The 72,089-nt window shown below is 36.0% G+C and overlaps 6 protein-coding genes across 6 annotated transcripts; 1 reads left to right on the top strand and 5 right to left on the bottom strand.

Moving 5' to 3' along the window:
- Positions 1–390: 390 nt before the first annotated feature.
- Positions 391–876, bottom strand: LOC138901068 (uncharacterized). The gene has a single exon (XM_070188795.1). The coding sequence runs from the start codon at positions 874–876 to the stop codon at positions 391–393; it is 486 nt and encodes a 161-aa protein (XP_070044896.1).
- Positions 877–36,413: 35,537 nt separating this feature from the next.
- On the bottom strand, positions 36,414–37,067 carry LOC138901067 (uncharacterized). Its single transcript, XM_070188794.1, has 2 exons — positions 36,758–37,067; positions 36,414–36,673 (listed from the first exon to the last, which is right to left on the bottom strand). Exons 1-2 carry the CDS (start codon positions 37,065–37,067, stop codon positions 36,414–36,416), a joined length of 570 nt encoding a protein of 189 aa, XP_070044895.1.
- Positions 37,068–37,864: 797 nt separating this feature from the next.
- On the bottom strand, positions 37,865–38,488 carry LOC138901066 (uncharacterized). The gene is made up of 2 exons (XM_070188793.1): positions 38,186–38,488; positions 37,865–38,104 (listed from the first exon to the last, which is right to left on the bottom strand). Exons 1-2 carry the CDS (start codon positions 38,486–38,488, stop codon positions 37,865–37,867), a joined length of 543 nt encoding a protein of 180 aa, XP_070044894.1.
- Positions 38,489–40,361: 1,873 nt separating this feature from the next.
- Positions 40,362–41,490, bottom strand: LOC104085851 (F-box/kelch-repeat protein At3g23880-like). Its single transcript, XM_009589967.1, has 2 exons — positions 40,831–41,490; positions 40,362–40,754 (listed from the first exon to the last, which is right to left on the bottom strand). The coding sequence occupies exons 1-2, from the start codon at positions 41,488–41,490 to the stop codon at positions 40,362–40,364; spliced, it is 1,053 nt and encodes a 350-aa protein (XP_009588262.1).
- A 13,856-nt stretch (positions 41,491–55,346) lies between these two features.
- On the top strand, positions 55,347–56,462 carry LOC104085850 (protein FAR-RED IMPAIRED RESPONSE 1-like). The gene has a single exon (XM_009589966.1). It carries the CDS (start codon positions 55,347–55,349, stop codon positions 56,460–56,462), a length of 1,116 nt encoding a protein of 371 aa, XP_009588261.1.
- An 8,355-nt stretch (positions 56,463–64,817) lies between these two features.
- Positions 64,818–65,288, bottom strand: LOC104084869 (uncharacterized). Its single transcript, XM_009588824.1, has one exon. The coding sequence runs from the start codon at positions 65,286–65,288 to the stop codon at positions 64,818–64,820; it is 471 nt and encodes a 156-aa protein (XP_009587119.1).
- Between the last annotated feature and the right edge of the window lie 6,801 nt (positions 65,289–72,089).

Below are 72,089 nucleotides of genomic sequence, written 5' to 3'. Positions count from 1 at the left end.
AATCAGGATCGTACCTGTAACAACACCATCTCGTGTATTGGTCTCAGCCAAAACATAACGATTATATCAATGGGTCAGGCCTCAACCTCTTAGGCACCCACTACCCGCCTGTCCTTCACCTCTAGCTGACTGTGCACGTGGAGTATCAGCTGGAATAAAGCTTTTAGCTGGAGTGTTATGATGAAATCCACCCCTCCCAAATCTAGGACAATCTCTCATGATATGCCTAGTATCACCACACTCATAACAATCCCTCTGAGGTCGCGGCTACAATTACTGAGTCTGTACTGAATAACTGGAATAACCACTGTAAGAATCTCGTGTCGGTGGTGCACTATAAACTGGAGCACCCCGAGTAATTTGATGTGCGGACTGATCTGACCGTCTGCTCTAAATAGGAAAATCCATTGAACCCCCAGATCTTCGAAACTTTTTGGCCTCTTTAGACTCCCTTTTCTCACCTAAAACACCCTCAATCTTCCTTGCAATCTCCACTACTTGTTGAAATGGAGCATCAGTTTGCAACTCTCGAGCCATGCATATTTTAATATCATAATCGAGCCCCTCGATGAATCTGTGGACCCGTTCTCTAATTGTAGGAACTAAGATAGGTGCATGACGGGCTAACTCACCGAACCTGATAGCATATTCTGACACTGTCATAGTGCCCTGACATAACCATTCAAACTCGGTGCGCCACGCATCTCTGAGAGTCTGGGGAACAAACCCTTTCAAGAACATTTCCGAAAATTGATCCAAAGTTAGTAGTGTGGCATCGGCTGGTCTACCTTCTTCATAGATTTGCCACCCCTGATACGCTGCGCCTGACAGTTGAAATGTAGTAAAGGAAACTCTGCTCACTTCCACAATACCCATGGTGCGGAGAATACAATGACAATTTACCAGAAATCCTTGGACATCCTCTGTAGCTGTGCCACTGAAAGTTGGTGGATCATAGTTCTTAAACCTTTCAAGTCTCTTTTGTTCTTCTTCTGATGCCTCGGGCCTGACCTCAGGCCAAACCGGAATAACAGGTTATACCAGTACTACACCCGGAACCTGTCCAACATGAACCTGCTGCTCTGGAGTTGTGGTAAGAGTCTGAGCCACTCCCCCAATCTGCGGAATGTTTGGTGCAATAGAGATCAATCCAACCTGAGTTAATGTACCAAACATACTCAGGAACTGTGCTAAAGTCTCCTAAAGTCCTGGGGTAACAACAGGTGCTTCTGGTACATGTCCCCCAACTGGAGCTACTAGTTGTTCCTCAACTGTTGTTCTGACAGGTGCTCTAGTCGCAGCATATGCCCTTCCTCGACCTCTACCTCGGCCCCGGCCTCTTGCAGCCCGGGCAGTACGTGTGGATGCCTGCTCAGCTAACCCAGTAGCACGTGTCCTCACCATCTGTGAGAGAATGGAGATACAAAGGTTCAAATTCCAAATTCAACAAATTTTGCACGACAGGAATGAAAGAAATAGAAATTTCCTAACATTTATGTAGCCTCTCAAAGATAAATACAGACGTCTCTGTACCGATCCGCAAGACTCAAGTAGACTCGTTCGTTACTCGTAGAACCTTTGAACCTAGAGATCTAATAACAACTTGTCACGACCTAAAATCCCACCTCAGGCATCATGATGGCACCTAGCCTCTAAGACTAGGTAAGCCGATTTCGATTACCTTTTGAAGCCATTTGTTTTAATTAAATAATTAACAGCGGAAATAATTACAATATACAACCTCCCAAGACTGGTAGTACTGAGTCACGAACTCTAACTGAATATATGAAATAATCACAAGGACCGAATATACAATATTGTTTGATTACAAATTAACAGTACAATGAAATGAAAAGACTCCAAAGGGACTGCGACGGCCAAGCAGCTCTACCTTGAATCCTTACGATCGCGCTTTAACTCTGCTCAAGTCCGATATCTACAATACCTGGCTCTGCACAAAAATGTGCAGAAGTATAGTATGAGTACACCACGGTCAGTACCCAGTAAGTATCAAGACTAACCTCAGTGGAGTAGAGACGAGGTACAGTCAAGACACTCATTAGTCTAATAACCTATGCAAAATAATAGGAAATAAATATTAATAATGGCATGATAAAAACAACTAGTGATATGCACAACAGACAACAAGAATACCAGTAATATCACTCAACAACTAATAAACATAATTACACCCAATTAAATAAGCCCTTCAAATAAATATCTTTCACATATAATTATTCCAGATAACTCTCTTTCAAATATAATTTTCTCAAATATTTATTTTTCAAATATAATTTTTTCAATAAATCCTTTCAAATATAATTTTCTGAAATAAATATCTTTCAAATACAATTCTTTCATATAATACTTTCTAAGTAAAAATCGTTCCAAATAAATATTTTAAATATAATTCTTTCAATTAAAAAGTCACCCTGTCACACCTCATTTCATAATCATAAAAATGCTGGTCTCAGCCCATTTTCATATTTTTTTCGTAAACACGGGTCTCAGCACATTTTCATATTTCCATGGAACCTCGTGCCCATAATTAAATCATTATATTTTCCCGGCACCTCGTGCCCTCATTTCATATCACAACTGCACGGATAATTCGCGTGCCAATTATTATTATCATTTCATCACAGCACCTCGTGCCCACATTTCATATCATAACTGCACGGACAATTCACGTGCCAAATATCCTCATTATTTACTCACAGCACCTCGTGCCCACATTTCATTTTATAATCCGCCTGGCAATAGCCACAGGATCTCAATTTCAACATAAATCGGATTGTTATCAATTTACCAACAACAAGACAAATTGCACAAGGTATAAAAATAAACACAAGAAAATCACAACATCACATAAAAATTATCAACACCACAACCCCACATCATCACATATCGTCCCTGACAATAGCCACCCTTATCGCTCATATTTCCACCCTTATCACTCCTATAGCCACCCTTATCGCTCCGCCCACACAATATCAATAGCCACCCTTATCGCTCCTATTGCCACCCTTGTCGCTCCTATAGCCATCCTTATCGCTCAGCCCAGATAATATTCCAACAAACACAACAGCAGTGAAATGCCACCCTTATATCCACATAATACCAACGGTGAAATGCCACCCTTATGTCCCCAAAATAATAACTCAACACAATAATTTTCACGGGAAATTAACACGACAATATAATAAAATCAATTTATATCACAATGTGCCCAATGGACACAACCAAATTCCAAAGATATAACAAAATCAATTAATTACACAACAAATAGCCCAAGGCTCCACACAATATATATAATACCCAAAACAATCAATAGAGATAGAAATTATTCAGCATAAAGTAAAACCTTCATTAATGCAAATTTAGATAATTATATTAACACTTATTCTTAAGCTCGCTTAAATTAATTATTTGCACACGAAATTTCTTATTAGAATTAATTTCCAAGAAATATGAAACCAACAATACTCACGAAATTTCATAAATATTTCATGTAACAATCACATCAAATTATCATATAAAAACAAATTCAACAATAAGGATTTAGGCATGGCAAACAAATGATTTAATAATTTTTCACTATTTCCTAATTTACTACACAATAATGCCCAAGATTTTAATTCAATGAATTTTGCACGTATAAGCCCGAGTACGCACTCGTCACCTTGCGTATACGGATTTTCACATTTGACAAATGGCACATAAGACTCAATGCCTAAGGGGTAATTCCCCCACTCGAGGTTAAGCAAGACACTTACTTTTCTGAAGTTAGGCCGATTTTCCAAAATAGCCTTCTTGCTTGAATTGACCTCCGGATAACTCAAATCTATCAAAATTAATTGTATAACTTCATTAAAGTTTATCGGAAACAATTCCGGATAATAATACGTTAACTTAAAAGTTTATTCCAAAAAAGTCAACAAAAGTCAACGTGGGGCTCGCCTCTCGGAACCCGACATCATTTTCATGAAATCCGAACATCCTTTCCGATACGAGTTCAACCATACCAATATTATCGAATTCCAATAACAACTCGACTTCCAAATCTTAAATTTTTAATTTTTGAAGATTTTACAAAAATCTTCATTTTCCTCCATTAAATCCGAATTAAATGATGGATTCAAATACATAATCATCGAAATTAATCAAAACTGGATAAGAATCACTTTCCCCAAACACCCACACAAGAATCTCTCCAAAAAACTCCTTCTACCGAGCTTTCAATTAGATTTTGAGTTATGAACTCAAACCCCCATTTTTGGGACTTTTAATTCTGCCCAGAAAGGCCTTCTTCGCGTTCGCGACCTCTGTCTCGCATTCGCGATGGCCAAAAACTCGCTGCCTCAAATTCTTCTTCGCGTTCGCGTGACCAGCGTCACGTTCGTGAAGGCCTGCCATGCATATCATCGCGTTCGCGTTCGTGTTCAAGCTCTTGCGTTCGCGATGCATTCAAGTCCTACTGCTTCGCGTTCGCGATGCACTCAAGTCCTACTGCTTCTCTTTCGCGATTGAAGTTTCTCATTCGCGAAGGCTGATGACTCCAGGCCCAGGCCCGTCCTTCCTTCTACGCGTTCGCGACTAGCCCATTGCATTCGCGTAAGTTCTTCAGGCATATCTTCGCGTTTGCGAGCCCTACTTCGCATTCGCGAAGGCCAAATCCCAGCAACCTCAAAACTCCTCTTCGCATTCGCGTGACTCTCTTTGTGTTTGTGAAGAAGGAAGTCAGAGACGAGATACAGCAGTTCCGAAACAGTCTAAAATGATCCGAAACCACCTCGAAACACACCCGAGGACCCCGGGACCTCAACCAAATATACCAACAAATCCTAAAACATCATAGAAACGTAGTTGAATTCTCAAATCACCTCAAACAACATTAAAACAATGAATCGCACCCCAAATCAAAATCTATGAACTTTGAACTTTCAAATTGTATAACTTGTGCCGAAACACATCAAATCAATCCGCAATGACTTCAAATTTTGCACACAAGTCATCATTCACATTATGGACCTACTCCAACTTCCGGAATCGGATTCCAACCCCGATATCAAAAAGTCCATTTCCGGTCCAATTCTCAAAAAATTCGACTTTCGCCATTTCAAGCCTTAATCGGCTACAGACGTAGGATTCACAGTCCGGACATGCTCCTAAGTACAAAATCATCCAACGGAGCTAACAAAACCGATGAAGCTCCATTCTGGAGTCGTCTTCACACAGTTTCGACTACGGTCAAAATTCTAAGACTTAAGCTTTCGTTTTAGGGATTAAGTGTCCCAAATCACTCAGAATCATCCGTAAATCAAACTCGACCACACACGCGGATAATAATACATATTACGAGGCTGCTCGAGACCTTAAGTCACTGAACGGGGCATAAATTCTTATAACGGCAAGTCCGGTCGTTACACTTTATCTCATTATTTTTAGGTACCTGAGCTTCTCCCATGAGGTCTTATGAAGTGTTATGTCGTGGTGTTCTTCTAGAGCACTTGACTCCTTATTATGACCTTCTTGAACATTTGCTCCTCTCCTTCTTCAAGGAGTTTTATCTTTGGAACCGATTAGTCTATTATGCTTCATGCATGCCATAGATTTTATTCATTATGAACTTTATTTTCTTTGGAGCATTAGCAGCTGAATATGATATTTATCTTTGGGTCAACAAATACGCCTGGCAATAGTTTGCAAATAAATTATCACTTGAACGTCAAGTTCACATTTTCTCGTATGAGGATCTAGATGTACTCATAATAATTCATTACATGCATTACTTTTTCAGCAGCCCATTTTCTCCCCCTATTGTTGGGATCACCAACACATATCCCTAGCCTTATTTGGGGATCAATCTTTGTGCATTGTGGTGGAATAAATAAATCATATAGCACATTCATATTTCTAGATGGAAATTATTTGCTTCCTGACCCTGAATCGATTGTGATAGGGAGAACTTATCATAACTTAGTTAGATGCGTACAAGTGTTGTTGTATATTAAATAATACATCACATACCAAATTTTATTTTGGCAGTTTTATTCTCATAACCAATGGTTTAGCTATAATTGGACGCATACAATTTCTGCTAAACCAACTTGGATTTAAACCATTATTATTAAGATAAATCATCATAATTTATATTCTGGAACTGTGCTCTAATAATTTGAGCAATCAATCTTGCAAAAGTCAAACTGCAAGTTGATAACAAATGCATATGTGACCATAGAATAGATGCATCTATTAAAGTCATATAATAGTAAACGGTCCACATGACAGGTGACTGAGCCCATATATTTATCACTTTTTATTCGTTCCAGAAATCAAGGGATTCAATCCCAACCTTAACTGGTAGATCATGAGAATAAGCAGCACAAGAGAATTCTTGAAGAATCTTATATTTCTTCAATATATGTCAATGTAATTCTCAATTAATTTCTCGTATCATAATTGAACCGAGATGGTCAACCGATCATGCTAACTAATATTTGTTTCAGTAAACCTCTAGTTTACTTGTGACATATGATTCCATCATCATGCTTATATTTGTGTAGTGCAAATAGAAAGAAAACCGAGTAATCTTTTGTATTTACCCGTTATGATTATAGAAATATGAAGATATTCAATATTCATTTCATTTATAGTCTCAATATGCCAACCACTTTGACTTATACATTTGAAACTCAAATAGTTTCTTTTGAGACTTTACAATATCAATGGCGTGAATAATTTTATTCATCTGAGTAGTAACAAATTAATTTTTTCGGAGCTCTTAACAACTGTTGTGGTACAAGATCTTTTGTCACACCATTCATATGGTAAATATCTCCTTCACGGAGAAAATTATATTATAATAAATTGTCATGGTCAAAATCATCATAAACAAAATCATTTCTTGCTTTAATTTTGCCTTTAATAACCTTTTATAAGGCACAACAAAATATTATTTGGTGTATCACATGTACGCAACCAATGACATATTCATGTAACCACACAATAATATTTATTCTCTTTATTTCACTCAAACCTCCCTTAGAGGTGAGTTGTGTGGTATTCATCTAATCATGCATTGCATGTCTTTATTCATTACGTTTATCACATATTGCTACATTCACCTTTAGGAATGGGTCTGCATTCTCAATGCCTATCACTAGTCACATTCTCTTCAAAGAATAGATCATAATCAACGGCGTGCTTTATTATTTTTCATACCAATTTGATGGTAAACATTGCCTTCACATTTTGAAGGACTATTTTGAGAACCCTTATTGTTTTCCTCATAGTGATGATGATTATTATTATTTTGATATTTGGAATGCCCATGTTCATTATACAATCACTTGTCTTCATTTAGACTAATTATGCGCCGCTACCACATTCACTTCAAGAATGGAGCAAATCAAGTGGGGCAATATTCATGCCTTTTCATGAAAAATATATTATTTTTCTTTAGTCATCATTATATCATCAATATGGTATAGTGAGACTCAAACCCAATGTCTTACCAATATAAAGGCATGTTAGGCCATAATGAATTGGGACTCAAATCCAACTCTTATCATCATAGAACATCAGGACTTGATCCTGATGTCTTACCCTCATGGTGCATTGCGACTTGAACTCATTGAAGTTAATATCATTAATAGCAAATGACAAAAATAATTTCAAATACGAAGGAAATGCTTACCTCTTGATTTAAACTCTTCATAATGTCATTTGGATATAATTCTCAACAATAGACTTTCGTATACTCAAATCAACTAAGTAATTAATGTCAAACATATATATGAAAATACAAAATAATATTGAAAATTCACTTGTGATATTTGCTGCAATAAGCTTACTTCGAGATGAAAGTGATATGACCAAAACATTAAAGAAAAATAATGTATCAAATAGAATAATATAGTAGTACTAGTTACCATGCACTTTTGTGGAAACTAAGTATTATGCTCTCTAAAAAAATAAAAAGATATAGCAGAACCTTTAGGTTAATCAGGAAATCAAAAAATAAAAATAGGGGACAAATCTCTATCTACTATCTACTACTATATGCTTTCCATATAGAAATGATTCAATATGTTAATTTGATAAGAATGATCATCAATGAAAATTTGGTGTAGTACATACTTCATGTACTAATATTTTATCTTATTAAAATAAAATAGTTACAAGTATTATTATAATTATTATAATATTATATTTGACAGTAAACTAATGTATAATCATTATACTAGTATACTAAAATTGTATTATAAAGTAAAACCATAAGCATGCATTAAATTTTGTAGATTATTAAGTATACCGCATGCCACCTATCATTTAGTTCATGAAAATTTAACAAGGTGACATCTTTAGCAGCCACGTAAATTCTAATTTTCTAATAACCAGACCATTGCTTATTCCAAATATTGGTATAAACTTATCTGGTTTAAAGCTAGGACTTGTTGCTGTAGCTGAAAGACGTGCCTGTAACATAGAAGTGGAATTCAACTTTGAGGTTAGAGACTTCGTGCTGATAACGTGTTATGAAATATAGCTCAAAGTAACAATATAGAACAAGGAAAAACAAGCTAAGAGATATAAAGAGAAAGAGAGAAGAGATTCTTATTTTTTCTTCAATTGTGTGTTTCTTCCTATCTATTACAAGGCCTTTATATAGGCATAAAAAGTGAAGAAAAATATGTCATTGAATATGTCATTAAGCATATAAATATGTCATTGGATATGTCATTAAGCATTTGAGAAGATCATGGAGGAAGTGTAGACATTCACCGTAATTTGATTTTTATTATAACAAAAAGATGTTTGTCTTGATTTTTTGACCTTTGCAACATGTCACCTGACTAATGGGCAAACTTTCAAAGTCAAAAGTTCTTGTCATTTTGTTTTTGGGAAATTTAAACGGTAGACAAGCCGTAAAGAATTAGTAACATTATAAGTTATAACATATACCACCACTTTTAAAAGTTTCAATCTGTATCGCTTTTCCTCAATGTTACCAATTTTTAACTACATAGTTTACCAATCGGTATCACTTTTCACAAGAGATCTTTTTGGCATCTCTTGTAAATCTTGTTTAGGTACAATATACAATAATCAAAACGTGAATATTAAAATTTTAGAAAAATATAATCAACCCAATCCATTTAGCTAGTTTCAAAAATTTCTAAAACTGACCTCCAAAAAGTGTAAAGCAAATTGGTGGAGGGAGTAGCAGTGTAGCACTTCACTCTATTTTCCCTTCATCTTCAACGTGACAATCCAAAATTGACAAGATGCTTTTTAGCACTTTATTCATGCTCTTTAGACCAACATGAAACCTTCCCTCCGTTGAGGGTGAAAATGTTGGACTAAAAATAGCTGGAAAGCAATAAATCAAACAGAAGCACTAAGAAGCAAAGTTCCATTTTTATTTTTTATTTTGAGAGATGAAAACTTTTTTTTTTTAAATATAAATTCCCAGACTTCATTGGGGGTGTTGTATTTAGGGGTTTTGGCATGGTATAACAATAAACTCATATAATTGGCAGAAAAGAGCCCTAATTATAGATATTGGCATCAAATAGCCAATAAATGTATATCACAATAATAATATGCATATCACAACTTTTTTCTTCTTCTTTGTCTATATCAACATGTATATTAAAATTTTATTTTCATTCTTTGTATATAAATAATATTATTCTTTGTATATCGATAATATAAAATTATATATATAGTTATTGCTACCTTTATATCAATGTATATCACAATAAAAATATTGTATTATTTGTATATCCCAGTGTATAGCACATCAGACATGTGTATACCAAAATAGATATCATAAGTTTATTTTTCTTCTTTGTGTATATCAAAAATTAATTTTCTTTGTATACCAAAATATTATTTACTCCCGCAATTATATTTATTATTTTTATATTTTAGAACTTGCTTAAACATGCTATATCAAAAAAAAATCCTTTTTTGATCAATAATTAATAATTATATTATTTGTATATCATAGTGTATAATATAATAATAATGTGTATATCAAAATAATTTATTAAACTTTTATTTTCCTTCTTTGTATAACACATTTCAGATTGAAAACTCAAGTTCAAGACGACTCCACATGTGTATCCCCTATTGTAACCCGTGTATATCTCTATGTACATTAGTGATATCTCATGTATATAATGTGTGTCTGTGTATATCCATGAAAATTTGTGTTATCAAAAAAATTATTAAAAATTTATTTTCCTTCTTTGTATAACACATTTCAGATTGAAAACTCAAGTTCAAGACGACTCCACATGTGTATCCCCTATTGTAACCCGTGCATATCTCTATGTACATCAGTGATATCTCATGTATATTATGTGTGTCAGTGTATATCCATGAAACTATGTTATATATACGAAATACAATGTGATATACATGGGCGTCCATAAACAAATTATATTGTATACACGATATACAAAGTGATATACACAGACGTTCTTAAAACTTGTGTGTGATATACACTGATGTACATCATATACAACGTGATATACACATGTTGCAGTTGGATTTTTAGGTCTGATATTTTACCTGAAACCAGTCTAAATCACTTCTAATCTTGCTCAAATTTTGTATATAGCCTTGTTTAGGCATTTTCAACCGATTTCAATCACACCCACTCATTCAATCCAAACAAAAAAAGGAAGAGAGAAGAAAAACGAAGTTGAAATATATTTTTTCTATCTTAGTTTTTGCTAATCTTGCTCAAATTTTGTATATACCCTCGTTTAGGTATTTTCAACTAATTGCAATCATACCAACTCATTCAATCCAACCAAAAAAAGAAGAGAGAAGAAAAACAAAGTTGAAATATATTTTTTCTCTCTTAGTTTTTGCTTATGATTTTCTCTGATGTGAGATCAACCTTACCTTTTCATCCCACTGATTTTTTTTGCATAATTTGCAAGAATTTTTGCTAAACTATGAGAGAAAAGAGTAGTAATAGAAGAAGAGAGAATATAAAAGAGATGAAGAAGAATTTTTGCAAAATAAACGTGTAGTTGTTTTTTAAAGAGGATATAAAAGAGAGTAGTTTTTTTAAGATTTGGCTATATAATGCCAATTGTTTGGGGCTATCTTTGCCAAATCTAATATAAGGCTAAACAATTTCTAATTCCTGTTATGTGTTGTTATAGGATGCCAATTTTTCTTGTATTTATCTTCAAAAATAAGGGGGGGGATAGCCTTAACTCCAACGATTACAACTGTAACGACCCGACTTGTCATTTTTAAGAATTAATGCCCCGTTCAGAGACTTAAGGTCTCGAAAAGCTTCGTAATATGTATTATGACCCACAGGGTGTGGTCGAGTTTGATTTACTGAAGATTCGGAATTAAATTAAAAGAACAATCCTTATTTAGAAGCTTAAATGAAAAGAGTTAACTGAAGAGTTGTCTTTTGAGAAAACAACTCCGGAATGGAATTTTGATATTGTCAATAGATCCGTATGGTGATTATGGACTTAGGAGCATGTCCGAAAAATTATTTGGAGGTCTGTAGTGGAATTAGGCTTGAAATGGCGAAAGATGAAATTTTGGGAAGTTTGACCAGGGGGTTGACTTTTTAATATCTGGGCCGGAATCCGATTCTGGAAAATTGAATAGCTTCATTATATCAATTATGATCTGTGTGCAAAATTTGAAGTCATTCCGGATTGATTTGATGTGTTTCGGCACAAGATATAGATTTTGATTTGAGGTACGATTCGTCGTTTTGATGTTGTTTGACATGATTTGAGAATTTGACTAAGTGCGTATGATATTTTAGGACATGTCGGTATATTTGGTTGAGCTCCCGGGGCCTTGAGTAAGTTTCGGATGGTTAACGGATTGGATTTTGGACTTGGAACTCTATTGGAATTTTTTTGATGCACCATCTGGTTTCCTTCATCGCGCTCCCGTGTTGAGCCTCGCATTCGCGAAGAGGAACTGAGAGGCTGGCAATATTTGTTCTTCACGTTTGCGAAGATAAGGAGGCATTCGCGAAGATAAAGAGGCATTCGCGAAGGGTGTACAGGGTGTGCATCGCGAACGCGAGAGGTGTTACGCGTTCACGAAGAAGAGAAGAGGCAACTAGGGACCCCTACATTTGTTCTACACGTTCGCGGAGGTGAGGTCACCTTCGCGATGAGAGGGGTCAGTAAAGGTCCGTGTTCGCGAGTGGTTGATCGCATTCGCGTAGAAGGATTTTGGGACAAAAGCAATTGTGCTTCGCGAACGCGAGGTAGATGCGGCATTCGCGAAGGAGAAATTTGGACATAACGAAAATTGTGCTTCGCGAACGCGAGGCAATGGCCGTATTTGCGAAGAAGAAAAAGCCTGGGCAGTGAGTTTAAGTTCTGAAAATAGGACTTCGTCCCATTTTCCATTTTTAACGGATTGGAGCTCGGGAAGTGTGATGACCCAAAATGTCATCTTTAAATTTAATAAGTAATTATGTGTTCTAAGACCTCAAAAAGTACCATTTATCATTCCTCGACTTACGTGCGTAGTCCGTACAATTTTCCGGAAAGTTTTCATGTGAAAAATGAATTAAAATGTGAAATGGAGCTTTAAAATTTAAGTGAGTTGACTTTGGTCAACATTTTTAGCAAACGGACCCGGATTAGTATTTTGACAGTTCCGGTAGCTCCGTATCGTGATTTGGGACATGGGCGTATACCCGAAATTTAATTTGGAAGTCCCTATCTCAAGTTATGACCATTTAACGGAACTAGTAATTTAAAGGCTAAATATTCCATATTTGATTGCGGGATTGACTTTTGATATCGGAGCTGGAATCCGATTCTAGAAATTTGAACAGCTCTGTTATGTCATTTATGACTTGTGTGCCAAATTTGAAGTCATTCTGGATTTATTTAATATGTTTTGGCACGAGATTTGCAAATTAAAAGTTGTAAAACTCAAAGTTCATATCGGGGTGTGAATTATAAATTTAGTGTTGTTTGACGTGATTTTAAACCCCGAATCAGTCTGTATTATGTTATGGGACTTGTTGGTATATTCGAACTGGGTCCCAAGTACCCCGAGAGTGAAACGAATTAAAATCGGATCAAGAATTGGACTTAAACAAAATTTGTATTTTTGCCTTCTATGATAATCGCACCTGCGGAGTTTTGACCGCAGGTACGAGCTCGCAGAAGCGAGCATTCGATCGCAGATGCGGTCTTCGCAGGTGCGGCCCTTTTGCGTAGAAGCGGACGTCGCAGGTGCGATATTTTGTCCGAAGATGCGGAACCTCGCCTGGCAGCCCCTTTTCATCAGATGCAAGATTTTTCTCGCAATTGCGAGCTCGCATGTGCGAGCCCGGGCACCGCAGGTGCGAAAATGCCTGGGCAGTGTATAAATCGAAGAGTCCGACATTTTTACTCATTTTTGAGTTTTAAGTCTCGGATTTGGGCGATTTCAAGGGGGATTTTCACGACTTTGAACTGGGTAAGTGTTCTTTATCATAAAGTGATTATATTTCACAAATACATGTCTATATTCATCATTTATTTCGGATTTAGATGGAAGAAATTGAAATTTTTGTAAAACTTTCCAAAAACAAAAAATTAAGATTTGAAGGTCCATTTGATATCGGAATTGGACAAATTTTATATGGTTGAACTCGTATCGTAACGGGTGTTCGGATTTCGTGAGTTTTTTTTCGGGATTTGAGACGTGGGTCCCACTGCCGAATATTTTAATGAATTTTGGATTTTATCCGGAAAATTTATAAATTCATATGGAATTAATTCCTATGATTAGTATTGAATATATTGAATTGTTTGTGAATAGATTTGAAGCTTTCGGAGGCAAATTTAAAAGGAAAAGTTGTGGTTGGATAATTGATTGGAATTTGCAAAGCGAGATAAGTGTCGGGGTTAACCTTGGCTTGTGGGAATAGAACCCTTAAACTGTTTGTTATGTGAATTACATGTAAACGACGTATAGGCGAGGTTACGAGTGTCTATACGTCGTCAAATTAATTGTTTACCTGCTTACTTGAAAAATCATAAATTATTTTTAATCATAAATTAATTATTATAATAATTATTTCTCTCTTATTCTTTGCAAATATAAATTCTTGAATTCCTGCATTAATTGTTACATGCTATTTGAAATATGTGCCTTAATTGTTATTTGTAATTTAGCATAATAAATATTAAACTGCCTATTTGCTCCCTGATTTGCATAATAATTTGCTATTTGTCATTGTTTGCTTAATAATTAAACCATAATTATTGTATGCTTGTTGTCTCGTAATTTTATATTAATTATTACATTAATTGGGAAAATTTCTTCCATAAGAATTGGTAAATGAAACTGTCGGAGGAGCGGGTTGCACGCCGCAACAGGATTGATTATAATGAATATATTGGAGGATCAGGTTGCACGCCGCAACAGACTTATTAAAAGTCAATATTGGAGGATCGGGTTACACGCCGCAACAGACTTATTAAAAGTCAATATTGGAGGATCGGGATACACGCCGCACTTGATTAAAATGAATATATTGTGAGAGCGGGTTGCACGCTACAACAGAATTGAATGTGAATATATTGTGAGAGCGGGTTGCACGCTGCAACAGAAATAATGAAAATGATAATTGGTTATAACTGTTGAGTTGCCTTCAATTATTATAAATGAATTACCTGATTTATTCCTATTATTGTTGTTATTACTAATATTGCGTACATGTTAATGTAAGTGAACCGCCTTAGCCTCGTCACTACTTCGTCGAGGTTAGGCTCAGCACTTACCAGTACATGGGGTCGGTTGTACTGATACTACACTCTACACTTCTTGTGCAGATTTTGGAGTTGGTCCCAGTGGCGTACCATAGACTTGCTCGGATTTCAGCCATCAGAGGAAACATGAGGTATAACTGCATGGCGTTCGTAGTTCTGAGGTCCCCGTCTATTGTATTTTAGCTGTGTGTTTATTTCCAAGCAGCTTTATTTTATTCAGACCTTTATTTGTATTTATTCTAGAAGCTCGTGCACTTGTGACACCAATTCTGGGATAGTATTTACACAGTTATTATTGTGGTTATTTCAAAATTGCTTCCGCATTTGCTTCCTTGTTATTAATAAATTTAAAAATTGTTTTGAAAATGGATAATGTTATTCTAACGTTGGCTTACCTAGCAAGCGAAATGTTAGGCGCCATCACGGTCCGGAGGTGGGAATTTCGGGTAGTGACAGTTGGTATCAGAGCACTAGGTTACATAGGTCTCACAAGTCATGAGCAAGCTTAGTAGAGTCTGAAGGATCGGTACGGAGACGTCTGTACTTATCTCTCAGAGGTTATGAAGTTTAGGAAAAATATCACTTCTTTCTTATTCTGTCGTGCAATTTTATTCTATCATCTATGATTGAACCATTCTACTCTTATTCTCTCACAGATGGTGAGAATGCGTAATACCTTTACCGATGGACTTGGACCAGAAACCCCGGTGGCAACTATGGCCAGGGGTAGAGGTCGAGGTCGTACTAGAGGCTGAGGTAGAGCTCAGTCTAGAGCTCGAGCAGCTGCACCTGTTAAAAACCCTTAGATAGACCTTCAAGAGGAGGTACCAGTTCAGAATGTACCAGTTGGAACAGTTCAGGTCCTAGAAGGATTCATAGCCACTCCAGTGCTTCAGGACGCTCTAGTCTGATTGGTGAGTCTTATGGAGGGTATGGCCCAGAATGGTACATTTCCAGTGGAACCAGCCATCTCACAGGCTGGGGGAGGAGCACAAACTACCACTACTCCCGCTCCATAGTAAATGGCTCCCCAGAATCAGGCTCCAGCAGCCCCGCCAGTTGGGGTAGTTTAGCCAGTTGTTGCGGCACAGACCGGTGATAGGCCCGCCATGTATTTTGAGGCCTTATTGTGACTGGATAAGTTCACTAAGATCTTTCCAGTTCACTTCAGCGGTACACCTTCTGAGGACCCACAGGATTATCTTGAACGCTGCCATGAGGTGCAGCGGAACATGGGTATAGTTGAGACCGATAGGGTTGATTCTGCTGTATTCCAGATGACGGGTTCCGCCAAGAGGTGGTGGAGAGATTACACATTGACCCGACCAGTCGGATCGCCTGCACTTACTTGGGAACAGTTCTCTCAGCTATTTCTGGAGAAGTTCCTCCCTATCACACTAAGAGAGGAATTCCGCAAGCAATTTGAACGTCTACAGCAGGGTAGTATGACTGTTACTTAGTATGAGTCTCGTTTTGTGTATTTGGCCCGTCATGCTCTCCTTTTACTACCTACTGAGGGAGAGAGAGAGTGAGGAGGTTCATTGAGGGACTCACTCACCCTATCAGACTTCAAATGGCCAAGGAGACCAGAGGTGAGATTTCTTTTCAGGCAGCTTCTAATGTCGTTAGGAGGATCAAGATGGTTCTTGGGCAGGAGAGAGGGCAAAGGTCTGATAAGAGGCCTCGTCAGTTCGGTGGTTTAAGCGGTGCCTCATCTGGAGGCAGAGGTAATTTTGGTAGGGGTCATCCTCCCAGACCGTTTCATTCAGCACTTCATGTATCTCCCGGTGCTTCAGGGAGTCACGGTCTTATTATACCTTACTCTGGGTAGCCAGTATTCAGTGCACATTCAGCTTCTATCAGTGAACCACCACTCCAGAGTTACTACAGTGGTTATCCGGCCTATCTGGGTCAGCTTCAGCTTCAGCAGCCACGACATCAGGATGGGTGTTATGAATGTGGGAACATTGGTCACATCAGGAGGTATTTCCCTAGATTGGCGAGTAACAGATCTCGACAAGATTTTCGTTCCATCATACCGGCACCGGTTGCTTCACCGCCTGCTTAGCCAGCTAGAGGTAGGGGTCAGGCAGTTAGAGGTGGAGGTCAGGCCATTAGAGGTGGAGGTCATACCGTTAGAGGTGGAGGCCAGCCAGTTAGAGGCCATCCCAGAGATGCAGTTCAGAGTGGTGGGGCCCAGCCCTGATTTTATGCTTTTCCAGCTAGGCCTGAGGCCGAGTCATCTGATGTTGTGATCACAGGTATTATTCTAGTTTTCCATAGAGATGATTCAGTTCTCTTTGATCCAGGATCTACTTATTCCTATGTGTCCTCCTATTTTGCTTCATATTTGGTTGTGCCTTGTGATTCTCTGAGTGTTTTTGTGTGTGTATCTACACCGATGGGAGACTCTGTGGTGGCAAATCATGTCTACCGTTCGTGTGTGGTTACTATTGGTAATCTTGAAACTAGTGTGGATCTTCTACTTCTTGATATGGTAGATTTTGATGTCATCTTGGGTATGGATTGGCTGTCTCCTTATCAAGCTATATTGTACTATCATGCCAAGACAGTGACCCTAGCTATGTCGGGGTTACCTCGATTAGAGTGGAAAGGAACTCCTGGCCATTCTGCCAGCAGGGTTATTTCTTATATGAAAGCTCGGCATATGGTAGAGAAAGGGTATCTAGCCTATTTGGCTTCTATGGACTCAGTACCAGTTGTTCGTGAATTTTCAGAAGTATTTGCTATAGATATGCCAGGGATTCCACCCGACAAAGATATTGACTTCTGTATTGATTTGGCTCCGGGCACTCAGCCCATTTCTATTCCACCATACCGTATGGCCCCGCCAGAGTTGATTGAATTGAAAGAGCAGTTACAAGCCTTGCTTGATCAGGGTTTCATTAGACCCAGTGTCGCGCCCTGGGGTGCACCATTATTATTTGTAAAGAAAAAAGATGGCTCGATGCGGATGTGTATAGACTATCGGCAGTTGAACAAGGCCACTATCAAAAACAAATATCTGCTGCCAAGAATTGATGAATTATTTGATCAGCTTCAGGGTGCCAAGGTATTTTTGAAAATTGATTTGAGATCTGGTTACCATCAGTTGAAGATTAGGGCATCTGATGTCCCTAAGACAGCTTTTCGGACTCGGTATGGGCATTACGAGTTCCTAGTTATGTCATTTGGGTTGACAAATGCTCCAGCAGCATTTATGGATTTGATGAATCGGGTGTTCAAGCCTTATTTGGATTCTTTTGTGGTTGTATTCATTGATGATATCTTGATTTACTCCAGCAGTCGAGAGGAGCACGAGCAGCATCTTCGAAGTGTGCTTCACACCTTGAAGAATAATCAGTTATATGCCAAATTTTCAAAATGTGAGTTTTGGTTAGACTCAGTTGCTTTTTGGTACATGTTGTATCGGCAGAAGGCAAAAATGTGGATCCTAAGAAGATTGAGGCTGTTCAGAATTAGCCTAGACCTACTTCGGTTACAGAGATCCAGACTTTTCCTGGGTTTGGCAGGTTATTATCGTCGGTTCATGGATGGGTTTTCATCTATGGCAAGCACATTGACCAGACTAACCCAGAAGGGTGTTCCATTCAGATGGTCAGACGAGTGTGAGTTGAGCTTTCAGAAGCTCAAGACCGCTTTGACTACGACGCCAGTATTGGTATTACCCACAGGTTCAGGATCGTATACGGTATATTGTGACGCATCTCACATTGGGCTTGGAGCAGTATTAATGCATGATGGCAAGGTAATTGCATATGCGTCGCGTCAGTTAAAAGTTCACGAGAAGAATTATCCTGTTCATGACTTAGAATGGGCAGCCATTATTTATGCGCTGAAGATTTGGAGGCATTACCTCTGCGGTGTCTCGTGTGAGGTATTTACTGATCATTGTAGCCTTCAGTATATGTTCAAACAAAAAGATCTTAATTTGAGGCATAGAAGATGGTTGGAGTTGTTGAAAGACTATGATATCACCATTTTGTATCACCCCGGAAAGGCCAATGTGGTGGCCGATGCTTTGAGTAGAAAGGCTGTGAGTATGGGCAGTCTTGCGTATATTCCGATTAGTGTGAGGCCATTAGCTGTAGATGTTTAGACTTTGGCTAACCAGTTCGTGAGGTTAGATATTTCAGAACCTAGTCGGGTTCTAGCTTGCACAGTCGCTCGGTCTTCTTTATATAAGCGCATCAGAGAGAGACATTATGATGATCCTCATTTGCTTGTCCTTAAGGACACGGTACGGCACAGTGATGCCAAACAGGTTGTTGTGGGTGAAGATGGAGTTCTGCGAATGCAGGGCCGTATTTGTGTGCCTACTGTGGATGGGCTTCGTGAATTAATTCTTGAAGAGGCACACAGTTCCAGGTATTCTATTCATCCAGGTACCGCTAAAATGTTTCAATATTTGCGGCAACATTATTGGTGGAGGAAAATGAAAAAGGATATAGTTGCACATGTAGCTCGGTGTCTGAATTGTCAGCAAGTTAAGTACGAGCATCAGAGACCTGGTGGTTTGTTTCAGAAGTTAGAGATTCCTGAGTGAAAGTGGGAGCGTATCACAATGGATTTTGTTGTTGGGCTCCCACGAACTCAGAGAAAATTTGATGCAGTTTGGGTCATTGTGGACAGGTTGATCAAGTCAGCCCATTTCATTCCAGTGGCAGTTACCTATTCTTTAGAGAAGTTAGCTGAAATTTATATTCGTGAGATTGTCCGCCTTCACAGTGTGCCCGTATCTATTATTTCAGATCAAGGTACGCAATTTACCTCACATTTTTGGAGGGCTGTACAACGTTAGTTTGGCATGCGGGTGGAGTTGAGTACAGCATTTCATCTACAGACAGACAGACAATCATAACGCACTATTCAAATATTGGAAGATATGCTTCGCGCTTGTTTTATAGACTTTGGAGGTTCTTGGATCATTTCTTACCACTTGCGGAGTTTGCTTATAATAATAGCTACCAGTCGAGCATACAGATGGCTCCATATGAGGCATTATACGGAAGGCGATGCCGATCGCCAGTTGGTTGGTTTGAACCGGGAAAGGCTCGGTTGATGGGTACCGATTTGGTACAGGATGCCTTGGATAAGGTAAAAATTATTCAGGATCGACTTCGCCCAACTCAGTCTAGGCAAAAAAGTTATGCCGACTGTAAAGTTCATGATATTGCATTCATGGTTGGAGAACGAATATTGCTCCGTGTTTTTCCTATGAAAGGTGTAATGAGGTTCGGAAAGAATGGCAAGTTGAGCCCTAGGTATATCAGACCCTTTGAAATTCTTGAAAGGGTGGGTGAAGTAGCATACATGCTTGCATTACCACCTAATTTATCAGCGGTTCATTCGGTGTTCCATGTGTCTATGCTCCGGAACTATCATTGTGATCCGTCCCATGTGTTAGATTTCAACTCAGTCCAATTGGACAAAGATTTGACTTACGAGGAGGAGCCGGTGGCTATTCTAGCCCGGCAAGTCCGACAGTTGAGGTCAAAGAGTTATCCTTCAGTTCGGGTGTAAAATTTTTCAAAAACGAAAAATTAAGATTTGAAGGTCCATTTGATATCGGAATTGGACAAATTTTGTATGGTTGAACTCGAATCGGAACGGGTGTTTGGATTTCGCGAGTTTTTCCGAAATTTGAGACGTGGGTCCCATTGCCGAATATTTTAATAAATTTTGGATTTTATCCGAAAACTTATAAATTCATATGGAATTAATTCCTATGATTAGTATTGAATATATTAAATTGTTTGTGAATAGATTTGAAGCTTTAGGAGGCAAATTTAAAAGGAAAAGTTGTGGTTGGATAATTGATTGGAATTTGCAAAGCGAGGTAAGTGTCGGGGTTAACCTTGACTTGAGGGAATAGAACCCTTAAACTGTTTGTTATGTGAATTGCATGTAAACGACGTATAGACGAGGTGACGAGTGTCTATACATCGTCAAATTAATTGTTTGCCTGCTTACTTGAAAAATCATAAATTATTTTTAATCAAAAATTAATTATTATAATAATTGTTTCTCTCTTATTCTTTGCAAATATAAATTCTTGAATTCCAACATTAATTGTTACATGCTATTTGAAATATGTGACTTAATTGTTATTTGACATTTAGCATAATAAATATTAAACTGCCTATTTGCTCCCTGATTTCCATAATAATTTGCTATTTGTCATTATTTGCTTCTTAATTAAACCATAATTATTGTGTGCTTGTTGTCTCGTAATTTTATATTAATTGTTATATTTATTGGGAAAATTTCTTCTATAAGAATTGGTAAATGAAACTGTTGGAGGAGCGGGTTGCATGCCGCAATAGGATTGATTATAATGAATATATTGGAGGATCGGGTTGCATGCCGCAACAGACTTATTAAAAGTCAATATTGGAGGATCGGGTTGCACGTCGCAACAGACTTATTAAAAGTCAATATTGGAGGATCGGGTTGCACGCCGCAACAGAATTATTAAAAGTCAATATTGGAGGATCGGGTTGCACGACGCAACAGACTTATTAAAAGTCAATATTGGAGGATCGTGTTGCACGCCGTAACAGACTTATTAAAAGTCAATATTGGAGGATCGGGTTGCACGCCATAACAGGCTTGATTAAAATGAATATATTGTGAGAGCGGGTTGCACGCTGCAACAGAATTGAATGTGAATATATTGTGAGAGTGGGTTGCACGCTGCAACAGAAATAATGGAAATGATAATTGGTTATGACTGTTGAGTTGCCTTCAATTATTATAAATGAATTACCTAATTTATTCCTATTATTGTTGTTATTACTAATATTTCGCACATGTTAATGTAAGTGAACCGCCTTAGCCTCATCACTACTTCGTCGAGGTTAGGCTCAGCACTTACCAGTATATGGGGTCGGTTGTACTGATACTACACTCTGCACTTCTTGTGCATATTTTTGAGTTGGTCCCAGCGGCGTACCATAGACTTGCTCAGATTTCAGCTATCAGAGGAGACTTGAGGTATAACTGCATGGCGTTCGCAGTTCTGAAGTCCCCGTCTATTGTATTTTAGCTGTGTGTTTATTTTCAGACAACTTTATTTTATTCAGACCTTTATTTGTATTTATTCTAGAAGCTCGTGCACTTGTGAAACCAATTCTGGGATGGTATTTAGACACCGTTATTATTGTGGATTATTTCAAAATTGCTTCCGCATTTGCTTCCTTGTTATTAATAAATTTAAAAATTATTTTTAAAATGGATAAATTTATTCTAACGTCGGCTTGCCTAGCAAGCGAAATGTTAGGTGCCATCATGGTCCGGAGGTGGGAATTTCGGATCGGCACATGTACTTATCTTCAAGAGGCTACAGAACTGTTAAGAAATTTCCACTTCTTTCATTCACGTCGTGTAAAATTTGTTGAATTTGGAATTTGAGCCTTTGTATCTCTATTCTCTCACAGATGGTGAGGACACGTGCTACTGAGTTAGCTGAGCAGGCATCTGCACATACTGCTAGGGCTGCAAGAGGTCGTGGCCGAGGTAGAGGTCGAGGAAGGGCACGTGTCGCGACTAGAGCACCTGTCAGAACAGCAGTTGAGGAGCCGCTAGTAGCTCCAGTTGGGGGGACAGGTACCAAAAACACCTGTTGTTACCCCCGGACTTCAAGTGACTTTAGCATAGTTCCTGAGTATGGTTGGTACAATTACTCAGGCGGGATTGATCTCTGTTGATATTTCGTAGATTGGGGGAGTAGCACAGACTCCTACCACAGATTGGGGTATAGTCCACCTACTTTCAGTGGCACAGCTATAGAGGATGCCCAAGGATTTCTAGAAAATTGTCATTGTATTCTCCGCACCATGGGTATTGTGGAAGTGAGCGAAGTTGCCTTTACTACATTTCAACTATCAGGCGCAGCGTATCAGTGGTGGCAAATCTATGAAGAAGGTAGACCAGCCGATGCAACACCACCAACTTGGGCCCAATTTTCGAAAATGTTCTTGAAAGAATTGGTTCCCTAGACTCTCCGAGATGCGTGGCGCATAGAGTTTGAACGGTTGCGTCATGGCACTATAAGATTTAGAGTTTACAAAGCTAGTCTGAAATAAATATATATTCTGTTCGAAATATACATGAATATATTTATAGATCTAAAACTACCAAGAACAAGAGGCACTTGTATCCAAAACGCAAGAACATATTCAATTCCAGCTCCCGCCATACACAGTAACATCAGTGTAGTATTGTAACGAACCGACTTGTCATTTTTAGGAAATAACGTCCCGTTCAGTGACTTAAGGTTTTGAGCAGCTTCGCAATATGTATTATGACCCGCGGGTGTGGTCGAGTTTGATTTAATGAAGATTCAGAATTAAATTAAAAGAACAATCCTTATTTAGAAGCTTAAATGGAAAGAGTTGACCGGAGAGTTGACTTTTAAGCAAACGACTCCAGAATAGAATTCTGATGATGTCAATAGCTCCATATGGTGATTATGGACTTAGGAGGATGTACGAAATATTATTTGATGGTCTGTAGTGGAATTAGGCTTGAAATGGCGAAAGATGAAGTTTTGGGAAGTTTGACCGGAGGGTTAACCTTTTGATATCAGGGCCAAAATCCGATTCTAGAAATTTTAATAGCTTCGTTATGTCAACTATGACTTGTGTGCAAAATTTGAAGTCATTCCGCATTGATTTGATGTGTTTCGGCACAAGATATAGAATTTGAAAGTTCAAAGTTCATAGATTTTGATTTGAGGTGTGATTCGTCGTTTTGATGTAGTTTGACGCAATTTTAGAATTCGACTAAGTTCGTATGATATTTTAGGACCTGTTGGTATATTTGGTTGAGGTCCCGGGGGCCTCGGGTAAGTTTCGGATGGTTAATGGGTTGGATTTTGGACTTGGAACTCTGCTGGAATTTTTCTGATACACCATCTGGTTTCCTTCATTACGTTCGCAAGTGGAGCCTCGCATTCGCGTAGAGGGACTGAGAGGCTGGCAATATTTGTTCTTCACGTTGGCGAAGATAAGGATGCGTTCGCAAAGGGTGGACAGGGTGTGCATCACGAACGTGAGAGGTGTTACTTGTTCGCGAAGAAGAGAAGAGGCAACTGGGGACCCCCTACATTTGTTCTACACGTTCGCGGAGGTGAGGTCGCATTCGCGATAAGAGGGGTCAGTAAGTCCCGCGTTCACGGGTGGTTGATCGCGTTCACATAGAAGGATTTTGGGACAGAAGCAATTGTGCTTCGCGAACGCGAGGTAGATGTCGCATTCGCGAAGGAGGAATTTGGGCAGAATGAAAATTGTGCTTTGTGAACGCGAGGCAGTGGCCTCGTTCGCGAAGAAGAAAAGCCTGGGCAGTTAGTTTAAGTTCTGAAAATGGGACGTCGTTCCCATTTTCCATTTTTGACAGATTGGAGCTCGGGAAGAGGCAATGTTTTGGAGTGTTTCAAGGAAAACAAAGGGGTAAGTATTTTTAACTCAATATTGGTTAAATTACCCGAATCCATGGTTGTTTTTAACATTTAATTGGTGAATTAAATTAAAAAATTGTGAAAAACCCTCTTGGTTTAATTTGAGATTTAAGGGTCGAGTTATTGTCGGATTTGAGTAAAATTGTTATGGTTGAACTCGTATCGGAATGGGTTTTCGGATTTCATATTATGTCGGGTTTCGAGAGGCGGGTCCCGCGTTAACTTTTGTTAACATTCGGAATAAATTTTTAAGTGGACGTTTTATTATCCGAAATTATTTTCGATGAATTTTAATGAAGTTATACAACTGATATGAATAGATTTGAGCGGTCTGGAGGTCAATTCAAGCAAGAAGGCGATTTTGGAATATCGGCATGACTTCAAAAAGGTAAGTGTCATACCTAACCTCGAGTGAGGGAATTACCCCTTAGGCATCGAGTCTTATGTGTCATTTATAAAATGTGAAAAGCCGTGTACGCGAGGTGACGAGTACGTACCCGGGCTTATATGTGCAAAATATATTGAGTTAAAGTCTTAGGCATATTGTGTAGTAAATTGGATAATTGTGGACATATATTTAATCATCTAATTGACATGACTCAAATCACATTTATTGAACTTGTTTTTATACGACAATTCGATGTAATTATTACTTGTATATTTATGTGAATTTCGTGAGTTCGATGGTTTGATATTTCTTAGAATTTAATTTCATAATGGATTTTACCTATGCAAATAATTAAGTAAATAAGCTTAAGAAGAAGTGTTAATATAATTATCTAAATTTGAAGAACTTGGTTTGATTGGGTGTAATTGCATTTATTATTTGTTGAGTAATATTAATAGTGTTCTTGTTGTCATGCCGGGCATATCACTGGTTGATTTGTGTTGCCCTTATTATTATTTATTTCCTATTATTTTGTATACTATATTGCACAGGTAATTAGACTAGTGAGTATCTTGACTGTACCTCGTCTCTACTCCACTGAGGTTAGTCTTGATACTTACTAGGTACCGACCATGGTGTACTCATACTACACTTCTGCCCATTTTTGTGCAGAGCTAGGTATTGGAGCTATTGGACTCAGACTGAGTTAAATGGTGATCGCAAGGATTCAAGGTAGAGCTGCTTGGTCGTCGTAGTCCCTTGAAGTTTTTTTTATTTTATTGTACTGTTAATTATTAATTAAATAGTATTGAGTATTCGATCCTTGAGATCATTCCATTTATTCAGTTAGAGTTCGTGACTCAGTACTACCAGTCTTGGAAGGTCGATATATTCATATTTATTCCGCTGTTGGTTTTGACATTAATATTTAATTATATGTTTTTTTTAAAAATGGCTTCGCAATGTAGTGAAATTCGGTTTACTTAGTCTTAGAGACTAAGTGCCATCACGACGCCTGTGGTGGGATTTTGGGTCGTGACAAGTTGGTATCAGAGCTCTAGGTTCATAGGTTCTACAAGTCACGAACGAGTCTTGTAGAGTCTTGCGGATTGGTATGGAGACCTCTGTACTTATCTTCGAGAGGCTATAGAACTGTTAGGAAATTTCCACTTCTTTCATTCCTGTCGTGCAGAATTTGTTGAATTTGGAATTTGAGCCTTTGTATCCCTATTCTCTCACAGATGGTGAGGACACGTGCTACCGAGTTAGCTGAGCAGGCATCTGCACATACTGCTAGGGCTTCAAGAGGCCGTGGCCGAGGTAGAGGTCGAGAAAGGGCATGTGCCATGACTAGAGCAGCTGTCAGAACAACAGTTGAGGAGCCGCTAGTAGCTCCAGTTGGGGGACAGGTACCAGAAACACTTGTTGTTACCCCCGGACTTCAGGAGACTTTAGCACAGTTCTTGAGTATGTTTGGTATATTAACTCAGGCGGGATTGATCTCTGTTGCACCAAATATTTTGCAGATTGGGGGAGTAGCTCATACTCCTACCACAACTCCAGAGCAGCAGGTTCACATTGGTCAGGTTTCGGGTGTAATACCGGTACAACCTGTTATTTCGGTTTGGCCTGAGGTCAGGTCAGAGGCATCAGAAGAAAAACAAAAGAGACTTGAGAGGTTTAAGAGGTATAGTCCACCTACTTTCAGTGGCACAGATACAGAGGATGCCCAAGGATTTCTAGAAAATTATCACCGTATTCTCTGCACCATGGGTATTGTGGAAGTGAGTGGAGTTGCCTTTACTACATTTCAACTATCAGGCGCAGCGTATCAGTGGTGGCAAATCTATGAAGAAGGTAGACCAGCCGATGCAACACCACCAACTTGGGCCCAATTTTCGAAAATGTTCTTGAAAGAATTTGTTCCCTAGACTCTCCGAGATGCGTGGTGCACAGAGTTTGAACGGTTGCATCAGGGCACTATGACAGTGTCAGAATATGCTATCTGGTTCAGTGAGTTATCCCGTCATGCACATATCTTGGTTCCTACAGTCAGAGAGCGGGTCCGCAGATTCTTTGAAGGGCTCGATTATGATATTAAAATATGCATGGCTCGAGAGTTGCAAACTGACACTCCATTTCAAGAAGTAGTGGAGATTGCGAGGAAAATTGAGGGTGTTCTAGGCGAGGAAAGGGAGTCTAAGGAGGCCAAAAGGTCTCGAAGCTCTGGAGGGTTCAGTGGATTTTACTCTTCAGCTAGGACCCATTATAGCGGAGGCTCGAGCAGTCGGCCAGCTCAGTCTGCACATCAGATTACTCGGGGTGCTCTAGTAAATTCTTATAGTGCACCACTGACACGATATTATTACAGTTTTTATTCCAGTTATCTAGCACAGACTCAGTACGAGCAGTCGTGACCTCAGAGGAGCTGTTATGAGTGTGGTGACATTAGGCACATTATGAGAGATTGTCCCAGACTTGGGAGGGGTGGATTTTATCAGAACACTCAGACTATGGGCCCCAGTGTAGCTACTACTTCACATGCACAACCAGTTAGGGGTGAAGGACATACGGGTAGAGGGTGCCTAAGAGGTGTTGGCCCGACCCGTTGATATAATCTCTATGATTTGGTTGAGGCCAATACACCAGATGGTGTCGTTACAGGTACGATCCCGATTTGTTATAAAAGAATATTTTCCCTTAATTCGATTGGGATCTGAATATTGAGGTGAGACCTCCTATTATGCTCTGCTTATGGGTGAGCTTCGTAATTTTGTGACCCACTTATATGTTTATCCCTGTTGGGAGATTTGAAGATGTGAACCCGTGTCTGTCATTTTTATTCTTGGTCACCATTGAGGGCTATAACTCCAAAAGTAATTTTTATTATTCATTGCAGTAGGTTTGATGTGTTTAGGAATAATTGATTCCAATTTTATGAATTATATTCCCTATCGGTATGAGGGTTCATTATGTGTTATGAAAATTATTTATGGAAATTATTGAAAAGAAGAAAGAAAGGAAATTGAAAATTTCAGTTGCCACAATGTGCAAATTACTTGTGATTCGGAGTTGAGGACGAGATCCTCTCATTTTTATATGATGTGAAATATTTATGAGTTTAAATTCTCCCTTTGTGAAGTTTAATTTGTACTATAGTACTAATAGAGAGTTATGCCTGATAGGCTTATGTGATAATTCCTTTATGTATTTCTGTGCCATAATTGTGTTGTAATTATTGAGTTTTAGCCTACGAGGTGAGTGCCCAAGTGGCATTAAATGTGATTCGTTAAGTCGGGTAAATAGTTATGAGGTCTTCATGCCTCACATTCTGTTGTCATTATTGTGAAGATTCGAAATGAGGTGTTAGTTAATATGAGATTAATGGATGATGCTGGAATTAATTATGAACAACTTTTAAGACCAGAGATGTGGTGATGGGCATACGTATGATATGCTTCATGTTCTGATATCATTATGATGATGCAGTGTTTGTAATGCTGAGATTAGTGTTATTGTTATATACATTGTGGTGCTTTGTGGGGTTGTGGATGTGTTGGTAGGAGTTATTTTGGTGTTACTCTGGCAGGTGGATGGGCCCGGACTCTACCAAAATTTCTGATAAGTTGATGTGTGTGTAGGCATGAGTTGCTATAGCCAGTTGAGACTAATACTGTGCGTTGATGTGAAAAATCGTACTTTTTGAAAATGTTTGGAGTGTAAGAAATTTGGTCTTAAAGTTTACAAATATGGATAAAAGAAATAATCTCAATTGAGATGGGGTTGTCGGGTTTATCTCAAACGCGGCAACGTGGGATCAACCGTGAGTATATGTATAAAAGTAAAATCATCAATTTGGTAACCTCAGAATAATTCTTAGCACGTTCGAGGACGAACGTTTGTTTAAGAGGTGGAGAATGTAATGACCCGGCTTTTTGTTTTTAAGAATTAACTCCCCGTTCAGTGACTTATGGTCTCGAGCAGCTTCGCAATATGTATTATGACCCGCGGGTGTGGTCGAGTTTGAATTACTGAATATTCAGAATTAAATTAAAAGAACAATCCTTATTTAGAAGCTTAAATGGAAAGAGTTGACCGGATAATTGACTTTTGAGCAAACAATTCCGAAATGGAATTTTGATGATGTCAATAGCTCTGTATGGTGATTATGGACTTAGGAGCGTGTCCGAAAAATTATTTGGAGGTATGTAGTGGAATTAGGCTTCAAATGGTGGAAGAGGAATTTTTGGGAAATTTGACCGGAGGGTTGACCTTTTGATATCGGGGCTGGAATCCGATTCTGTAAATTTGAATAGCTTCTTTATATCAATTATGACTTGTGTGCAAAATTTGAAGTCATTCCGGATTGATTTGATGTGGTTCAGCACAAGATATGGAATTTGAAAGTTCAAAGTTCATAGATTTTGATTTGAGGTGTGATTCATCGTTTTGATATTGTTTGACGTGATTTGAGAACTCGACTAAGTTCGTATGATGTTTTAGGACCTGTTGGTATATTTGGTTGAGGTCCCGGGGGCCTCGGGAAAGTTTCGGATGGTTAACAGGTTGGATTTTGGACTTGGAACTCTGCTGGAATTTTTCTGATGCACCATCTAATTTTTTTCATCGCGTTCGCGAGTGGAGCCTCGCGTTCAGGAAGAAGAACTGAGAGATTGGAAATATTTGTTCTTCCCATTCGCGAAGATAAGGACGCGTTCGCAAAGAGTGGACAGGGTGTGCATCGCGAACGCGAGAGGTGAGTTCGCGTTCGCGATGAGAGAGGTCAGTAAAGGTCCACGATCATGAGAGGTTGATCGCGTTCGCGTAGAAGGATTTTGGGACAGAAGCAATTGTGCTTCGCGAACGCGAGGTAGATGTCGCGTTCGCGAAGGAGGAATTTGGGAAGAACGAAAATTATGCTTCGCGAACGCGAGGCAGTGGCCGCGTTCGCGAAAAGAAAAGCCTGGGCAGTGAGTTTAAGTTCTGAAAATGGGACTTCGTACCATTTTCCATTTTGACGGATTGGAGCTCGGGAAGAGGCGATTTCCTAGAGTGTTTCAAGGAAAACAACGTGGTAAGTGTTCTTAACTCAATATGGGTTAAATCACCCAAATCCATGGTTGTTTTTAATATTTAATTGGTGAATTGAGTTGGAAAATTATGAAAAACCCTCTTGGTTTAATTTGGAGATTTAAGGGTCGAGTTGATGTCGGATTTGAGTAAAATTGGTATGGTTGAACTCGTATCGGAATGGATGTTCGGATTTATAAAATTTATGTCGGGTTCCGAGAGCCGGGTCCTGCATTAACTTTTATCGACTTTTCATGAAATTTAAGTCGACGTTTTAAAATCCAAAATTATTTTCGATGAATTTTAATGAAGTTATACAACTGATTTGAATAGATTTGGGCAGTCTGGAGGTCAATTCAAGCAAGAAGGCGATTTTGGAATATCGGCATAACTTCAAAAAGGTAAGTGCCTTGACTAACCTCGAGTGAGGGAATTATCCCTTAGGCATCGAGTCTTATGTGCCATTTGTGAAATGTGAAAAGTCGTGTACGCGAGGTGACGAGTACGTACTTGGGCTTATATGTGCAAAATTTATTGAGTTAAAGTCTTAGGCATATTGTGTAGTAAATTGGATAATTGTGGGCATATATTTAATCATCTAATTGCCATGCCTCGAAGCACATTTATTGAACTTGTTTTTATACGACAATTCGATGTAATTATAACTTGTATATTTATGTGAATTCCGTGAGTTCGAAGGTTTGATATTTCTTGGAATTTAATTTCATTATGGATTTTACCTATGCAAATAATTAATTAAGTAAGCTTAAAAATAAGTGTTAAATAGTTATCTAAATTTGGATTAATGAAGGCGTTGCCCCATGCTTATTATTTTCTATCTTTGTTGATTAATTTTGAGATTTTATACACATTGTGAGGAACCTTGGGCTATTTGTTGTGAAATTAATTGATTTTGTTATATCTTTGGAATTGGTTGTGGCCATTGGGAAAATCGTCATATGAATTGATTTTATATGTTACCGTGATAATATTTCGTGTAAATTGTTGTGTTATTTGAGTTATTATTTTAAGGACATAAGGGTGACATTTCATTGTTGATATTTTGTGGGTATAAGGGTGGCATTTCACTGTTGTTATGTGTGTTGGAATATTGTCTGGGCGGAGCGATAAGGGTGGCTATAAGAAATATAAGGGTGGCAATAAGAGCGATAAGGGTGGCTATTGATATTGTCAGGGCGGAGGGATATGGGAGGCTATTATAGGAGTGATAAGGGTGGCTATAGGAGAGATAAGGGTGGCTATTGTCAGGGATAATATATGATGATGTGGAGTGGTTGCATTGGTAATTTTATGCGATGTTGTGATTTTCCTTGTGTTTATTTTTATACTATGTGTAATTTATTTTGTTGTTGGTAAATTGATAATAGTCTGATTTATGTTGAAATTGGGAGCATGTGGCTATTGCCAGGCAGATTATGAAAAGAAATGTGGGCACGAGGTGCCGTGAGTAAATAATGATGATATTGGCATGTGAATTGTCTGTGCGATTGAGATATGAAATGTGGGCACGAAGTGCCGGGGAAAATATGATGGTTTTTATTATTGGCACGTGAACTGTCCGTGCATATATGATATGAAAAATGGGCACGAGGTGCCGAGGAAATATGATGATTTAATTATGGGCACGAAGTGCCGTGAAAATATGAAAAGGGTTGAGACCCGTATTTTTATGATTATGAAATGAGGTGTCACATGGTGACTTTTAATTGAAAGAATTATATTCAAACTATTTATTTGATATTATTTTTATTCAAAAAGTAGTATTTGAAGGAATTGTATGTGAAAGATATCTATTGAGAAAATTATATTTGAAAAAGATTTATTGAAAGAATTATATTTGAAGGATATTTATTTGAGAAAATTATATTTAAAGGAGAGTTATTTGGAAGAATTATATGTGAAAGATATTTATTGAAAGATATTTATTGTATTCTTGTTGCCATACCGGGCATATCATTGGTTGATTTGTGTTGCCCTTATTATTATTTATTTCCTATTATTTTGTATACTATATTGCACAGGTAATTAGACTAGTGGGTGTCTTGACTGTACCTCGTCTCTACTCCACTGAGGTTAGTCTTGATACTTAATGGGTACCGACTGTGGTGTACTCATACTACACTTCTGTACATTTTTGTGCAGAGCCATGTATTGGAGCTATTGGACTCAGACAGAGTTAAAGTGTGATCACAAGGATTCAAGGTAGAGCTGCTTGGTCGTCGCAGGCCCTTGAAGTCTTTTCATTTTATTGTACTGTTAATTATTAATCAAACAGTATTGAATATTCGATCCTTGAGATCATTCCATGTATTCAGTCAGAGTTCGTGACTCGGTACGACCAATCTTGGAAGGTCGATATATTCATATTTGTTCCGCTGTTGTTTTTGACATTAATATTTAATTATATGTTTTAAAAAAATGGCTTCGAAATGTAATGAAAATCGGCTTACTTAGTTTTAGAGACTAAGTGCCATCAAGACGCATGTGGTGGGATTTTGGGTCGTGACAAGTATGAGTACACCGACTCATGTACTCAATAAGTAACAAACCTAACCTTAGGTTGAAAGCAGTGACGAGCTTGGACAACGGTCAGAGTCCAACACCAATAGCCAAGAACAACTCGTAACAATATAATAAAAGCAGTACAAGTAATAACTCAAAGATGTGATGCGATGCTCGTTCACAATTACAGAAAATAGACATACTTTTCAGGTATAACGAAAAAATCTAAATCTTTCACCGAAATCACTAAAATATGAGTAAATTAGAAAATTGTGATTTTTCCCAAAAACTTTCAATAACAGATAAGATATTTCATTCTCAGATAGCATGAGGAAAGTACATCTCTATGCCTACATATCAATGTGCATGTGAAGTCATGAATGTTACAATACCATTTAGCATGAAGAAATGCATCTCTCTGCCTACATGCCAAGTATGCATGTCAAATGTAATGCACCACAGTGATAAACTCATGTACTCACACTCTTAGAGTACTCAATCTCATTGTCTCACCCTCAATCACTGTATACGCTCAATCACTCGGCACTCGACACTAAATCACTCGGAACTCGGTACCTACGCTCACTACTGGTATATCAGACTCCAGAGGGGCGGATCCTGCCCAAGCGCTAATAAAGCCAATATGGTATGTTGCGGCGTACAATCCGATCCCATAATAACTGTTGTTGCGTGTAGCCCGATCCCATAAATTTCACTGCTGCGGCGCGCAGCCCGATCCATACTCTCTGCCTACATGCCAAGTATGCATGTCAAATGTAATGCACCACAGTGATAAACTCATGTACTCACACTCTTAGAGTACTCAATCTCACTGTCTCACCCTCAATCACTGTATACGCTCAATCACTCGGCACTCGACACTAAATCACTTGGAACTCTGTACCTACGCTCACTACTGGTATATCAGACTCCAAAGGGGCGGATCCTGCCCAAGCGCTAATAAAGCCAATATGGCATGTTGCGGCGTGCAATCCGATCCCATAATAACTGTTGTTGCGTGTAGCCCGATCCCATAAATTTTACTGCTGCGGCGCGCAGCCCGATCCAGAAATATCACTATTGCGGCTTGCATCCCTATCCCATAAATATCACTCACAATACAGCTCTCGGGCCCACCTTAGTCATCCATCTCTCAAGTCTCAAAAGCTCACAATCCCGTACCACTCAGCCCAAATAACGATAACATGTGATGTAGCAATGAGTGATGAACAGAGATTGAGATATGATATGCAAATGAAGAATCATGACTGAGTATATAATTACAGTTATAACAGATAACTCAAAACAACAGAAATACCTTCATTAGGTCTCAACCAAATAAGTGCATAGTCTGAACATGCTTTTTAACATGATTCACAGCTCATATAATCAAACAAGTATGGAGAACATGGATGTAACAAAATATAACAGCAAAACAAGTCTGGCCATAGTCTAATAGTCAACTAGAATCATGATTTCCTCGGTGCACGCCCACATGCTCGTCACCTAGCATGTGTGTCACCTCAATACATCTATTATAATATAGTTCCCAATGTTAAATACCCTCAAATCCAAGCTTAGATATGTTACTTACCTCGAACAAGCCAAATCCAATCTCAAGCAAGCCAAATAATACTCTAGAAAATTCATCCCGCGCGTACCGACTTCTGAGCGGCTCAAAACTAGCCAAAAGCAACTCAAGAAAATCAAATAATGTCAAAGGAAATAAACCCAATCGATAAAGGGTGAATATTTAATCAAAATACCAAAGTCAATAAAAAATTCAAACCCGGACTCGCACCTCGGAACCCAACAAAACTCACAAAATCTAACAACTCATTCAATTACTAGTCCAACTATACTAGTTCCACTCAAATCCGACTCTAAATTGATGTTCAAAACTCAAAAATTCACTTTATGAAGGTTTAGACCAAAGCCCCTAATTTCTCTTTTGAAATCATCAATCAAATGCCAAAAACAAAGATGGAATCACGGAATAAAATCAATACCGAGTAGAAAACACTTATCCCATTCCATGTGGTGAAAATTGTCTCAAATATCACCTCAATCCAAGCTCCATGGCTCAAAATATGATAAAATGCTCGAAACATTCGAAATAGAGTACTTATAATCCACTGAACAGACATACCCATCGTGATCGCGAAGAATAAACTCTAGCGCCAAAACAAAATGCCTTATGCAATCGCGATAAAGACCATGCGAACGTGACCCCCAAACAGACCAAAGCTCTGTGAACACGACATGACATACGTGAACGCGATGAATAAATCACCCAACTCTCATAATACCTTACGCGATCGTGGCCTCCTACACGCAAGCGCAATGAAGAACTGAAACACCTGAAATTAGCCAAACACAGCAGTGCCAAAATGAGCCGAAACCCATCTGAAACTCACCTGAGACCTTCGGGGCCCCGTCCAAACACGCCAACAAGTTGCAATACATAACACGGACTTAATCGAGGCCTCAAATCACACATAACATCGGCGAAACAATGAATCACACCTTGAATCAAACTCAATGAACTTTTGAACTTTCTATTTTCAAATCTAGTGCCGAACCATATCAAATCAACTCAGAATGAAATCAAATTTTGCACACAAGTACCAAATGACATAACGAAACTATTCCAATTTCCAAAAATATAATTTGAACCCGATATCATTAAAGTACAACTCCCGGTCAAACTTATGAACATTCCAAACCTTCAAATTTCCAAATTTTGCCAAATAGTACTGAAACCTTCTAGAAATATCCAACTGCAAATCTGGGCATACGCCCAAGTCCAAAATCACCATCCATACCTAACGGAACCATCAAAATTATGATCCAAAGTCAAATACTTAAAATTCAAACTTGGTCAACTCTTCCAACTTAAAGCTTCAAACATGAAATTTATGCTTCCAAACTAATTCTGAATCAGCCGAAAACAGAAACCGACGATACACACAAGTCATAATATATTATACGGAGCTAATCATGCCCTCAAACCACCGAGCGAAGTATAAATACTCAAAACGACCGGTCGGGTCATTACATTTAATTTATGATACATATATACATGTCAAAGAAGTTTTGTATTATTCTATATTTCATTCGTTCATAACTAATAATGCATGATATAGATTATTCGATATAAGTCGAGACGTTTTGTTTTTAATATTCATCGATTCATCTAAGTTAATTTTAATTTCTAAGTTATAAGTCGATGAATCAGTTTAATCATTATTCAAATAGCTATATTTGATGATGATCAATTACAACAACAACAATAACATACCCAGTATTATCCCACACTGTGGGGTCTGGGGAGGGTAGTGTGTACGCAGACATTACCCCTACCTTGTGAAGATAGAGAGGTTGTTTCCAATAGACCCTCGGCTCAGGAAAGCATAAGCACCACATTAATGAAAATATAGACAAGAAGGGACAGTACCAAAAATCCATATAAAAGCAGAATAAAAACAACAAGACAGTAAGGTGATCAACAATGAAAGAAAACAACGGTTAGGCATAAAATTTTACTACCAACAGAAAGCGAGACTGCGTGTCAATACTACTGTTATGAACACTCTATACTACCTACTCAACTACCCTAATCCTCGACATCCATACCTTCCTATCAAGGATCATGTCCTCGGTCAGCTGAAGTTGTGCCATGTCTTGCCTAATCACCTCCCCCTCCCCCCCACCTCTTCTTTGGCCTACCTCTACCTCTCCATAGGCCCTCCAATGTCAACCTCTCATACCTCCTCACCGGGGCATTTGTACACCTCCTCCTCACATGACCAAACCACATAAGTCGCGCTTCCCGCATCTTGTCCTCAATAGGGGACACACCCACCTTGTCGTGAATAACCTCATTTCTTATCCTATCTAACCTAGTTTGCCCGCACATTTATCTCAACATACTCATCTCCGCTAACTTCATCTTCTGGACATGAGCGATGTTGACTGGCCAATACTCAGCCCCATACAACATCGTTGGTCTGACCACCACTATGTAGAACTTACCCTTAAGTTTCGGTGGCACCTTCTTATCACACAAAATACCTTAAGCGAGTCTCTATTTCATCCATCCCGCCACAATACGATGTGTGACATCTTTATCAATCTCCCCATCCCCCTAAATAATAGACCCAAGTTACTTAAACCTCCCTCGCCTAGGGATGACCTGTGAGTCCAGCTTCACCTCCCCTTCCCCTCCTTGAGTCTCGCCACTGAACTTACACTCCAAGTATTCTGTCTTGGTCCTGCTCAACTTGAAACTTTTAGATTCCATGGTCTGCCTCCATTCCTCTAATTGCGCCTTCAAACCAGCTCGCATCTCGCAAATCAATACAATATCATCTGCAAATAACATGCACCACGGCACCTCCCCTTGGATGTGGCGCGTTAGTATGTCTATCACCAGAGCAAACAAAAAATGGCTGAGTGCAAACCCCTAATGCAACCCCATCATAACCGAAAAATAGTCCGAGTCCCCACCCGCCATCCTCACTCGGGTATTTACTCCATTATACATGTCCTTAATCAACCTGACGTAGGCAACAGGTACACCTCTAGCCTCCAAACATCTCCACAAAACCTCCCTCGGAACTTTATCGTACACCTTTTCTATGTCGATGAACACCATATGCAAGTCCTTCTTTCTCTCCCTATACTGCTCCATCAATCTCCTAACTAGGTGGATGGTTTCTGTAGTCGAACGCCCCAGCATAAACCCAAACTGGTTCTCAGAAATAGACACACACCTCTTCACCCTAACCGAAAAATGGTCTGAGTCCCCACCCACCATCCTCACTCGGGTCTTTACTCCATTATATATGTCCTTAATCAACCTGACGTAGGCAACATGTACACCTCTATCCTCCAAACATCTCTATAAAACCTCCCTCGGAACTTTATCATAAATCTTTTCTAAGTCGATGAATACCATATGCAAGTCCTTCTTTCTCTCCCTATACTGCTCCATCAATTACCTAACCAGGTGGATGGCTTCTGTAGTCGAACGCCCCGGCATAAATCCAAACTGGTTCACAGAAATAGATACACACCTCCTCACCTTTAGCTCTACCACTCTCTCCCAGACTTTCATAGTATGGCTAAGCAGCTTGATACCCCGATAATTATTGTAATTTTGGATATCACCCTTGTTATTGTATACAGGAACCATCGTGCTCCACCTCCACTCTTCAAGCATCTTCTTCGTTCTAAAAATGGCATTAAATAACCTAGTGAGTTACTCCAAGCCTGCCTTGCTCGCGCTCTTCCAAAACTCCACCGGGATTTCATCCGGCCCGGTCGTTTTGCCCCTGCTCATCTTACGCATAGCCCCCTCAACTTCATCAACTCTAATCTGCCAACAATACCCAAAGTCACAACGACTCCCAAAGAGTTCCAAATTACCCAGTACAATGCTCTTGTCCCCCTCCTCGTTCAAGAGACTATGGAAGTAGATCTTCCATCTCTGAGGGATAATCCCCTCATCCAACAAACTCTACCTTTTTCGTCCTTGATGCACTTCACCTGGTCCAAGTCACGCGCCTTCCTTTCTCGTGCCTTGGCTAACCTGAACAATCTCTTATCCCCACCTCAGCCCTCGAGTTCCTCATACAAACGACTAAAAGTTGCAGTCTTGGCCGCCGTAACTGCTAGCTTTGCCTCTTTCTTAGCCAACTTATAATGCTCCATATTCGCCCTCTTCTCCTCCTCGTCTACACTTTCTACTAGCTTCAGATACACTGCTTTCTTGATTTTCACTTTTCCTTGAACCTCTCTATTCCACCACCAGAGTGACCCTTTGAGACGCCTAATACTTCTCTCGCGGATTCCCTAATGCACTGTGCAGTCGTGGTCCACATAGTGCTTGCGTCTCCACTACTCCTCCAAGCCCCCAATAGTCACCAACTTGACCTCCAACTCCTGCACTTTAGCTTCCGTCAAGGCTCCCCACTCTATCCTATGTTGGCTATACATCACCCTCTTCCTCGTGATCTCAAGGTCCATGACCAGGATCCTATGAAGGGTCGAGAGGTTCTCACTCAGGATGACCTTGCAATCCATGCAAAGACCTCTATCGGACTTTCTGGAGAGTAAATAATTAATCTGAGTCTCGGCCACCGAGCTCCGGAAGGTGACCAAGTGCTCCCTTTTCTTCGGGAAACTCGAGCTTGTTATCACAAAATCAAATGCTCTAGCAAATTCCAGCAGAGACATTCCTCATCCGTTTCTATCTCCAAAATCAAAGCCACCATGCACATCATCATACCCTCAGACGTCGCTCTAATGTGGACGATGATCAATTATATATACTAATTAGATTATTGCTTCTCCCCCTAAAAAAATCGATAATCTAGCCCTAGGGCTTCGCATACTTAGATGTGGCTATATATATAGACACACACACACTTCGTTGTACTACTTTAACTATATATAGCTTATTATAGTATCTGTTAGTGCATTCATTGTTTGTATTACAAAATGAAGTGGCACATGGATTACATGTATATTATTTATAGTAAATTTTAATGTGGTCATATTTCACCTATAAATGGACCGACATTGGTCGGTTAGTTTTCAGAAATTACAGTTACCGATCAAAGTTTGTCGGTAAAAGGTCCTCTTGTAATAACCGACCGACTTTGGTCAGTAACTTGAACTATAAATTTTATAAAATATTTTAAATAATAATTTAATTATTAAAATTTAAAAATGTGGGACCAGTTAACCGACTGATGTTGGTCGGTAAACAAAAAGTGCTTTGACTAAGCAAGTCTGACCATTGCGGTCAAATGTTTGACCAATTTACCTACCGATTTCGGTCGGTAATATTTTTCGGGGTAATTGCGCCAATTATTACCGACCATCTTTTGTCGGTATGTCATTTAAAAAAAATTAAAATATTTTTTGGGTAGTTTCCGTCTGCGCTAGACGGAAAAATGGTCGCTTTTTTGGACCGACCAAAGTCAGTCAGTAGCCGCCGAACGAAATTTACTGGATTTCTAGTAGTGTATTCCATTTCCCATGTTGAATGAACTCCTTATACCTATACGATTCATATAATTGCATCAAATCTTTAAGGAAACAGAACAACCGAAAGGTTTAATTTATTAGGAAAACATAGTAAATAAGAAGTTCTCTAATCCTTTGTGATAATGCTGCAAATGTATTGATTGGTGTATCAATATTTCAACTACAGTTACGTTGCACTAACAAGTTCAAAGTGCATTAATAGAAAATCTATTCATGTCACAAATGAAGGTATTATTATAACAAGACTCCTTGGTAAATTATCTACACCTTTACATGTATATCAAGGAATACATTATAGATGTATATGACAAGATATTATATGTTCTGTATATCAAAAAGAAAACTCTGCGTATGCTGCAGTCCTCCTTGATAGATCTTTCTGTGTATGACTTTTATCAAAGTTATTGCTATCCAAGCATATAAATTAAAGTAATATACTGTGGCATCATAGGGTTCCCAGACCACAAACTGTGTCTATTCAAGTCAAGCAGGAATGTAAAACATCGAGTACATGATATTGTAAATAGGAGACAGAGATTTAAAGATAGAGCATGGATAGAATACTTACACAAATTAGGAAGCTAGTTTATAGTTTTTTTTTGCAGTTTTGTGAATAGGAGACAGGAATGTCATAATATTTTTTTCTTCGCCAAAAAAAAAAAAAAAACAGTAACAATAAATCCAGTATGATGGGGAGGGTATACTGTGTATGAAGTCCTACCCCTACTTTGTGAAGGTAGAAAGACTGTTTCGGATAGATCATCGGCTCAGAAAAAGTATAATCCCAGCATTACTGAAGCAATACTAACAACAACAAGATAAAAAGAAAGCTGAAGCAAAGAAACAACTTGCAGTAATAAAGATGTAAGTATAAGAAAGTAAGAAAATAATATCGATACTATGTATAAGAAAGTAAGAGAATAATATCAATGCTATCGGGAAGAAAAGGATAAATGCACAACTACCTATATAGTACTAGATACGATACTTGCTTCAAGAGTTGGAATCCGTACTGTTGATTGTGGTATTGCTCAGCTATTCAGGCACAGATACCTAGCTAGTAGTATCCTTCGGGCGAACTCAAGCTTTCCACATATGTAATAACAGATGTAAATAAGTATGTCTTTCCGTGGACAACAATGTCTCGCATATTATCATCCTTAGGATTGTATATAACAATTCTCTGACTATCTCGTTCGCGTATTATCAAAGCTAATTTTCCATTCTCTGTCACGATAAAAGGCGCTGCAAGTCCAAAAAGAAGACCTATTCCTAAATCCTTTATGAAAAATAAGGGTGTCCACGATTCCTTTACTCCATATTCCTTCATGATCAGTATCTCAAAACCCTTATAAGATTTCAGACAAGTCATACAAAGACATTCATCTAAAACGCCTAAACCAACTATAACATTATCTAAACCAACTCCTCGATAATTAGACTTTAGGGACTGGAAACATATGGAACTTTTCAGTAATAGGATCAAAACAAATTACTTTGGGGTCGTTGTTCTTATCGAGCCTTACCGTCTTAGAGTGAAGTCGTCCATGCAATCGTCCATGCAATGTAATCCAAGCATCAGAATGCATAGAGCAGACATCATAAGGTAATTTGACTCGCCTCCATTCCTTGGTTTTAAGACTAGCAATTGCAACCGAGTCGTATATAAACATCACAACCTTGTAATCATTCTTGGAAGAGTCAAAACAAAGTCCCCAGGACGCAGCGGTTGTAATAAAACTGCCATATTTTCTTAATGTCAAGTCGTCAATGTCAAGCACTTTGGTACAAGATTGAGTAGCAGGATTCCACAAGAAAAGGTGTCGCTTGAAATTTAAAAGTATAAGACCATGACAAGAACCCCGAAACATACAATTATCTATAGAAGGCACAGAAATCTCACCACCCTTTTCCTTTAAAGGACAATTTAGCTCTTCCAAAGTGAGTTGTTCGTTTATGAAGCGGAACAAGGGTCTATAATTCTCCTCAAAAGACCATCTTGTCAACACTGAATAGTGTGTATACGTCACGGTTATAGCTCTTTCTCGTCGATGATTCGAGAGCTCAAATGTTGGACTTGAAATCAAAGAACGCCATGACTCAGAAACACACTTGAATCGCAAGAGCGATTTTACTGGTAAATTCGAGAGAATGATGATAGTAATTTCGTCGGGTATATCTGCCATCAGTTTTTTTAAGTAGATGTTTTTTTTTCTGGGATTTGGAAGAGTACCCTGCGTTTATATTGCCCTATTTATAAACTTGTGGGTTCAAATTATAATAGGAGGATTAAATAATAGTAGAATTATTTAGTAAATATACTTTTATTACTAGATATTTATTTTATTGGACTAAAGTATAATATAAATTATATGTTTGGTTTACATTAAATAATTTGGGCTAAATTTTTATTTGCAATTTTAACATTGAATTTTTTAGGCGAAGAGGCTTGAACAAGAACATCTTTATAATTTTAGTGTTTTATCCCGTAATTAGTAATTCTGGTAAATTCCAAAATATAATCATTGTGATTTCGTCGGGTATATCTGCCATTAGCTTTTTGGCGTTTGAAGTAAACGCTTGTTTTTTGTTTTGGGTTTTCAGCGCGGAAGAGTAACTCTAAGGTCAACACGAATGAGTAAATTTTGTTAAGTACTATTTTTCTCTAACAAGTAAAGGAAAAACCCTTCCGAATATTCATATACTCTATATAATAGCTTAGTTGGTTCCGATAATTTTTGGCTTTTACGGTGAATGGTTAATATACACCTACAATAATATTTGACGTTCAAATATTACCTATCTGTTGTAGACAAAAATTATCTAAAAATCAAGTTTTTCGTTTTTAGTATTACATATAAAAGATAAGAAAATTATTCAAATTCAAAATCTCAAAAGATATGTATATTTTAATAATTAAATATTAAAAAAGCTAATACATTATTAATAGATTTACAACTAAATATACACATATTTAATAAACCCTAATGCACACATTTTAAAGCTACTTAATTAAATTTAAATTCTTTCAAGATTGATGGTAGAACTCTATAATGGTATCTTCTTTTATAGATGCTAGTTTTTTAATAGTGATATAACACTTAAAGTGACGAAGATTTATGTCCAAATTTTTAGCAAAGGATATTTGATAGCTTTCCCTTGAAAGAAATCTAAGAACTTAACAGTTGAATCTTCTATCTCAGTAAAAGTTGCAGTAGGTTGAGATTCTCATCAACACTTTCATATTTGGTCAAAATCTCTAGACTTATTGTTGTAATCTTAGAGATACTACATGACCATTATAGACAAGTATTTTACAAAGAGCATACTAATACAAAAATGGATGTTGTTGCTAAAAGTAAAAAAGCTATCACAAAGAGGTAAAATATAACATAAAAAATCAATTTCAATAAAAACTTGACTATTATAATAAAGTGTTGTTATAGAAAGATGTTATTATAGAAAGATGTTGCTACAAAGAGGTTGACTATAACCATATTCGTACGGGACTATTGTGGAGATATTGTGGCTGAGGAGAAAATGGCCCAAATTTAAGGTATGGGCCCATTGGACCTCAGTCCTAGAATAGCTCTATGTGCTTCGACCTCTGAAAAATTAAGGATTTTTCAGCAATTTGCAGGAAGTAAAGAAAAATGATTTCAAAGTAATTTTTTGTCATTTTATTTTTGGGAAACTTACAAAAATCATATATATGACTTTTTAATTATCATGTAAATTTAAAGTAGGACTTTTTATTGTTGTGCATAACTTAAAAACTTCTCAAACATTACTATTATTGAATCATATTAACCAAAATGTGGAGAGGGGTGGGGGCGTGAGGGGAGCCTTTACTAATTAATGACGTAAAAGAGAGAATCTTCACTGAACTTAATATCTTTCTGTTTGATTCTTTTTTATGAAGGTTTGGATCCTAAAGATCATTGGACAAAATTAGGCCACGCCGAAAATCCAATGATATGCTCTTTTCCACCATTCAAATATGTGTCAGCCTCGAATTCAAGCAACCAAAAGAGATTCCTCGTTCGTAATTTTAATAAGTTAAATCTATTTTACTAAATTTAGTTTAATTTTAAATGTGTTTTTTTTTTTCATTCAAGCGTAAGTTTTAAATTATTACTTTAGTATTTTCAAATACTAGTATTTATAAAATATAGTAAGCTAAGTTACTATTTTTTACTTCATGCGTGTCACTTAAAAGGTATCGCGTAATATTTTTGTATGCACTCTCTAGATTCCTTAGCTAAACGTAGGGGTGTCAATGGTTCGGTTCGCCCGATTATTTTATAAAATTTATATCATACCAATTTTTCGAGTATTCTATTATATATAACCAAAATTAGACTTTTCGAAACCGTCATAATCATGTCGATTTCTGTTCGGTATCGGTACGGTTCGGTTAATTTTCGATATTTTTTTAAATATCATGTAAAATTCAACGGTAGAAGTAGAATGCAATAATATACGTTCTTTTATAAAATTTAGTAAAATTCTCTAGTCATTTTTACTGTTTAAAGGGTGATGAATTAATAAAAATGAAAGATGGCTAGAGTATAGATCCATCAACTATTGTACATCAACGTAAAAGAAACCAAGCAAAGACAAAGAAAATATAAATCACATGAGTGGAAAAATATTAATCAAGTTGGGACACAAGAATAAAGTCTATAAAAGATTAAATATTCAAAAAGATAAATCTAAATTATATGAAAGAAAACATATTCAATACATTGTAATTTGCTACTCATTATCGCTAGAATACTTAGTATCTTGCTAATAAAGATATTTAAAATAACTTAGTTTAAGTAGATGTAGCATAATAGATTTTAGGAATTAGTATTTTGAGTTTAATTACTTGTTGGCTTGTAATAGTTTTTATAATTTCAATTCCCAAAGAAAATTTTAATGCACTATTAATTTTAAACTTACTAGATAATATATTTTTCACATGTAAAATTTATTCGGTACGGTTCGGTATTTTTTCGGTTTATTTTTATAAAATAAAAAATCTACCCTAATTATCGGTGCGATTATAGATTTATATAAAAATCTACGATTTCTTAACAAAAAATCTAAAAATCGGTTCGGTGTGGTACGGTTCGGTCGGTTTAGTCGATTTTCAGATATCCATTTACACCCCTAGCTAAACGAAGATTGCTTATTTTGGCTTTTGATCCCCTAAATGGCATTAGGTCAAGTTCAGCTTTTTTGCTCCTCAACCTGCTTATTCTTGTTTTAAAAAAATATTCAAATAAGATGCTTATAATGATTATAAAGAGAAAAAAAGTTATAATAATAATAATAATATTAAAACATTCAAATACTTCAACTTGTTTGATAACTTCAAACAAGTTGCACTGATCTGAGTATTTACCCTAAAATTGGATAACAATTAAATTTGTACGTGGTTTTAAGGATACGTGGATTGATTCAACACAAGTAATCAAGAAAGTTAGATGAATGAATCAAAGATAAAATAAATAATCAAACCAGTTGTGACGTTAAGTCCAAGTTCGGATTTTAGCTTAACAATAGTTCCACCCTCGACCGGACCCTCGATTCGGAGCCAAATGTATACGAAGAACTATGATTAAAACAAGGAATTCTTAATAACTATAAAGCAGAGAAACAAGTTTATATTGCTTTGATACGCGTGTTCCAATATGTCTTGAATGAAAAAGTTTTCCCTTTATATAGTAGGAGAGTTTCATCCCTAGTACAACTCTAAAAAAGGTAAAAATAATCCTTCTTTCTCGTCAATTACTAATATGCTACCTACGTCGGGCGAGATTCGCGCTGGACATCCGGTTGGGCGCGGATATCACGGTTTTCTGTTAGTCGTGTGCAACCGTTCGTAGTGCTTTCCGAGGTTCAGGAGCTCGCCCCGGGTCCGGGGAGTGTTGTCTTGCCAGGCCAGTGGTGAGCACTTTGTTCGCTCCCGGTACGAGAAGTCCCTGGCTTCGATTCTGATCCCATGCAGTCATGTCTTCGCTTCGTTCGACCCGGCGGGAAATCGGGATATATGTTACCCTCGGTTTTACCCGTATACACTGAGAAAAAGAAAAGATTATGAAAATAGATCAGGTAGTTACAACTCACACTTGACAGAAGAAGAAAAAAAAAAAAGGAATTAATTCAGCTAGTCAACATTTTGTTGCTAGTGACCCTGCCCATTCTTCATATCCAGTGGCTACCAATTATCTTTCTTTGTTGGTATATATGATGAACACAAGACAATTAGTTAATCTACTTCGCTTCATATATTAGTTTTCTAAAGGTTTATATATCCCTAAAAAATATTTACTTTATATAATTTGCTAAAATGAATAAGTAAAAAAGAAAAGTCATTTTAGTATAAGGAACTAGTAAAAAGAAATGAAGGGAGTAACATTATTGCAATCAGGGAAACAGTTATAATTTTTCAATTACTCTCTAGCATAATTCATACGTAAATTAAAGTAAAAATTCTTACCAACAGAATATCAAGTAATTTTATTTAATGGACGCCTCTTATTGAAAGTGACCCAATATTGCAACTTGTACGTCACAATCAATAACTATACTGTGTCATGGACCATCGAACATGAAAGAGATTTTCTAAGGACAAGATATGAAACAAAATATTAAACTTTGATTCACTATCTTTTTCTTTTTGGTTCCAAAAAGCACCAAAAAGGAGAAATCTAATGTCATTACATTACATCATCGGAGGGAAAATAAAACATCATGTCTCTTCTATTTCACCCAAGTGAAATGCCCTAAAGTGTCAATATTCAAGAGGCGCATCTATGCAGTGTCCGAAGAAGGGACGCACCTCAATGATATAGACAATCTATCGTAATGCAAGTGTTAGTGATTATTCTCACGACTCAAACCCAAGACTTACATGTCATACAGAGATAACTTTATCGATTACCGTTGCTCCAAGACTCCCAAAATGTCAATGAAAATGTCAATGGCCCAATAATACTCCATTGAAAATGGAGGTAATCATATGTTACATCATATCTATTGCTTTCACACTACCCATTGGAAGGATTTAATGGCAAGTTTGGATTTCTCTAGTCTCTTAATCCATCATCACTCCTTATTTGGATGGGCAAACTATTTCTCTAGATCCTTCGAATTCCATTTTTTCAAAACAACAATAAATACGTGTAACCTTTTATGAAATAGTATAGAAATTCATTATTTGTTTGTCTATCAATTTAATTTATTTGATGTAGTTTAATTTGTTATGGAGTTTAAGAAGAAAGAAAATTTATATTTTAAGTTTTAAACATATTATGAGATATTTGTGATATAAAAGTATATAATTAAGGGCAAAAATAAAAGGAAGATAAAAAGATGTCATTCTTTTTAAACGACTAATTAAAGAATAAGGATTAATTAAAGAATAATGACACATGAAATAGAAAGTCTCACATTGGAGATAAAGTGCTCCCTAGCAAAGACGACTTTACACTCAGGGATCGAATAAATTGATACTTATCACTCTATCACACCTTGTTGGTGACCTTATTACAATTTCCCTTCTTAGTTGGAGCAAAATTAAGGTTAATGTCATACTCAGGGGTTGTTGCATAAATTTTAGGAAAAATTAAAGTTTAAGAGTAGATTTCTTAACACGTTCTAATGCACTTCTTGAGTTTTCAATTGTGAAAATAGTTAACTATCAAGTGATAAACAATTTTCTTGGTATCGTTTAGGTTAAGACTATTAACTATTGCGTGACTGGCACGGGATGTTGATAGGAAGAGGGACAAAATAAACAAATAATGTCATTTTCGGAAAAACACTATCTGCTCTTAATGTTTATGCTAAATTAAATAATTAAATTAGATACTGTAATAACCTAAAATTAATTATATCCTATTAATAATGGGATTGGAGAATTAATTATTATTTATAACTATTGGGTCAAATACTAAACTAGTGGAAGGAATTTTTTTATTATTATATATAAGATAGTGTACTAATTAATTTATTAGTGGACCAAAAATTAATGACATATATGATGGGTGGTAAATTAGTTAACTTGGTTGGGTGGTCAATAATTAAAAAACAAATAGTGGGCATAACTCACCTCACGTTCCAGAAGTTCTAAGGTCTTGTTTATTATAAAGAGTCCAACAAAGAAAAAATCTTTATTATATTAAAAAGATGGTAGTATGTATTGTGGTTAAGCCAAGTAGCAAGCTACAATGAAATCACTTGGTAATTTTAGGATAACATTAATAATTAAAAATTATAAATGAAAATATAATTAATGGAAGCAGTTTAATGAATCTTATACATAATCTAAATAGATCTTAGACAAATCTAATCTATATATATATATATATATATATATATATATATATATATATATATATATATTGGTATCTATAACTATATATTGACTCACTCATAGATTTTCTTCTATATTAGCTAGAAATATGGAGGTAAAAAATTAATTAAAAAACTATAATAGAAAAAAATAACAAATATAGAAAGCTAAAATGAAACCACTTGGCAATTTTAGGACGACATTAATAATTAGAAAATATTAATGGAAACATAATTAATGGAAGTAGTTTAATAAATTTTATACATAATCTAAACAGATCTTAGACAAATCTAATCTATATATCTATATTTATATGTATATTGGTATCTATATCTATATATTGATCCACTCATAGATTTTTTTCTATATTAGCTAGAAATATGGAGGTAAAAAATTAATTAAAAATTATAATAGAAAAAATAAAAAATATAGAAATACGTAAATTGAGATAGCCTATGACTATTTATACTTTGGAGTAAGTTAAAATATAAATAAAACTAAATTTTACTTAAGATATTCAGATTTATTGAGTTTAAAAATTAAATAAATTCAAGCAGCAAAATAAGATCTTACATAAAGTATAAAAATTATTTATAAGGTAAGAAAAAAAATAATCAGTAAAAATTATTTTAATAACAGGAATAATAAAGTCATATTAATATTGATAAATCGGGCAAATGAATATTTTATACGTAAATATTACTACAACATTTAGATATAATGTGTTCAAACAATTAAGAAAATATTTTTGTATGATTAATATTTGAATTGAGTGCAGTTAGTTTAAGTTTGAAAGAATAACATAATTTTTTGAAAATGCGATCCAATTTAGAAAATAGAATGATAAAAATTATTTGAATTTGAGATGAGGAAGTTATTTAATTTTTATCTATATTATATTATAATGAGTGTGGTAGAAATAGTTATTAAATTCAAACAAGCTAATAAAAATTCACATGACAATGTAATAATATTAGGTATTGAATAATATAATATCAAAAATAAAGAATAAATAGAGAAAAAATAAAAATTCAGATTTGTTTTATCATAGACAAAAAGGGTAAAACTTATTTAAATTTGAGATGAGAAATATTTTTATATTGTGATAAGAAAAGTCATAATATGGATAAATCCACGTAACTCAAGTCTAATAGATAATATCAAAAAATAAAAATATTGAATAATAAAAATAAATTAGAGATAATGTGAGGATATTTATAAATCATAAGTTTAGAAAATAAAATAGAGTAAATTTACAATACTTAAAAATATTATCAAAATTTTCTATATCTATATTATATTAAAAGTTGGGTAGTTTGCAATGTGGTTAAGCCAAGTGGCAAGCTAAAATGAAGCCACTTGGCAATTTTAAGACAACAATGATAATTTGAAATTATAAATGGAAACATAATTAATTAAAATATCTATCTATATTATATTAAAGGTTGGGTAGTTTGCAGTGTGGTTAAACCAAGTGGCAAGTTAAAATAAAGCCACTTGGCAATTTTAAGACAACAATGATAATTTAAAATTATAAATGAAAACATAATTAATTAAAGTAGTAGTTGATAAGAATTGTTTTTTTAATTATGATAGAAAATATATTTGACGTCTGTTGACTAATCAGAACTATATTATATTATTTATTATAGATTTTAATTCAAAAACTAAATAACATAAAGTAGCTTATTTAGTACAAGATTTGTATTTAACCTTATTTATGTACAATATACATTATTGTAGGTATATTTAATTAAAGTTTTGTGTATAATTAAGTTATGGTAGGTATCCTTTTTTAGAGAGAATCAATTAAATTTTTATTTTGTATCTTACACATTCCTTTTAAGTTCAAATAATGATTCTATATTTGAAAAATAAATAATAAAAAGCAGTACAAGCTTTGTTGTATCTAGCCTTATTTGTGTCCGATATTGTGATAACTCAAAAGGTCATCTTTAAATTTAATAATTAATTATGTATTTTAAGACCTCGAAAAGTACTATTTATCATTCCTCGACTTGCGTGTGTAGTCCGTATAATTTTTCGGAAAGTTTTTATGTGAAAATGGATTAAAATGTGAAATAGAGCCTTAAAACTCAATTGAGTTGACTTTGGTCAACATTTTGAGCAAACAAACCTGGATCAGTATTTTGACAGTTCCGGTAGGTCCGTAACGTGATTTGGGACTTGGGCGTATGCCCGCAATTTAATTTGGAGGTTCCTAACTCAAGTTATGACCATTTAACGGAAACTAGTAATTTAAAGGCTAAAGATTTTCAAAAGTTTGACCACGGATTTGATCTTTTAAAATCGGGGTCGGAATCCGATTCCGAAAATTTGAATAGCTCTATTATGTCATTTATGACTTGTGTGCCAAATTTGAAGTCATTCTGGATTCATTTAACATATTTCGGTACAAGTTTTGTAAATTGAAAAGTTTGAAACTCAAAAGTTCGAATTGAGATGTGAATTGTAATTTCGATGTTATTTGATGTGATTTGAGACCCCGAGTAAGTCCGTGTTATGCTTTAGGACTTGTTGGTATATTTGGTTGAGGTCCCGGGGGCCTCGGGTGAGTTTCGGAGGGTTAACGAATCGAATTTGGACTTAGAACGAAATCTGAAAGTTTCTGCCATCTGATGTAACGGCGGAGTTTCCATCGCAGGTGCGAGCTCGCAGAAGCGAGCCTTCCATCACAGATGCGGGATTGGGCTAGCCTGGGATCATCGCAGGTGTGGCCATTTTTGCGCAAAAGCGCGGCCGCAAATTCGGCCCTAAGCATCGCAGAAGCGAAGGCTGGGCAAGTGAGGTTCGCAGAAGCGAAACTCCTTCCACAAAAGCGGATGCGAAGGTGCGAGCCCAGGCACCGCAGGTGCTAAAATGCCTAGGCAGTGTATAAATCGAAGAGTCTGAGATTTTTCTCATTTTTATACATTTTAAGTCTCGGATTTTGGCGATTCCAAAGGGGTTTTTCACGATTTTGAATTGGGTGAGTATTCTATAACCAAAAGTATTTATATTTCATAAATTCATGTCTATATTCATCACTTATTTCGGATTTAGATGCAAGAAATTGAAATTTTATTAAAACTTTTCAAAAACGAAAAATTTAGATTTGAAAGTCCATTTGACATCGAAATTTAGTAATTTTTGTATGGTTGGACGCATCTCGAAATGGGTGTTCGCATTTCGTAAGTTTTTCCGAGATTCGAGACATGGGCCCCACTGTTGATTTTTGAGATGAATTTTGAATTTTAATTGAGAAAATTAGTAAATTCATTTGGAATTAATTCCTACGATTTGTATTGAGTATAGTGAATTGTTTATGACTAGGTTTGAAGATTTCGGACACGAATTCGCGAGGCAAAGGTTTATTGGATTCTTAAATTTGGTTGCAAGTGAGGTAAGTGTTGTGGTTAACCTTGACTTGAGGGAGTAGGACTTATTTGTCTATTTGCTACATGATTTAATGTGCGGTTACAACGTATATGTGAGGTGACGAGTACTTATGCGTTGTGGTTGAGTCAAAGCATGCGGGTAAAATTTATTTATTGTGAATAATTATCTATTTAATTAAGATATTTTTGGTTAAGTTTATTATTGATTATTTGATCATTAGTCGTGAAATTATTATTCATTTAATTATTGCTGAATATTTTGGAAGGTGAAGTCGGTATTCTGGTATTGAATTGATTGATAAGTGTATATCCCCGTATTTAAATACTCTTCCGAATTTATATTATTATTTTTATGGTAAGGAAGAGTGTAAAAGCACGAAGGGTGATGCCGTGTCATTTTAATTATTCATAATATCATTGTCATAGTAAGGAAGAGTGTAAAAGCACGAAGGGTGTTGCCGTGCCATTTGTGAGTATAAAAGCACGAAGAGTGTTGACGTGCTATTTGTGAGTGTAAAAGCACGAAGGGTATTGCCGTGCCATTTGTGAGTGTAAAAGCACGAAGGGTGATGCCATGCCATTTTCATAGAGTGTAAAAGTACGAAAGGTGATGCCGTGCCAAAAGAAATTTAGCGAACCTTATTGATTTTATATATATATATATATATATATATATATATATATATATATATATATATATATATATATATTATTTTTTTTTTTTTTTTTAAATTTAGTGGACCTTATAGATATGATCTGTAAATGTGTAAAATTGTAAATATAGTAATCATATATTGTGTGTCTATATTTGTTAGAGATGTGATATTATATGATATATTATAGGAATATGATATTTTTAGAATATTCTTAGGAGAGATTTTAGGGAGTATGAGCTTAAACTCATGTGTATATACTCTTCTTTCCGGGAATGAGAAAGCAAGGCAGATCCATCTATGTATAGAAAAGATGTCGAATTGAGTTTGTAATTCGTCTTTACTATGACTTAATTCTTATTTGCTTATCTTCAAACCTTTTTGTGTAATTTTTTTGCTTTTGCAAATAAAAGAACGTTATTTATTTGGTATAACAGGAGTACAATTATTCATAATATTTATTTATTTTTACTACTTTTTTTATTATTTAAATAGTAGTACTTCAACAGTTACAAAATTATTGTACATCTACAAAAAGAAAGGTCAAACTACTTTTAAATAAAAATTATTTTGCGTTGTTCTGTCATAGCTTTACCTAATTTTCTTCTACTTTTTACCCTTTTTTAACCTTCTCAACCGATTGAATTTTACATAATGAATGAATTTCTAGCTATAAAATAAGAGTGTGAAAACAAATTAAATTTAAGAGTTAGACTAAGTATTGCATAATGCAACAACGAACTAACATGGTTTAAAAGGTTGAAAGAATAAGACTTATTTTAGTTTTTGATAAGAAATTATTTTTGATTTGTGATAAGCAACAACATACAATGGATAATATTACATAACTCGAATCTCAATAAGTAAAGTCAAAAATAAAAATATTGAATAATAAATTTTTTGAGCAACATAGTAAAGTATTAGACATATAATGAAATTTCTCATATAGAAATTTTTTAATAATTAAAATAAAATAGAAGAAAAAATATTTTTTTAATTGACATAATACAAAATAAAAAATTATTAAAACATTAGATAAAAGAATATATAAGGAAAACCAATATATCATAGTATAACAAATATACAAAACGGGGGATAGAGAAAATGCTAGGATATTCATATTTAAAAATAAAATAAAATAATGAAATACAAAATTATTATTTATATATTTAAATATTTAAAAAAAATATTAGCAATATAATAAAATTTTAAAAATTAAAGAAATAGGAGAAAGAAAAATATATATCGATGATATATAAAATGGTAATGGACAAGGATACTAAGCCATTAATAGAAACTTTTATATCAATGTAATAATATGAAATATCCAAAAAGGTAATAAATTAAAATAAGAAATACAATAGTCAATTAATGACTATGTAATTAGTTTTCTTTAATTTCATTATTTTGTTTTTGAGTACACTGCATTAAGATACAAAATTCTCGATTTTGTTAAAATAATATGATTTAATATGCTAAACAAAGTCAGACTATCGTTGGACATAATTAATATTTTTCAAATATTATCCGCGCATCGCACGGGTTCTAATACTAATAGGAGTTAAAAGGGAATTTGGGTAGGGAATTTGACGGCGGCAGAGAAGCAAGCTATTTGAGTTATTTTCATTGCTGTGTCTACTTGTTGAAGAAAGAACGCTCCAGGTACTACTCTCTCCGTCTCATATTAATAGTTATCGTTACTAAAATTAGTTATCTCAAATTATTTATTACTTTAGAAATTCAAGACAAAATTAATTTTTTTTTCTTTTTTACCCTTAGTAATAATTGTTCTTGAAGATAGAAATAACACATAAATAGAATAAATATTCAATAAAGAGAGATTATAGCTTAAGATATAAATAAGGGTAGAATAGTCTAACCCCTTCCCTAATTAATATTTCTTAAGGGGCGTGCAAACACTACTAGAAAACTGCCTAAATCCGTCCAGAAATACCGACCGAAATCGGTCAAAAAACTGAAAAAATGACCAATTTTTGACCGACTTTAATTCGTCGAAATTAGGCTGGTCGGTAATAAATAGTGACCGAAGTTCGTCATAATTTTCGACCGATTTCGGTCGGTCAATAAAATTTCACAAGCGTCCAATTGGTACATTTTGGTTTAAGAATTAAAAAATGCATTGTGCCAGGATACTATTCTACCACTAGACCATTAGTACATTTTGGTTTAAGAATATCTTTTATTTTATTTGTACTCTTTAATTATATTTTCGCGCGAAAATAACCAACCGATTTCGGTCGATTTTATTAAAAATATAAATTTACCCACTGAAATCGGTAGGTTTTTTAAAATGACCGACTGATATAACCAAATGATTTCTGTCGATTTTTTGAATATTAATTTTAATTTATTTTATATGAAAAACCGACCAAAGTTGGTCGGTTTCTTAAAATAATAAATTTTGCGGGACGCCAAAATAATTTCCCGCATTTTTGCATAAAAACAAATCGACCGTAGTTGGTCGGTTTCGTAAAAATAAAATATTTTAAAATACCGACCGACTTCAGTCGGTTTTTTGACCGACCGAAATCGGTCAGTTTGCCGCGGTCAGTTTTGACCGAATTTCTAGTAGTGAAAAGAGAAATACGACACATAATAATATGAGGCGGAGGGAATAGTTATTTTGCTATGCCTTTTTCATATCAATAGCAAGGATGACATCGTAAGATGTGGGAATCAATAATTATACTATAATTAATAGACATAATAACTAAGACAATAATGAGGGAAATTTTTTTGTGGAGGAAAAGTTATATAAATGTACCTCCATCAACTTATGTGTACATGATTATAAATTGCAGAAGGGTTATTATTTAATCTCCTTACAATGGTATGCTAATAATTGGGACAACGGTTGTGGTCTTTCTTTCAAAATTTCCGAAGAAAACGGAAGCAGTCATTTTGCTTAATTTCTTGGCAGTAACTTGATGATACCACTCATAGTTCCACGTCGCTATTCAATTGAGATAATAACTGCTGTTAGGAAAATATAAGAGTGCCGCTATTTGGCCAAACTCACCGTGGCCCAACGATGGCCACACTGGTGAAATACCAGTAAAGCCCTTCATTTCAGATTTGGCTTAATAGCCATTTTTTCCTCCAAAATTAGTTTATAACTATTGATTATCCCAAAATATTGATCCCATAAATCATCATTCTTTCATGCATGGGAAGATCAAAAGCCTTCGTATATGTATACCTATACTATTACGTTTTTTTTTTAAAATACAATTTATACGGATGGGAAGATCAAAAGTCTAGTATGTATCCATAATATTATTTTTTTCATTTATACGGTATACCTTGTTATACCATATACTTATGTTAAGAGAGCTTTTATTAACCACATAATTCACCACCCTTCCCCTAACCTAAACATGAATGCTAACCTAGAAACTAGTTTGGAGCCATTAAACCCGAATAACAGCCTAGAAACTAGGTCGGAGCAACTAAGGAATACATTACACATATCATTGGGGTTGAATTCGGACGACAATTTGATGAATGAAGATGAGTCGGTCAACATTGATTCAGACGGCAACTTCAATGATGGAGAAGATCATGTTGACGACAACGACGACGACGACCATTATTTAGAGGAAGAGGGAGAAGGTTGAGAGGACATGGAAATATCTAATGAGTTCAATGAAGAAGATCTAGTAATTGGTACAATTACTAGGATGCGGTTCAGTAATAAGGATATTATGTTTGATTTTTACAAAGAACATGCAAGATTATCAGGGTTTTGCATTGTCAAAAGAACATCAAACAAAAAAGGTAGTGATATTGTTAGGCATGTGCAATATGGTTGTGATAGGTCTAAGAAACCAAGGAATAAGCATGTTACCAAGATGAGGAACTGTCGTGCTAGAATAAATAGAATTTTGGAGGAGAATGGTTCATGGCGTGTTTCAAAGGTGGTTAAAAAATATAATCATCAATTGGAACCAACACTATCGCGATTGATGGCTGGACACAGATCGCTTAGTAAGTCTCTTAAGAGAACTATTGTAGCCAAAGATATTGTTGGCTTAAGACCCTCAAAAAATATAAGAGTCGCTGAAGTACTTGCTGGTAGCCCCGAAAATCTGGGTTGTACACCAAAGGATTGTAGAAAGTATATTTTGAAGAGTAGAAAGCTTCAGTTGCAAGAAGGGGACGCACAATCATTACTCAAGTTCTTCAGTGACATGCGGCAAAAAGATAGGGAATTTTACTACTATGTAGATGTGGATAGTTTTGGTCGACTTCGTAATGTTGTATGGGTTCATTCACACTCTAAGGTTGCATATGAGGAGTTCCATGATGTAATATTCCTTGATAACACATACCTTGTGAATCGATACAATATGCCATTTGCTTCATTTGTTGGTGTCAATCAGCATAGGCAGTCCATACTTTTGGGATGTGCTCTTATGTCTAGTGAGGATATAACAAGTTACAAAATGGTGCTCTCTACATGGCTTGGGGCTCTAAACAATGTTTGTCCATTAGCTATCATGACTGACCAATGTGATACTATTAAGGCTGCCATCAATGCATTGATGCCAAATACGGTATATAGATATTGTATATGGCACATATTCGCAAAGTTGCCTATGAAGTTAAGCGGAGTTCTTGATGGTAAGATTTCAAAGGCAGAATTTAAGGCTTTAGTCCTTGATAGCATTAACGTTGCTGAGTTTGAGAGAAGATGGACTGATTATATTGCAAAATATAACTTAGATGGAAGGGATTGATATTATAAGCTTTATTTGGAGAAGGAAAAATGGTTTCCTATATACCTAAATGACCACTTTTGGGCTGGGATGTTGTTCACACAAAGAAGTGAAGGAATGCATGCTTTCTTTGATGGATTTATCACCCGCCAAAGCACTTTGAAGCTATTTGTTCAGCAATATGAATTAGCCATAAGAGCTAAGTTCAAGAAAGAATTGGAAGCTGAATATAGGTCGAGGTGCTTTGAACCAAAATGTTTGTCTGAATTCACATAGGAGGAAAAACTTCAAGCATGTTATACTCGTGAAGTGTTTAAATTTTTTCAAGTACAGTTAAGGAAACTGTTCCATTGTGAAATCAGCACCCCTGAAGATCATCAAGCAAACCCTGGAGTGGAGAAATACATTATAACAGATTCTTCACTCATGAGTTTTAATACTAGAGATCCATTTGTATTCACGGTTGAATATACACCTATTGGCGAATATCTAAGTTGCAGCTGCAAGTGATTTGAAACAAGAGGTATTATATGCTGCCATATTTAAGGTGTTGTCTCATAAGAGGATTAAAAACGTTAATGAGAGGTATATATTGAAAAGGTGGAGAAAAGATGTTGTTCGTCCGTACTTGAAACGTTTCTTTCTAGGAGGTTACCCACGTATGACTTATGAATACATGATGTACAGGGAACTATTAAAGCATTTTGAACGGGTTTGTGATATTGCATTGGACACTGAAGTGATGAGGCAATATATTAAGTATGATTTGAACAGATTGGAACATGACCTTTTGAATTGGGATGATGATATGATAGTTCCAAATTGGGATTTGGAAGATACACATGATGGTGTGGGTGAGGGTGAGGGTGAGGGTGAAGGAATAAATATAAGAGATCCTAGATACGTAACTTCTCGTGGACGTCCAAGATTGAATAGATATAGAGGGAGAATTGATTCATACTTTAGAAGTTCACAAACAGGTACTGAAAGTGGAGTTAGAGGTAACATGAGAGGTAGAGGTGGTGGTAGAAGTAGTAGTAGATGTGGTGGTAGAAGTGGTGGTAAAGGTGATGGTAGAGGCCGTGGTAGAGGCCATGCTAGAGGAGGTGGTAGAGGTGGTGGTAGAAGTAACAAATTTGATTAATTATTTTATTTTTTTTGGGTAAATACATTTCTTATTAGTCTTATTTACTCTAATTACAGCAAGATGATGCAACAGTACCATCACAGAGTAGCTTGCCTGATCTAAAGGATGAAGCAAACTGGAAAGTAGAAGACTTGACCGTTTAGTTTGAGATGATTTAAGTTTGAAACTTATTTAATTTGATTTGAGATAGATTTTTATTGAATTTATTGACTTTGTTTTGTAATAAGTTTAAACGTGTGGTATTATAATTGTCATTGTTAAATACTTTATTTTATTGTTACTTGCTTTTAATTTAGAGGACTTTTTTTTTTAAAATGCCCTTCAATACCTGGGCTGGGATATATTCAACTTCCGACAAAAACAATATTTGGAGGGGGGCTTGGCCTAACCTCCAATTACAATACATTGCATACTATAAACTTAAAATACACCTTAGCTTACAAAAAAGTTTTCCTTGTCATACCTTAGCCTAATGCTAGGTAGCTGCATTATATTGATACACCTATTGCATTAACTGAAGAGTAGTCTACCTCAATGCATCAATTGATACACCTATTGCATTAACTGCGACCCTTCTTCTTCCCAGTAGAAGAGGACGCATTAACTGCGACCATTCTTCTTCCCAGTTGAATAACTGCTGCTATTCTTCTTCCCAACCGTTCCTCTTTACTCACAAAACCAACCTATTTAACTTCCGTATGTAGCATTTACTCTTACACTACATTAATAACATACCAACCTATTTAACTTCCCTTATGATGCATTTACTCTTCCAATACATGATCACTAATTATTCCATTTCGATTTTTTTGAATGTTAATTAAAAGGCAAATATTATAGTAAAGAAGACCAATATGAAGATTGAAATTTCATAATATAATACTTCAACAGAATAAAGCACAACAACCATAACTAAAGCAACGTACATGAAAATAAAAAATAATAAAAGGATAAATCACACAAATACATCCTAGAAACTAATCAATTTCAACCGTATGAAGTTTCTTCTCCCTTCACTTAAACATTGAAGACAACACGCAGTGGTAAAACATCAACCAACATAAATTTGACGACGAAACCTCGCTTGATATAATTCTCCAAAACAAAAAGTCTTCAGCCTACCTTGAACCTTCTTTGATCACCGACGCTCATATTTACGTACCACTCTTTGCCACGATAGTGAAGCAACGCGTGTTCTACTGTTGGAGGAAGATGCTTGTAAATTTTTCTTGGAATATACTTTAAAAAAATATTACTATTAAGTTTCGGAAAATATAAAACTGAATCAAGATATACAATACTGGTGCACATATATTTTCTAGAGTTAAGGTATAAGAAACAAAAGTATTTTATGTAAAAGAAAAATTCATTTAGGATTAACTCAAGAAATTATTGTAACATTTAAAGAAATAAAGTTTAAAGGACATAATAATTTATCAGATCGTTGTAGTTGATGTATGAATCAGTCATAACCACTTCAAATATTGGAGGATTCTCTTCTTCATTATCACTGCTAGTAGAAGAGTAATACATGGCATCATTGCTAGTAGAAGAGTAAGATAGGGCTCGTTTGGTAGAGGGAGAGGTGTCCATAGTTTAGGGTTTGAGTATGTGAGTGTGTTTTAGGTCTTTAGGTTTGAGTATGTGAACATATATATCTTCTGCAACCATATACCCTTCTTATTCCCAATCGTTGTGTATGCATTCTAGAAGTATATTTAATTTCTTGCTGGACTTTCAAGTTATTGGTATTAGTTGCATTGAATTTTATTAGTTGCATTGTAACCGTTCCTCTTTGAATACAAAACCTACCCATTTAACTTCCCTATGCAAAATCAGTCCCCATATCTGTTCCTCCTCTCTTTCTTAGTACTCTCTCCTGATTCTATCTTTCTATTTCACCAAAAAAATAATTGACTAATATAAGTCCATTGACTAATATAAGTCCGTTTATAAGTCTGTTTATGTAATTGACTAATATAAGTTCGTTTATGTAATAGCAGTTTATATTAAGGTCATATGTATCGGCCTATAGCAACCATATAAGTCCATTGACTAATAAGGTTATAGTCATATAACCTATGCTATTTAGATCGTTGCACTTCATAGTAATATTGACCGTTTATATATTAGCCGTTTATATTAAGGTCATACATATCGGCCTATAGCAACCATATAAGTCCATTGACTAATAAGGTTGTAGTCACATATCCTATGCTAATTATATCGTTGTGATTCATAGTAATATTGACCGTTTATATAATAGCCATTTATATTAAGGTCATACGTATCGACCTATAGCAACCATATAAGTCCATTGACTAATAAGGTTGTAGTCATATAACCTATGCTAATTAGATCGTTGCGCTTCATAGTAATATTGACCGTTTATATAATAGCCATTTATATTAAGGTCATATGTATAGGCCTATAGCAACCATATAAGTCCATTGACTAATAAGGTTGTAGTCATATAACCTATGCTAATTAGATCGTTGCGCTTCATAGTAATATTAAGCGTTTATGTAATAGCCGTTTATATTAAGGTCATATGTATCGGCCTATAGCAACCATATAAGTCCATTGACTAATAAGGTTGTAGTCATATAACCTATGCTAATTAGATCGTTGCGCTTCATAGTAATATTGATCGTTTATATAATAGCCGTTTATATTAAGGTCATACGTATCGGCCTATAGCAACAATATAAGTCCATTGACTAATAAGGTTGTAGTCATATAACCTATGCTAATTAGATCGTTGCGCTTCATAGTAATATTGACCGTTTATGTAATAGCTGTTTATATTAAGGCCATACGTATCGGCCTATAGCAACCATATAAGTCCATTGACTAATAAGGTTGTAGTCATATAACCTATGCTAATTAGATCATTGCGCTTCATAGTAATATTGACCGTTTATGTAATAGTCATTTATATTAAGGTCATACGTATCGACCTATAGCAACCATATAAGTCCTTTGACTAATAAGGTTGTAGTCATATAACCTATGCTAATTATATCGTTGCGCTTTAAACTAATATTGATCGTTTATATAATAGCCGTTTATATTAAGGTCATATGTATAGGCCTATAGCAACCATATAAGTCCATTGACTAATAAGGTTGTAGTCATATAACCTATGCTAATTAGATCATTGCGCTTCATAGTAATATTGATCGTTTATGTAATAGCCGTTTATATTAAGGTCATACGTATCGGCCTATAGCAACCATATAAGTCCATTGACTAATAAGGTTGTAGTCATATAACCTATGCTAATTATATAGTTGTGCTTCATAGTAATATTGACCGTTTATATAATAGCCGTTTATATTAAGGTCATACGTATCGGCCTATAGCAACCATATAAGTCCATTGACTAATAAGGTTGTAGTCATATATCCTATGCTAATTATATCGTTGTGATTCATAGTAATATTGACCGTTTATATAATAGTCGTTTATATTAAGGTCATACGTATCGGCCTATAGCAACCATATAAGTCCATTGACTAATAAGGTTGTAGTCATATAACCTATGCTAATTAGATCGTTGCGTTTCATAGTAATATTGACCGTCTATATAATAGCCGTTTATATTTAGGTCATACGTATCGGCCTATAGCAACCATATAAGTCCATTGACTAATAAGGTTGTAGTCATATAACCTATGCTAATTAGATCGTTGCGCTTCATAGTAATATTGACCGTTTATGTAATAGCCGTTTATATTAAGGTCATACGTATCGGCCTATAGCAACCATATAAGTCCATTGACTAATAAGGTTATAGTCATATAACCTATGCTAATTATATCGTTGCACTTCATAGTAATATTGATCGTTTATATAATAGCCGTTTATATTAAGGTCATACGTATCGGCCTATAGCAACCATATAAATCCATTGACTAATAAGGTTGTAGTCATATAACCTATGCTAATTAGATCGCTGCGCTTCATAATAATATTGACCGTTTATATAATAGCCGTTTATATTAAGGTCACACGTATCGGCCTATAGCAACCATATAAGTCCATTGACTAATAAGGTTGTAGTCATATAACCTATGTTAATTAGATCCTTGCGCTTCATAGTAATATTGACTGTTTATATAATAGCCGTTTATATTAAGGTCATACGTATCGGCCTATAGCAACCATATAAGCCCATTGACTAATAAGGTTGTAGTCATATAACCTATGCTAATTAGATCATTACGCTTTATAGTAATATTGACCGTTTATATAATAGACGTTTATATAATTTCATTCATTAAGGTCATACATATCGGCCTATTTATATAATAGTCAATATATAATTCTATATATTTTTATTGATAATCTTAATTATAATAAAATGGAAAACATGATTAAATTTTAGGACTAAAATGTATTCTAGCTTCTTTATTAGGAGGGAAAACAAGATGACATTTTTGGACTAAAATATCAAATACATTTTTCGTAGGGAAACAAAGGAAAAAGTAAAAATATGATTGGAGGGAAATTGAAAGTTTTGACTCTTTATATATCTTTTAAACACAAGAACAACATTTTCAATTCTCCGAACAAAATCGATACTCTAAACATGAATGCTAACGGATGGATTGAAGATGAATTCTATCCATGGTTTCGGATGAACGTGCCCAGATCGTACATTAAGCGTGATTATCTGGTAATATTGTTTTCTTAAATTTTCATGATTTGATAACTGTTGATTATCCCAACTAGCAATGAACCCTGAACCCTATCTTTACATTATGTTCTTGCAGTTTCTTCCAAAGAGTATTTGTGTATATCTTCCTCCTATTTCGGTTAAAATAATGCTTCGATGTAATGGGAAGGAGTGGGTTGTGACTCTCACAAGTGGTGTTCGGAGAAGACTCGTTAATGGGTGGAAATAATTTATTATCGACAATAATCTGAAGAAAGGGAGTGTTCTTCTCTTTGAGCTATTTGAGGCTACATCAGGGGCTGTGATCTTCTCTATTGAAGTGCTAGGATAACCTAATGCTTAGCTTGATATGTGCTTCTCTTTAGTTATATGTACTTACTTCAAATGGATCAAAGTAAACATGTTTATGGATTAATATGATTGTTCCTCATAATATTGTTTGTGTTTTTTCCATTTATTATTATTATATTTATCTATTTTAAGAAGACTACCGGTTTAAAAAATAGCCAATTAAAATTGGAAATCATTTAATATATATTTAGTGCAGAAGTCCCACTCTTCTTTTTTATCATTTTACAACCAAGAACAAGACTATGAAGATTATTTTTTCTAAAAAATATTTTAAAAATCGACATTAATTTGCTCATAGAGAAGTGAAAAAATCAACACGAAAAATCAAAAATTGTGTTTACCAATACAAAATTTTGGAGACCGATCCGTTATTAATTTAAATTCAACCACCAAAACATAAACTTAAACCTAAACCTAAACAAGGATCAAATAATCTTTACATGGATTACTCAAGTCTTCTAAGGTTAAGACTATGAGATAAAACCTATGAAGTGCACTGCCACTATATGGCAGAAGTTTAAAATAAAATCCAAAATCTGTATAGGCGGATGGATAAAGACAAGCTTCTTTAATTAATTGTATTCATGGAGGAGAGTAATGGTTGCATGGAGGAGTGTAATGGTGCATAGAGGAGTGAAATTGACTACTGAAAGTGTAATGGTTGCATGGAGGAGTGGAAGGGCCTACTGGGAAGTGTAATGGATGCATCGAGGAGTGGAAGTGGCTGCTGGGATGTGTAATATCCATATGGAGGAGCAGATATGGCTACTGGGAAGTGTAATGGTTGCATAGGGTCTCTACAAAGAGACTTTAAGTCTTATTGGGAAGTGGAATAGGTATTATAACTCTCCCTATATATTTTTCGAAAAATGTGCTAACCCTACAATAAAACTGAAACTACTACTACATCTAAGCATAACGATGGATAGGACTCCGACCAAGAAAGTTGTTAAACAACCACTCCATGGTTTACCCGTTAGTCATAATATTTTGTACCAAGATCTTAAGGTGACTTTACTAAGCTGAAGCGTGAGGTTAATGAATTGCTTGAGAGGGTGGTTCGTGACTCAAGCATTGATTACCTAAAAAGTGTGATGTTGGAGGAGCATCCTCTAACTTCACTCTATACTATGCTTGACGATATGCCCACACCATCCCTCCAGAATGGATCTAAGAGAAATTCTATCATTGTTATCACTAGTGATACCGAATCCGCCTCCAAGACCACCAAGTCTCTTTCTGTGACCCAGAATATTGAGTAGTCCATGCATTACGAAGTTTTATCTCAAGTTGTCTTTTTGCTTATGGTGATGTTTTTTAGTCTATGAAGTTGTCTACCCCTTATGTTGATATTTTTATTGATCTTATTATGTTTTGGTGATGTTATGAAGGTTCATATTAATGAAACTATTATTATTATTATATCATTGAATCTTTTTTGTTTTATGATCGTTTGATTCAAGTTAACAAAACAGTCGTATTGTCTTCAATATTGCAATTGTTCGTTTGATGCCTAATGCAATGAAAGTACTAAGAGTAACATTTGTAAAGATTAATTAAGTCCTTTAAAGGTGGCCAATTTTTTGCCAAATTAATATAGCACATTGAACTTGAATATAGTTGAATCTTTTAAAGGAAAAAAAGATTTTTACACCAACCTTGGACAGTAGGAATTAGGGATTGTTTGAATTAACCTTGGACAATAGGTTTTTACACCAACCAGGGATCGTTTAATCTTTTTTGTTTTTACACCAACCTTGGATAGTAGAAAAATATATTGTCAAGAAACTTATATATATAGACAAAATATATGAAGCAAACTTCCCAAGTTCTTGTCAAGTTCTTGTCCAAAGAAGTAGATTTTTAGAGATGAAACAAACAGTATCCAAAACCTGACATTACTACAATTTTTCAGAATCAAACAAATGTGAAAAGTTCATCTAACATTTTAGACAGTGTCCAAAATCTGATGAATATCATGAAACAATGTAGTAAGGATTAAAACAGATGCAAAATGAATCTAACGCTTATAACTACTTAACATCTAGTCAGTAGATGATAACACTTTGGCACTTAGAACTAAACTTTTCTATTAAGATCCAACAATATAGACAAAACATTCAGTTCATAAGGGGAAAAATACTCTTATTAATAATCAAACTGAATAATTTTTTGATATCTTTATCCCTACAAATATTCAAGTTAACAACACAAATGATATAACACTTGCTCCATTGTCACCTTCAACCCCTACATCACTTTCATCTACAAACGAACTTGAAGATGGTTCTTCACTGTCAACATTTTCTTCTTGAAATTCATTGAATGCTGCTATGGCTTCATCATAAGATTTATAAGACTTGAAGATACTTCCTTTGAAACCTATAACCATAGGAGCACACTCACACCAAGAGTTGTATAATCCAAACCTTTTACCACGAAATACCACATATACCTTCGATGCTGATATATTATCAGCTTGAGATCCATTTCTAAACTCATTGAACTCTGCAATGGCTTCATCATACGATTTGAAGGCCTTGAAGATGCTACCCTTGACACTAGTAACCATAGGAGCACACTGATGCCAAGAGTTGTGTAATCCAGGCCTCTTACCACGAAATACAACATAGACTTTCGAAGCTTTGTTCCTCTTCCCGTCCCCCATTCCTTAATCTAACCCTAAGAAAGATAAGAGATGAAGAAGGAGAAAACAAAGATAGAAAAATGGGGACCGGAAAGCTTCTTAGGTGAAGCACTATATATTAAGTGTTCAGGGTAAGAAAGTGACCAATGCAAGATAAATATCAGTAGTTTAATTAATTTTTATACGTATTTCCTCTAGTATATTATGTGTATATTTTAGTGTATTCGTTTAATTGGTATAGTATATGTATATTCTAGTGTATTTCGTTTAATTAGTATAGTATATGTATATGTACTTTATGGAAAATGATGTAGCATGCGTCTTGGGAAGGTAAGACAATTAAACTAGTGAGAGAGAATTATTTGAATAAAATTAAATTAAAAGAAATTTGCTAAAGGGTATATATGGAAAAAGAATATGCACAAATATCCATTATACCCTCAAAAGCCGTGCGAAGTTACCATAATACCCCTATTTTGGATATTTGGGCCGTTCTTAGTGTGGCCAAATATATTTTCCGAAAATATAGTAGTTGATTACTATTGGATTTGTTGTAGCAATAAAAGCGATTAATTTTGAGGCAAAGTTATTAGTTAGTTATCCCCGATGATTATCATTCTCGTGGAGATGAATACCAATATGTTGAATGCACATATTTAATAGCGAATTGGATTGTGGTATTAAGAAAGTTTAGCTCTAAGTTTGAAAGTTAGGAAAATTGAGGTTTGACCTCGAGCAGTATAATTGATATTGTTAATTACTTCTTCGGATCCACAATAAGTGATTTTTTGACCTTTTTTTTGTGGTCTAAAATATCTGATTTTTTAAGATTTCAAGAATGAATTAATTATTGTTTTCCTACATTACCCTTGGAGTAAATAGTATTGAAGTATGTGTTAGGAGTGTTTATTTGAAGAGATAGTAAAGGTTAATATGGTTCAATTTTATTACTAATTAATGTTAAAGGGTGAATTTTTTAATTCGTATAAAAACAGCCAAAAAATCACTTATTGTGGACCGGAGAGAGTAATATTTTGGATAGATTGAGGTCATTGGAGGTTATTTGGTTGGTGTTCTAGATGTTGCAAGGTTGGGGAACTTCGTGTTAGCGAAGTAAGTGAGACTTTAAGCTTTGATACTTGCTTTTCAAAACATGTCTTGAAAAATATATTTTTATCTGTCTGGTCCATGTATTGGGAGAAGCGTGTGCTTGAAAGATCGGTGGTCTTTGACTAGCTGCGAATATATTATTTTATAAAAAATATTTAAAAATTATTTTATAAGTTGTTTGATGGTGTGATAGGGTTGTGAGCCATGATATTGAGTTTGATAGTTTGATACGGTTGTAAGCCATGATTTTGGATTTGATGATTTGATACGGTTGTGCGCCATGAGGCATTGTGTATGCCTTTGTACATCACCAGAGCATTGTGTATGCTTCTTAATATATTTGGAGCATTGTGTATACTTCAGTGAGCATTGTGTATGCTCTATTACACATTTGAGGCCTTGTGGTGCCGTTGTGGACTCGTAGAGGTGTTGGTTAATTTCTTTCACTACAGTTGACAAGTCCTTAGTGTGTACTGTATTAAGATATGTGTACTCTTGTTGGTTAACTCTTATTAACTCTGTTGATACATACATATTGAGTTATTGTGTAATTATAGTATTTATTATATCGTTCTTGTTGTGGTGTGTTTGTATTTTATAATACTTATTCCAAAGGTATTCAAAGTGACGGGTCGAGAATCTTACTGGGTTATATTTATGTATAACTCACTCCTTATATATATCTCTGTGCAAATACTAGCGGGAGATAGAGCTAATCGCTGACGAGTTCATTCGAGTGGATCCTATTGCTGAGGTGAGCCACCGCATTATTCGTGGAGGCTTCCGTTTCAGCTTTGTCTAGTCGTGTTAACAATTCCTGTCACGACCCAAAATTTCCTTCTTCGGGACCATGATAGCGCCTAACATTTCACTTGCTAGGCAAGCCAACGTTAGAATAATTTTAAATATTTTTTAAACAAATCAAATTAAACGAAAGTCAATTACTGAAAAAAAGTGCGGAAGACCATAACAACTGAATCATCCAAATACATCCCTGAATCTAGTGTCACAAGTGCACGAGCAACTAGAATAATACAAATAAAGGTCTGAATAAAATTCAAGCTGTTTGAAAGATAATACACAGCTAAGATAAAGTAGAAGGGGACTTCAGAACTGCGGACGTTGTGCAGTTATACCTTAAGTCTCCTCTAGGTAGCTGAATCCGAGCAAGTCTATGGTACGCCGCTGGGACCAACTCCAAAATCTGCACAAGAAATGCAGAGTGTAGTATGAGTACAACCGACCCCATGTACTCCGTAAGTGTCGAGCCTAACCTCGACGAAGTGGTGACGAGGCTATGACAAGACACATACGTAAACAACCTGTGCAAGTATATACATATACGAAGCAATATTGAACACAGTAATTAATAAATTTTATAAATTTTGGAGGGAACATGTGAAGGAAAATGGTATAAAACTTTCAGTCAGGGAAGTGTCACGTAGCAGCCAAATAATGCACCAACAACAAAATAGGTAGCTGAAATATAAAAATGGTACGGCACCACCCTTCGTGCTTTTACTCTCATTTTTCCCATGAAATAATAAATAAATAATATGAATGGCACGGCATCACCCTTCGTGCTTTAACTCTCTTTCTTGCCACAGTATGATGAATAAATAATTTAAATGGTATGGCATCACCCATCATGCTTTTGCACTTGTCCATGAAAATAATAATATAAATAGTATAAATGGCATGGCATCACCTTTCGTGCTTTTACACTCTTCCTTACCATGAAAATGATAATATAAATTCGGAAGAGTATTTAAATGCGGGGGTTTATACTTATCAATCAATTTAATACCAGTACCGACCTCACCTTCCAGAATATTCAACAATAATTAAATTAGCAATAATTTCATAAAAAATGATCAAATAAACAATAATAAACTTAAGCAGAAATATCTTAATTAAATAGGCAATTATTCACAATAAACAAATTCCACCCGCATGCTTTGACTCAACCACAACGCATAATTACTCGCCACCTCATATATACATTGTACCCGCACATTAAATCACGTAACAAATAGACAAACAAGTCTTACTCCCTCAAGTCAAGGTTAACCACGATACGTACCTCACTTTGCAACCAACTCAAAATTCCAATAAATCTTTGCCTCGCGAATTGGTGTCTGAATGCCTCGAATCTAGTCACAAATAATTCAATATACACAACACGAATTATAGAAACCAATTCTATATGGAAATACTAAATTTTCCAATTAAAATTCGAAATTCAATTCAAAAATCAACAGTGGGGCCCACGTATCGAAAGTCGACAAAAGTTACAAATGTGAACGCCCATTCAACCACGAGCCTAACCATATAAATTTTACCAAATTCCGACATCAACTCGACCTTCAAATCCCCAAATTTTATTTTCAAATCCCTAGGCCCAAATCCTTGAATTTTACCTCAAAACACGTAATATAGTCGGAATACTCAATGATAATTCAATATTATTGACTAATAAAGATCACAAGTGACTTACCTCAAATTTTTCCGTGAATTCTCGCTCAAATATCGCCCCAACCCGTACTTGAAAGGTACAAAAATGAGAAAAATCTCGGACTCCTTCAATTTTATTTTGTCCGGGGATTTTCGCTTCTGCGGTGCATTTGGCCGCATCTGCGGTCTCGCAGATGCGAGGTTGGCTGTTGCTTCTACGCGCTGGCTCGCTTCTGCGGACACGCTTCTACGGAGGAGTTGTCCGCTTCTACGATCACTGGCTGCCCTTCCTCCGCTTCGTATCTGCGATGGATTAGGCTCTTCTGTGAGCTCGCACCTGTGGTCAAAAATCTGCAGGTGCGATTGCACCAAAAGGCCAAAATTTCAGGTTTTTTCTTAAGTCCAAATTTTAACCCATTAACCATACGGAATCCACCTGAGGCCCTCGGGACCTATACCAAATATACCAACAAATACTAAAATATCATACGGACCTACTCGGGGTCTCAAATCACGTCGAACAATGTCAAAACTACAATTCACACCTTGATTCGAACTTAATGAATTTATGAAAATTTCAATTCTAAAACTCGTGCTGAAACACGTCAAAACAGTCCGCAATGACCTAAGTTTTTGTATGTAAGTCCCAAACGACATAACGGAGCTATTCCAACTTTCGGAATCGTAATTTGAGCCTGATATCTATAAAACTCAATTTTATGGTCAAACTTTGAAATCTTTAAGCTTTCAAACATTCAATTTTCAATAAATGGCGATAACTTGAGCTAGGGATCTCCAAACTATATTTCGGGCATACGCCCAAGTCCTAAACTATGATACGGACCTACTGGGACCGTTAAAACACCGATCCGGGTCTGTTTGCTCAAAATATTAACCGAAGTCAACTTAAGTGAGTTTTAAATTACTATTTCACATTTTAATCAATTTTTCACATAAAAGTTTTTCGAAAAAATATACGGACTGCGCACGCAAGTCGAAGAATGCTAAATGGTGTTATTCGAGGTTTCGGAGCACAGAATTGTATTTTAAATTTAAAAATGACCTATCGAGTAGGTGCTTCAACCGACTGACCTCTCCATTATACTCAAACTGATGGATAACTCTTAGACCTCAACTGTCGGACCTGCCGGTCTAGAATAGCTACCGACTCCTCCTTATAAGTCAAATCCTTGTCCAATTGGACTGAGCTGAAATCTAACACATGGGACGGATCATCGTGATATTTTCGAAATATAGACACATGGAACACCAGATGAACTGCTGATAAACTAGGTTGTAGTGCAAGCATGTAGGCTACTTCACCCACCCTTTCAAGAATTTCAAAGGGTCTGATATACCTAAGGCTTAACTTTTCCTTCTTTCCGAACCTCATTACACCCTTCATAGGTGAAACCCGTAGCAATACTCTTTCTCCAACCATGAATGCAACATCACGAACTTTACGGTCGGTACAACTAGGGGTGGGCGTTCGGTATTTCGGTAAGGTATTTGAAAATTTCGATTCGATATTTCGGTATTCGGTATATCAATTGTGAATACCAAATACCGTACCAAAATAGTTTGGTACGGTTCGGTATCTTCTTGTTTGGTTCGGTACGGTTTCGGTACGGTTCGGTATCGTACTATATCTTTGTTAACTAAACAGTGCCTGCTAAGCTAATTCATTAAAAATTCCTAATTACTTGATAATGAGTATAACAACAACAAAATGTGAGCAGTACATTCACTTCTTCTAATAATTTCTAATAGAAATCACTACATGAGCATAACAATAGAATGTGAGTAGTTTCTTAATTTCTTTACTTCTAATAATTTATACTAGAAATCACATCAATAAAAAATTTCTAATAAAGTGATAAATGAGCATAACAGCAACAGATGTGAGAAGTTCCTTTACTTTTTTAATAATTTCTAATGTTAGGTTGGGGAGTTGGGCTTAGTCTCAGTTGGTTACTGGCTAAGGGTAATAACTAACAAGTTAGAAATGCTGGGCTGAAAATTGATATCTTGGGCTAGCAGTGAAGGAAGGTGTACTTAAATAATTCGGTATTTCGGTATACCGAAATCTCCAAACCTCAATACCGAGGAATGTACCAAAATACCGAAAAACTAAAAATCTTATACCGAAGTAAGACTGAAATACCGAATAAACTGATACCGAAATACCGAATTAATTTGGTCCGGTTCGGAATTCGGTTTTTCAGATTTTATGCCCATCCCTAAGCATAACGCGTTTGCCTAGATTGAGTTGTGGTTGATCCTGAATAATCTTGACCTTATCCAAGGCATCCTTTACCAAATCGGTACCCAACAATCGAGCCTCTCCCGGTTCAAACCAGCCAACTGGCGAACGACATTGCCTCCCGTATAATGCTTTATATGGATCCATATAAATGCTCGACTAATAGTTGTTATTATAGGCAAATTCTACTAGCAGCAATAATCGATCCCAATAACCTCCGAAATCCATAACACAAGCGCGAAGCATATCCTCAAATATTTAAATAGTGCGCTCGGATTGTCCATCCGTCTGAGGATGAAATATTGTAATCAACTCAACCCACGTGCCTAACTCATATTGTACAGCCCTCCAAAAGTGCGAGGTGAACTGCGTACCTCAATCAGAAATGATATACACAGGCACACCGTGAAGGCGGACAATCTCGCGGATGTAAATGTCCGCTAACCGCTTTGAAGAATAGGTAACTGCTACTGAAATGAAATGTGCTGACTTGGTCAACCTGTCCACAATGACCCATACTGCGTCGAACTTTCTCTGAGTCTATGGGAACCCAATAATAAAATCCATAGTGACACGCTCCCACTTCCACTCAGGAATTTCTAATTTCTGAAGCAAACCACCAGGTCTCTGATGCTCATACTTGACTTGCTGACAATTTAGACACTAAGCTACATATGTAACTATATCCTTCTTCATTATCCTCCACCAATAATATTTCCGCAAATCTTGATACATTTTGGCGGCACCCGGATGAATAAAATATCGGGAACTGTGGGCCTCCTCAAGAATTAATTCACAAAGCCCATCCACATAAGGCACACAAATACAACCGTGCATCCCCATAACTCTATCTTCCCCCATAGAAACCTACTTGGCACCACCATGACGCACTGTGTCCTTAAGGACAAGCAAATGAGGATCATCATATTGTCACTCTATGATGCACTCATACAAGAAAGACCGAGCGATTGTGCAAACTAGAACCAGACTGGACT

The sequence above is a fragment of the Nicotiana tomentosiformis genome, chromosome 11 (assembly GCF_000390325.3).
Source record: "Nicotiana tomentosiformis chromosome 11, ASM39032v3, whole genome shotgun sequence".
NCBI classification, from domain to species: Eukaryota; Viridiplantae; Streptophyta; class Magnoliopsida; order Solanales; family Solanaceae; genus Nicotiana; species Nicotiana tomentosiformis.
This window is presented reverse-complemented; position numbering and strand designations above follow the sequence as displayed.

Coding starts and splice junctions, on each gene's coding strand:
- LOC138901066 (XM_070188793.1), bottom strand. CDS start 38,488: ATGTCTCTGCTGGAATTTGCTAGAGCATTTGATTTTGTGATAACAAGC. Junction 38,105..38,185: donor CTAAAGTGCAGGAGTTGGAG/GTCAAGTTGGTG, acceptor ACAGTGCATTAG/GGAATCCGCGAGAGAAGTAT.
- LOC104085851 (XM_009589967.1), bottom strand. CDS start 41,490: ATGGCAGATATACCCGACGAAATTACTATCATCATTCTCTCGAATTTA. Junction 40,755..40,830: donor GACGACTTCACTCTAAGACG/GTAAGGCTCGAT, acceptor ATATGTTTCCAG/TCCCTAAAGTCTAATTATCG.
- LOC138901067 (XM_070188794.1), bottom strand. CDS start 37,067: ATGGTGGGTGGGGACTCAGACCATTTTTCGGTTAGGGTGAAGAGGTGT. Junction 36,674..36,757: donor TACCCGAGTGAGGATGGCGG/GTGGGGACTCGG, acceptor CTCTGGTGATAG/ACATACTAACGCGCCACATC.
- LOC138901068 (XM_070188795.1), bottom strand. CDS start 876: ATGGGTATTGTGGAAGTGAGCAGAGTTTCCTTTACTACATTTCAACTG.
- LOC104085850 (XM_009589966.1), top strand. CDS start 55,347: ATGGAAATATCTAATGAGTTCAATGAAGAAGATCTAGTAATTGGTACA.
- LOC104084869 (XM_009588824.1), bottom strand. CDS start 65,288: ATGGGGGACGGGAAGAGGAACAAAGCTTCGAAAGTCTATGTTGTATTT.